The sequence below is a fragment of the Tasmannia lanceolata genome, unplaced genomic scaffold, assembly GCF_043159265.1.
Source record: "Tasmannia lanceolata isolate RefF3 unplaced genomic scaffold, GAP_Taslan_0.1 ptg000019l, whole genome shotgun sequence".
NCBI lineage: Eukaryota > Viridiplantae > Streptophyta > Magnoliopsida > Canellales > Winteraceae > Tasmannia > Tasmannia lanceolata.
Window position 1 is genome coordinate 7,352,771 of NW_027518696.1, and position 51,288 is coordinate 7,404,058.

At 36.3% G+C, this 51,288-nt stretch overlaps 2 protein-coding genes across 4 annotated transcripts; both read left to right on the plus strand.

Moving 5' to 3' along the window:
* The first annotated feature begins 4,619 nt into the window (after positions 1–4,619).
* Positions 4,620–34,080, plus strand: LOC143852543 (nucleolar protein). Of its 3 annotated transcripts, none has more exons than XM_077361964.1 (27): positions 4,620–4,816; positions 9,063–9,202; positions 9,296–9,463; positions 10,723–10,888; positions 11,137–11,253; positions 11,411–11,550; positions 11,858–12,017; positions 15,708–15,775; positions 16,273–16,371; positions 19,629–19,744; positions 22,920–23,094; positions 23,182–23,292; positions 23,368–23,446; positions 23,756–23,899; positions 24,025–24,138; positions 25,609–25,730; positions 26,130–26,212; positions 26,324–26,448; positions 26,549–26,669; positions 26,746–26,883; positions 30,413–30,509; positions 30,635–30,760; positions 31,838–31,933; positions 32,034–32,139; positions 32,253–32,395; positions 32,490–32,576; positions 33,500–34,080. In XM_077361964.1, exons 2-27 carry the CDS (start codon positions 9,083–9,085, stop codon positions 33,611–33,613), a joined length of 3,135 nt encoding a protein of 1,044 aa, XP_077218079.1. In that variant the 5' UTR covers positions 4,620–4,816; positions 9,063–9,082; the 3' UTR covers positions 33,614–34,080. The 3 variants fall into 3 exon arrangements, with proteins under 3 accessions (XP_077218079.1, XP_077218078.1, XP_077218080.1); XM_077361963.1 differs by having other exon boundaries at positions 4,620–4,812; positions 9,036–9,202; XM_077361965.1 differs by lacking the exons at positions 32,490–32,576; positions 33,500–34,080 and having other exon boundaries at positions 4,620–4,812; positions 9,036–9,202; positions 32,257–32,324.
* Positions 34,081–36,403: 2,323 nt separating this feature from the next.
* LOC143852241 (catalytics) lies at positions 36,404–50,448 on the plus strand. Its single transcript, XM_077361640.1, has 15 exons — positions 36,404–36,780; positions 37,479–37,551; positions 37,652–37,673; positions 37,773–37,851; positions 37,957–37,989; positions 42,328–42,476; positions 42,569–42,725; positions 43,442–43,682; positions 44,047–44,285; positions 45,044–45,307; positions 45,431–45,541; positions 46,628–46,852; positions 46,947–47,150; positions 48,929–49,105; positions 50,046–50,448. The coding sequence occupies exons 1-15, from the start codon at positions 36,544–36,546 to the stop codon at positions 50,244–50,246; spliced, it is 2,412 nt and encodes an 803-aa protein (XP_077217755.1). The 5' UTR covers positions 36,404–36,543; the 3' UTR covers positions 50,247–50,448.
* The last annotated feature ends 840 nt before the right edge of the window (positions 50,449–51,288 follow it).

Here is a 51,288-nt window from a genome sequence, read left to right on the forward strand (position 1 = left end):
CTCTCTCTCTCTCTCTCTCTATATATATATATATATATATATATATATATATATAGAGAGAGAGAGAGAGAGAGAAGGAATGCTGCGCTCGAGCACAGAAACAAGGGGATGGGGATATTGGGGGGTGATCCTAAGCATTCATTTTGAAGGCCCCATCATGGATGGGGGGCCTACCAAAAATCAGCTCCATTGGATCACCAATGGGTGTCCATTTGTGGGGCCAAAAATGGACATATACTGTTTGTCCACAAATCTGTCCATTTTTGGCCCCACAAATGGACACCCTAAGGTGATCCAATGGAGCTGATTTTTGGTGGACACCCTACCCATGAAAGGGCCCATCAAATGAATGCTTTGGATCCCACCCAAAATGTGGCCCCACCCTGTTTTTGTGCTCGAGCGCAGCAAATGCATGCTCATATATTACTATATAGTAGAAGAGAAATTGGAGAATTATTGTCCATTTAACACGTCAATGTGCATGATTTTTACCCTTTTTTTCCCTTCCCACTAATCTGTACATAATATTTATGAGGGTAAAATAGACATTTAATTCACCCGAAATATAGCATATAGCAGTCATCATTACTCTTTTACCATCATCATTACTCTTTTACCATTAACCCTTTGCTGATATCTAACATCTAACTCTATGAGAAATTATTTGGGGGTAAAATCGTAATCTACATACAAAAAAGTACCAACACAAGGTACCTATCTATGACAATTACGGAAAAAAACTTCCGAGAAGAGGTAGAGACATATGACAATGACGAAATAACTACTTTATATTACTCATGCAGGACACTTGCAAAATATTGACGGATTCCGGGTACCTGAAGAGGAACAACAATTATTGAAACCTCTCTCGATTGGAGAGCTAGGATCAGCCTATATCGATTGGAGGGCTAGGATCAACCTATGGAAATAATTTTACGGGTACAACCAATTGATGTTGTATTCCATCACATGGACGGTTTGGATCAACCTATAAAGCCACATAATTTCAATCTTACCCCCCTCCTTTATACTTTTTTAATAAAAAATCTATAGGTTGATCTTAACCATCCGATTTAAGAGGAACAACATATTATGAAAACCTCTATAGATTGGAGGGCTATGATCAGCCTATGGAAATGATTTTTGGGGCACAACCTATTTATGTTCTGTTCCATCACATGGACGGTTTGGATCAACCTATGATGTGGTCCGTACAGTTCTTTGTCGGCCCGTGCATCGCACAGGGTTTTTTACTAGTATATATATATATATATATATATATATATATATATATATATATATATATATATACACATATGAGAAAACGGTTCCTACACACATGTGTAGATAAGTTATCTACACACTAGCTTAAAATACAGTGGGGGCCACATTATTTGGGTGATCCAAACCATTCATTTTTAAGGCCCTCTCACAGATAGGGTGTCCACAAAAAATCAGATCCATAGGATCATCCTAACCATTCGAACTTTGGAGGCAAAAAATGAACTAATTTGTGAAGGTTTAAAGACATCCATTTTACCTTCACAAATCGTAGGGTTGGAATGATCCTATGGATCTGATTTTTTGTAGACACCCTATCTATGTGAGGGCCTTTAAAATGGATGGCTTGGATCACCCAAACAATGTGGGCCCCCACTGTATTTTAAGCTAGTGTGTAGAGAACTCTCTACACATATGTGTAGGAACCGTTTTCTCTCTCTCTCTCTCTCTCTCTCTCTCTATATATATATATATATATATATATACTATATAGCTAGAGAAAAAATGAATTTCTTTTCTTTTTTCGTGAGATTTACACATCTGCATTACTCTTTTACCATTAACCCCTTTGCTGATATCTAATATCTATCTCTATGAGAAATTATTTGAGGGTAAAATCGTAATCTACATACGAAAAAGTACCGACCAGGGTACCTTTCTATGACAATTACGAAAAAAACTACCAATAACACGTAAAGACATAATGCAAATAACTACTTTATATTACGCATGCATGACACTTGCATAATATTGACGGATTCTAGGCACCTGAAGAGGAACAACAATTATGGAAACCTCTATCGATTGGAGGGCTAGGATCAGCCTATATCGATTGGATGGCTAGGATCAACCTATGGAAATGATTTTACGGGCACAACTGATTGATGTTGTGTTCCATTACATGGATGGTTTGGATCAACCTATAACCCACTATAGATCTGAGGGTTCAGATCAACCTATGAAAATTATTCTTGGGGCATAACCTATGTTGGCAGTGGCCCATCTAATGGACGGTTTGGATCATCCTATGGTACGGGCCATACCGTAGATTTTAATAAAGTGAGGACTGCGATCATCAAAATATGGTAGTAAGGACATTAGCACTATATGTAATTTGAAACCATCATTGTTACTTGGATGTTCCCATGCGGGTCGGGTTCAACCCAAACCCGACGGGTTCAACCCGAATTTGGGTTGGGTCGGCTTAAGCTTTTTCGCAAATCAGGTTGGGTTGGGTTGGGAAAAATCAACCCGAACTCAAAATCGGGTCGGGTCGGGTTGGGCTGCGGGCAACCCGACCCGACCCGAAAGCCGAATTTGGGTTCCATCTGAAGAAGTTATGTATATGAGTTTTTCTTTTTCAACATTGAAATAGTCTCCACAGTCCACAATGGACGGTTTGGATAATCCTATGGTGCGGGCCATACCGTACTTTAATAAAGTGAGGAGTGTGATCATCAAAATATAGTGGTGCGGATAACATTTCCCTTTGTTAATTGTTAGTCCCTGTTTGGTTTGGATTTTGAGAACCGATTGTGAGTTAAAAACTGATTATTGGTGACTCACTATTGGTTCTCAAAATCCAAAACAACCCAGCTTGAGTTGAGGTGGTCAACAATTGGTACCATCTCAAATCGGGTCAACCCGACCCGAATTGGGAATCAGGTTGGGCCGGGTTGAGGAAATTGCAAATCGGGTTGGGTCGGGTTGGAAATCGGGAACTACTTTTCCTTATTCACTATGTGCAGGTCAAATTACGGAAAGTTTGACATTACGAATGCACGACACCTATAAAAATATTGACGAATTTTGGGCACCTTAAGAGGAACAACAATTATGGAAACCTCTATAGATTGGAGGGCTAGGATCAGCCTATGGAAATTATTTTACGGGCACAACCTATTTATGCTGTGTTCCATCACATGGGCGGTTTAGATCAACCTATGATGTGGTCTGTACAATTCTTTGTCTGCCCGTGCATCGCACGAGGTTTTTTGCTAGTATATATATAGAAAACGGTTCCTACACATATGTGTAGAGAGTTCTCTACACACTAGCTTAAAATACAGTGGGGGCCCACATTGTTTGGGTGATCCAAATCATCCATTTTAAAGGCCCCCACATAGATAGGGTGTCTACAAAAAATTAGATCCATAGGATCATCCCAACCTTACGATTTGTGGAGGTAAAATGGATGTCTTTAAACCTTCACAAATTAGTTCATTTTTTGCCTCCAAAGTTCGAATGGTTAGGATTATCCTATGGATCTGATTTTTTGTGGACACCCTATCTATGAGAAGGCCTTAAAAATGATTGGTTTGGATCACCCAAATAATGTGGCCCCCACTGTATTTTAAGCTAGTGTGTAGATAACTTATCTACACATGTGTGTAGGAACCGTTTTCTCATATATTTCTCATATATATATATATATATAGAAAACGGTTCCTACACATATGTGTAGAGAGTTCTCTACACACTAGCTTAAAATACAGTGGGGGCCCACATTGTTTGGGTGATCCAAGCCATCCATTTTAAAGGCCCCCACATAGATAGGGTGTCTACAAAAAATCAGATCCATAGGATCATTCCAACCTTACGATTTGTGGAGGTAAAATGGATGTCTTTAACCTTCACAAATTAGTTCATTTTTTGCCTCCAAAGTTCGAATGGTTAGGATTATCCTATGGATCTGATTTTTTGTGGACACCCTATCTATGGGAGGGCCTTAAAAATGATTGGTTTGGATCACCCAAATAATGTGGCCCCCACTGTATTTTAAGCTAGTGCGTAGATAACTTATCTACACATGTGTGTAGGAACCGTTTTCTCATATATTTCTCATATATATATATATATATATATATATATATATATATATATATATATATATATAGGATTGCACGCTCAAGTGTATGCAAGTTAGGTGCGGAAGAGTTTCTAAGAGGCTTGCTATTGGTTGATATTTGGGGCCCACTCAAAATACTCGCTTTGTGCTCCATTTGGTTGCCAGTAAAAATTTTGTCCCTTTTAGTACTAGGTTTTTTTAATCCCACTCTTGTAATGATTGCTTGTGTGGTGAATTTTTTAATCCCACTTTTGTAATGATTGTCTTTTCATCCCATCCCAAAATAATCCAGGAACAAAAATAAACCCAGGAACCAAGCTTGAGAAGAATTTTTTTCTTCCCAACAGTTCAAGCAACCAAACAAAGTTGTTTTTTTTCCACCATAGTCCGGTCAACCAAACATGCGATTTTTATTTTACCCGGATACTTCCAGGACTTTTTTTTCCCCCACCAATCTCGGGATTTTTTTTTCTCCCATACATAAATCCCAGGAACCAAAAAAAAACCCGGCAACCAAAAACCCAAAAGGCTTCCTCGACCGAAGCTCTCTCTGAGACGAGAAAAAAACCCAAAAGCTTCGTCGACGAAGCTCTCTCTCCCTCTCTCCGACTGAACCGTCTCTCCGGCCGGCTCTTTCCCTCTCTCTGACGATCGCCGAAGCTCTCTCTCCCTCTCTCCAACAGGTATGTGTTTCACTTTTTTTATTTTTTTGGGTTAGTTCTATTCTAGGGTTTCTTTTTTTTTTTTGGGTTTTATTTTTCTGTTTCTTTCTGGATGTAGCTCTGTAAATTTTTTAGGGTAATGAAAACCTGATTTTAAAAAAGTTTTGTAGGGTTTCATTTGTGATCTAGGGTTTCGTTTTTGTGTTTTTTTGAGGTTTCTTTTGCGAAGCTCACGCCTTCTACTCGTGGTCTTCTCCACACAGGTACGTTTGTTCTTCTTCTTACTCATTTTCTTTCTCTTTTCCTTCAATTAGTTCCTCTTAATAATTTGTTATCCAATGAAGAAAAAAAAAACCCCTAAAACATCAACAAGATGGGTTTCTTTTGATGTGCTTCTTTGTCATTTTCTTTGTCTTTTCCTTCATTAATGGGTTATTGTTACTGATTTGTTGTGGAATGAAGAAAAAAAAATCCTAAATAGTACATGTTAATTTTATTTCTCTTACTAAACGAAAGATACACAAGTAATAGAAAATTAAGGAACTAGCAAAATTGATATTAAACCCTAATAGTGCAGCAAAAGAAGCAATGTGGTGAATCTGGTGATCCACTTTCCGGCTTAAGCACTTCAAGCGTAGAAAACAATTTAAATGCTCACCCATATAAATCAGTCTAGACACCCACAAGTGCTTCAGCTATCACCCTAATCAGAACATCCTCTACAGAAAATGTCTAGAAACAGAACATACATCACAGATGCATGCACAATAAATGATAAACATATGGGGCATGTTCAATATAAGATATATATGACAACACACTAATAATATTGGTTGATGTCTACTGTTTAACATTTACAATATAAATGCCCAAACTATGTAACTGTTTTCTAAGAATCACACATGATTTTAAATGAAATATTCTGTTGAAATTTTTTACTGCCAAAGAGTATGCTATTAAGATTTGATGCATGACATCATTGCCCAAAACCACAGTACCAGTATTAAAATGCTCATCTCTGGATTCCCAAACTAAAACCATAGATATCAAACATCTTTGAAAATAAAAAATAGAAAAGATTCAGCCTCATCTCTCTAAACAAATAGGGTTCTCTAATTCAAAAGCATAATTTTTATTTAAAGCACATCATGGACCTTTAAAGTTCACCACACCTCTAATTCAGTATCCCTGACCAAACCAGGGGACAAATTGCTAGTACAAATAACGTCCAAAATTGATGTGCGTTTGTTTCATATCAGGCGAACCCTAACTCTAACTCCAAAACCAATGCCATTTCAAAAACCTAAACCCAAAACCCAAAACCCAATTTTCTGCATCTTCTGATAAAATTTCTGTACTAATTTTAAATCCATAAAGTAAAAGAGATCAATAAATACGGAAGTTTCCAAAACATATAAACCTTAAAAGAGAAATCTAATTAAAGTATTACCTCTTCTTGACTGCTGCTGAAGAAGATTCGATGTTGTAATGGAATTCTTCTCTCTCTCTCTCTCTCTCTCTCTCTCTCGTGTATACAGTTTGTGATGTGGGAAAGATGGAGAGTAGGGTTTTTAGTTTTTGTGGGTTTAGGGTTTTTGCGAACCGGAATTTGTACTGCGGCCTGTTACTAATTTATAGTGGGAGATGATAAATTCGCGCCCGCTGTAGGATAATTTGCCTCACTTTACCATGAATTGACGTCAAAAGGCATCAAAATAAGAGAGATTTTTTTACGTCAATTCACTTTAAAAGGGTGCAGATTATCCTACAGGGGGTCTGAATTCATCATCTCCCTTTATAGTTTAACTCATATTCTGGTTTATGCTAAATTAATGGACCCTAAGCATCAAAACATGGTTCCGAGGTGTACAATGGTGGGGCCTACCCTAATGCGTAGGTTTGGATAGGGATGGTGGACCCCATTCATGGTAGGCCCCACCCTGTGCATGGGTTTGCGTGGAGATGGTGGGCTCATCGTATCAAAACATGAGGTGTAGAATGGTGGGCCCCACTCATGCTAGGCATAGTTTATAAAATGGTGGTAAAATGGTGGCCCCTACCCATGCTATGCTTGCGCCTAAGCCCTACCTTATCAAAACAACACATTGGGTGCGTTTGGATTGTCGGAATCAGGAATCAGTATAGGTATCAGATTACAATCCAATTCCAATTCCCTTCGTAAACGGCTAATGATTCCAATTCCAGTGTTTGTGTAAGCAATGTAATTTGGCTAGGGAATCAGTGATGATTCCAATTCTAGCGTTCGGTAGCGTCCGGAATGAAATTAAATTTTCAATTAATATAATGAACTTATAATAAATCTATATATTTTCAATTTATATTGTTACTTCGTAATTTCCATGTTATATTTGAACTCCATTAACACAGTGACCATTCAAAATAAAAACAAAGAGAGAGAGAACCGGCCATTACTTGATTCCTGATTCCGACAATCCAAACGCATCCAATGTGTTGTTTTGATAAGGTAGGGCTTAGGCGCAAGCAGAGCATGGGTAGGGGCCACCATTTTACCACCATTTTATAAACTATGCCTAGCATGAGTGGGGCCCACCATTCTGCACCTCATGTTTTGATACGATGAGCCCACCATCTCCACCCAAACCCATGCACAGGGTGGGGCCTACCATGAATGGGGTCCACCATCCCTATCCAAACCTACACATTAGGGTAGGCCCCACCATTGTACACCTCGGAACCATGTTTTGATGCTTAGGGTCCATTAATTTAGCATAAACCAGAATATGAGTTAAACTATAAAGGGAGATGATGAATTCAGACCCCCTGTAGGATAATCTGCACCCTTTTAAAGTGAATCGACGTAAAAAAATCTCTCTTATTTTGATGCCTTTGACGTCAATTCATGGTAAAGTGAGGCGAATTATCCTACAGCGGGCGCGAATTTATCATCTCCCACTATAAATTAGTAACAGGCCGTAGTAGAAATTTCGGTTCGCAAAAACCCTAAACCCACAAAAACTAAAAACCCTACTCTCCATCTTTCCCACATCACAAACTGTATACACGAGAGAGAGAGAGAGAGAGAGAGAGAGAGAGAGGAATTCCATTACAACATCGAATCTTCTTCAGCAGCAGTCTAGAAGAGGTAATGCTTTAATTAGAGTTCTCTTTTAAGGTTTATATGTTTTGGAAACTTCCGTATTTATTGATCTCTTTTACTTTATGGATTTAAAATTAGTACAGAAATTATGCTTTTGAATTAGAGAGCCCTATTTGTTTAGAGAGATGGGGCTGAATCTTTTCTATTTTTTATTTTTAAAGATGTTTGACATCTATGGTTTTAGTTTGGGAATCCAGAGATGAGCATTTTAATACTGGTACTGTGGTTTTGGGCAATGATGTCATGCATCAAATCTTAATAGCATACTCTTTGGCAGTAAAAAATTTCAACAGAATATTTCATTTAAAATCATGTGTGATTCTTAGAAAACAGTTACATAGTTTGGGCATTTATATTGTAAATGTTAAACAGTAGACATCAACCAATATTATTAGTGTGTTGTCATATATATCTTATATTGAACATGCCCCATATGTTTATCATTTATTGTGCATGCATCTGTGATGTATGTTCTGTTTCTAGACATTTTCTGTAGAGGATGTTCTGATTAGGGTGATAGCTGAAGCACTTGTGGGTGTCTAGACTGATTTATATGGGTGAGCATTTAAATTGTTTTCTACGCTTGAAGTGCTTAAGCCGGAAAGTGGATCACCAGATTCACCACATTGCTTCTTTTGCTGCACTATTAGGGTTTAATATCAATTTTGCTAGTTCCTTAATTTTCTATTACTTGTGTATCTTTCGTTTAGTAAGAGAAATAAAATTAACATGTACTTGCAATTCGAAAATGTAGAAAAACCCAACCCGAGCCGAGAAACTATCTCAGGTAGGTCGGGTTTTTGAATCTTGGGTTTTCCAAAAAAGAAAAAAAAACTGACCTGATCCGAATCGGTATAATTTCTAGGGTAGGGTGGGGTTTTGAAAAATCCGACCTGGCCGACCTGAGCTTAAACCCTATTAGTATAATTTATACAGCGGATCTAAACCAAGGCATATGAAATGAACAATTATGATCAATCTAAGGTGGGACCCAATAATTGTAGTTTACTACAATTAGGTGTAGTAGTCATGATTTTGATATCTTAAGCCACTCGTCCATCCACTTCAGGCCTATTAAGTGCTGTTGTATTGCTTGTTGTTGCAGAGTTGAGGCAGTAAGAAGAAGAAGAAGAAGAAGAAGAAGAAGAAAAGATGAATTTGAAGGTGGATGAACTCCTAAAGGAAGTCCAGCTTGATTCTTCCACCGTCAAAGCCATCGATTACGTGATTTCTTCCATTAAAGATGCAATTGGCACCATCCCCGACCACAAGGTAACAGAAAACCCAAACAAATCTTGCTCTCTTTCACCTCCTCATCCTATTTCTCTTATTGCTTATGATCCATCCACCACCTGTTCGATCCAGGTCCTATCAGACACAGCTCCTGGTTTCATCCGAGACCTTGGCGTCCAATCAGACAAAGTTGGATTTACGTTCAAGAAGCCGAAATCCTTCGACTTGGTTGGCAGCTACTCGATAACATCTGTTGCCAAACCTCATGCCAATGTCGATGTCTTGCTCCCCATGCCCAAGGTACACCTGTTGGATATAGTATAAAAATCTTATTGGAATTTTTTTTGGATAATGATAACGATCATATAATTAACAATAACAAATCAAAATAATACAAAAACTAATGAGAATAGTTTAGAAATGGCCTTATGCTCCCGTTTTCACTAGATTGACTAGCGTTTATCTCCTATGATACATCAATCCTCTAGCGTAGTTTCTATGCTGTGAAACTTTCCCCACAAACTCATAAGTTCCCGTATCACCAAAAGGGATGATAAATATGAACAATAAGGGCACATTTGGTTGCCATGAATATTTTTTCCTGGAATATTAGCTTACCCAATGGTGAGGGAGGCTGGGAGAGGGATAGATATGGCAGGGACTGAGTGAGGAGAGGGAAAGACAAGCCTTAGAAACAAGGAAACAAAAAAATTTACCCAAATTATGATCGACTTTTTTCCCTTGTTTTTTTACCTCTACTCATTCGTGCCCTCTGAAGTCTCTCCTTTTCCCACCTGCACTATCCCTCTCTCACCACTGGGGGAAACTAATTTATCATGAAAAAGATTTCACGGTTGCAGACATGGGCATAAGAACAAAAATGAAACCAGGAAATTTTTCCAGAGAAGAAAACAATAGTTTTTTGGAAGACCATTCCTCTTTTCCAAGGTTTGGAATAGATTCCTTCCAGGAAGGCTGGAAGTCTCTTCGCTCCCATGGATTGGGGGTTTGGGGTTTGGAATCAGATTCCACACCTAGAGGAGTCCCTCACCCACGAGAACAGGTTAAATCATGCTTCACAGCTCTGTTTTGAGAGATGGCGACCGATGCTACAGCGTCACGTCTCCGGTCTTTCCACATGACCCATAATATATGGGCCTTGTGGGAGGCTGGGGAGCCTTTCACCAGATATGCATTTGATGAAACTAATGAATAATTCACCAAACACATGATGGATATTGTTTTTTGGAAGACAGCTTTTTAGGAAGATGATTAGTTGGAGAGGAAGAAGTTTCTGTTTTGTTAGAGTCCTGTCTCTCTCTCTCTCTCTCTCTCTCTATAATGCTCTCTCTCTCTCTGCAAAAAAAAAAAAAAACTCTTACAGTATCACACCTCTTAATTTTCCTAAAAATTAAGGAAAGTCAAAATAAAATTAAAACAAATAAAAAACAATTAAAATTTAAATCAGTTACAACAACACCCACTTCCCGCTTTATTTTTTTTTCTTTTTCTTTCTTTCTGTGTTTGGCGCCAATTCAACTTTTCTCTATCTATTGCAGGAATGTTTTCTTGAAAAAGACTACTTGGACCATCGTTATCATGCCAAAAGGTGTCTTTATCTCTGTGTTATTGAGAAGCATTTGAAATCCTCTCCTGCAGTGCGCAAGATTGAATGGTCAACCTTCCAAAATGAGGCTCGGAAACCTGTTCTTATAATATATCCAGGTCAGTAACTAACTCAGGTTTCTATTTACTTTGCTTACTTAGTCACTGAAAATATATTTGCTGGATTACCCGGAAAACTGTTTATAATCTTCAAATTCGAAAAACTTAATTGTGTGCTGAAAGACTGCATTTGAGTGCTCGACTGACTTCTGAGTGAACTTGGTAACTTGGTCCGAGTTCTTATGGCATAATGAATGTTGTCCTACTGTTTGAAGTGACTGATGTCATCCTTTCTTCCCATGTACTAGATGTGCAGCTTGTTGAACCGTTCGAAATTTTCATACGGTTAATCCCAGCAGCCACCTCCTTGTTTAACGTTTCAAAATTGAGTTTGACCAGAAATAATATCCGTGTACTCAATCAAGGTAACTCCCACATCTGAGCATGTTTTAGTACACAAATGTCATGCAATTATATTCTTCATGCAAAACGATTCTTTTAGAAATTTTGCCATTTTTTTATGTGTAATTATTTGAGAATTTTCTCTAATTAAGTTGTCACACCTCTGTCTTGGTTTTTCAGGGGAAGGGAGCATTAAGCAAGCTACACCGAAGTACAATAGCAGCATATTGGAAGATATGTTCTTAGAGGAAAATGCTGCATTTGTCAAAAAGGCTTTCCTTGGATGGAAGGATCTACAAGAGGCTTTACTTTTGCTCAAAGTATGTTTCGAGATATCTTAAGAAGTTTGATGGTTAATTTCTCAAGTACTTGTGGTAGAATATCATTATACTTGTGTTTCTTGTCATTGCTTTACTTGCTTAGTGAGATGGCACTTTTATTTCAAAGCTGGACCGGCTCTGAATTCTAACATTTGGCACTACCTGTTGTTGATTTTGAAGTAGAAGATGCTCTTTTTTTTCTTTTTTTTGATATAGAATGTAATAGTTAATTTTGCATCTATTGTCATACGCTGATTGAATTGTTTAGATGGAGATGAGAGTTGAAGTTTTTAATCTGATGGTGCAGGTTTGGGCTCGACATAGAAGTTCTATATATACCCACGATGGCTTAAATGGATTTCTAATCTCCTTCATAATGTCACACCTTGCAACTGAATCTGGAGGGAATCGCATTAACAGGTCAATGAAAGCAATGCAGATTTTTCGTGTCACATTGGATTTCATCGGTATGTATGTCATTCCAATATATGACCATGATTCTCCCTGATGTCTATATGGTTTATCTACTTTGTTTAATGATCATATGTGAAATTTGGTTGATGCAAATCAGTTAAACTATAGAAACTGACATTCGAGGCTTCAACAGCTATACAGCAAAAAAAAAAAAAAAACTATAAAGCAAAATTTTTTAGAATTCTGGAATATCTTCCATGAAAGATATACCAACCGATGGATATTCAGCACCAAAATATCACATTAAAAATGAAGAGGAAAAAACAGCTTAAAATTAAGGAATAAGCTCTGAAATTTGAGCAATAAAAGGAGTAAAATTTAAAGTGAAAACTGCATGACTAGCAGCTGATATATGGACCTCACCACCCCATCTTTTACTCCAAATCCAACTTTAAATTAAATCTATCTAATCTCTGCCATTATTGGGACTGCATTTACTAATTTTAAACATTTCTAACCAAGGTAAATATCAGACATTCTAAGTTTCTGGGCTGGGACTCAGAAGGCATGCAGTATTCTAATGAGAAAAAAAAAACTCTAAAACCCATCCGTACTCCAAGAAACCATTTCTAAATTTCCTTTGAATCTTTAATTCCACCCTTGGGAAGTTGATTCCCTTAAACCTTATCCCTTGTATATTGATTCGCTTTTAAAAGAATATTGTTTTATCTTGGAAGTTTCTTTGTTTGATGGTCATACTTTGAACAGAGTAAGAGCCACTATATATCCATCTTAACAGCTTCTAAAATTTTGAGAATGTCACTATAAATATTAAGGTGAAAAAACTATAGGAAATCCCATATTTCAGTTCAAAGTGGCATGGTGAGACCCCTTTGCTCATGTTACTAGATATCATGTGATGTCATTATTCTGCAGCCCTCCTTTTGGTTCCAATACTTATGTCATTTCTTTCTTCCTCGTATATGTTTGGATGATTCGTGGTATTATTTGTACTTGAGCATTAGCATCATTCCTCCCTGGTTGAAAAGAACTCTCTTAAGTTTTGATCTTCTTTTTCTCCAAACAACTGAGCATCGTCTTTCCATTTCTTGTCTTTTGTCACCCATGTACTACAGGGTAGTAGGTTGCCTTTCCCACTGGGCATGGTATCGACAAGCGTTTGATTTATTTGTTTTATGTATTTTTTTTTATCTTTTTAAAGTATTGTTTGATTGTTTTGCACATTTATTAGATCAGTTCTTTCAAGTTATGCAGGTGTTTGCTTTTTTTTTTCTCCTTCATTTTTTGTTACCCATATATTTATTTTTGGGGATTTATATTCCCATGCCCTTCTGTTAATAACCACACAACATTTATTGTCATTTTATGCCATCTCATGGGGTGGGGCGTTATTAGTTGTCCTGATGGTAAAAAAATAGAAAAAGTTGATAGTTGCTCAACAGATACAGCCGCGGGGGGGGGGGGGGGGGGCGGCGCAAAGTTATTGGTTTTTTTCTTTGGACTTAGAACGTGACATTCCTATTTTAGCAGTGATGGATGCTTCTTGATTAAAGCCTGAGTTTTCTTATTTTAGCAAGATGATTTAAGGTAGAAGAGTTTTTTTCCTTCTTTTTGAACAGTGGGAGAAGAATTTATATTTGTAGTGTGTCTCTAAATGAAATATGCTCTTGATCTTCTAAGGGAAAATGGGAGACTTCGGTTGGAACAATATTGTTGAGCCCATTGAATTAAATCATCGTCTTAATTCAGAAGATGGAGATCTCTTGGAGAACCCAATGATGTATCGCAAGCTAATAGTTAAGTTGATCTACCTAACCATCACACGACTTGGTCTTGTGTACCGAATGGATGTAGTGAGTTCTTTTGTGAAATCCCCTCGGGTAAGTCATATGAAAATCAATCCATAAGTTTCTCAGATACTTGAAGGCTTCTCTTGGTCCTGGCATTTCATATGCTCACGGCCATCCACACATTTCCGCATTATTTTATACATATTGGGCTGGGGCTCCTACTGATTGTTGCACCTCCACAACTTATGTTGGAGGGTAGCTTTGTAACTTGAAGTGGTAAAAATCAGCAGTAGTGGCACTGCCAAGTGGTGAGGTCGAATATAGAGTCATGGCGCATACTGGAGAAATGGTAAAGAAGTTGATTGAGATTGGTGTTGCTGTCAGTAGTCCCATGACGATGTATTGTAATTGCCTATATACACAGCTTCCAATCAAGTCTTCCATGAAAAGAAAGGGCGGCCCAGTGCACGAGGCTCCCGCCATTGCGGGGTCTGGGGAGGGCTAGATGTACACAGCCTTACCCCTGCTTTGCAGAGAGGCTGTTTCCATGACTCGAATCAAGTCTTCCGTGAAAGAGTGAAAATTATCGAAGTTGCTCTTTATGTTGAGAAAAAGGTCACAAAGAAGGAAATCATGACTCCATACATCAATGAAAATTTCAGCTGGCTGATATGTTTACCGAAGTTATTGTTCCTAACAGGTTATACAGTCCTACAAGGCAATTTGGGAATGAATGACATCAATGATCAAGTTTAGGGGATATTCACCGCATGGAGGAATTTTGTTCTATCGATGAGCAAGCACGCTCGATCGAGGTTTAGGGAAGAAATTATATTATTTTTTGTATCACATATTGGGGACACCTTGTCCCCTGCATATTTTTGTATGGTTAATCTCAATGAATAAAGTGATCTTTTTCCAAAAAAAAAAAAATGGTCAAATTTGAGGGGGCTAGTGAGTAGTTGGTCGTATCTTTTATTTGGCTGGATTAGTATTTTTTCTTTTTCTTTTTCTTTTATTCTTATATGTAACTTTACCTCTTTCACCCTTGATTAGCAGAGCAATCAACGACAGCTCTGTAATTTTGCCTACAGATAAGAGGTAGTAATCTCTCATAAGCTATTTTCTTCTCTGCTAACATGTAATACAATGCTGATTGCCTGATTGAACACTACCTGTTAAATTCTATATAGTGCCACCTTGTGCTTAGCTTTTCAGAAATATTTCTATTTTTGCATCATAATTTGTCATTTCAAGCCATTTCTGCAATTCTACAATGTGACACAGATTGATTTAGAAGCATATGAATTCTATCTATACTTATTTAAAAATTAAAAAAAAAAACAAATAAATAGAAGAGAAATGAAAACATAGGTACTTATTGCTCAAAACGCCCATATGCTGCTTCGATTTATCAAATCCAGGATAACACAAGGTTTTTGTTGGAGATCTTAGAGAAGAGTTACTTAAATACGTCAAAATCTCTTTCACTAGCATTGAAATGCTAGGAAAATGAGTGAAATTGGGGCTCAATGGACCCATTTTCTTCTGCTTTACAACACATGCGATATACACAAGCATATCAGTGCATTTTGAATTGTATCAGATGGTACGATCCTCTTTTCGAATGAAACATTTAAAATGGGCAATAATCCATGTGGAATGCATGATATGGGAATGCATGTGGAATGCCCCTTATTGTGTCTCAAATGGACAATAATCCAAGATGTGCCATCTGATACGTCTTAATATCAGATGAAATATCGAACGATGTTCTAATCTTTCGTTTTCTATGTCGAGACTTGCAAGCTTGATTTTCGTTACATTATCTATTTATTAATTTGATGTTATGGTATGATAAGTGCTCAACTCTATCTTTTCAAAGGATTGAATATGCATAAGCTGAAATACTTTAATGTTTTATTTTCTCAGCCACTTCAAAATTATCTGAGAAGGGCTTTTCACTTCAGTCTCTAGGCCAATGCAATGTGTTAAAAGAGGTGTGTTGCTTACTTTTTATGACTGTAGCAGAGCTGCATATTTGTGTTCTTCTTTTTCACTTTTTAGTGGATGGTGTGCTCCTCAACTTTTGTGTGGTAGCTCATCTGTTCATTATTTTATTCTTCAATCACTGCCTTATTCAATCACACTTCTATATCCCTCTCCCACATCTCTCGCTCTATCAGTGAGGTAGTACTGAACGACCTTGGTAAAAGTGGTACTCATAGTGTTTCCCTAATTGTATAGAATGCCACTCATAGTGGTAGTCATAATGTTATTCTGGTTTCTATGTTCACTTCTTGCGGTAGGCCACCTTAGCCATCCCTTTTTTGGGCGTTTTGTTCCCTCGTAATAAATTTATACATTTTCCAAAAAAATGTGGGATTTTTTTGTGTGCTGTCCTTGTCTTCATATTGTCTTTATTTGCATATTGTGATTGCAATGTTATATCATTATTATTTTTACATTATATTCACGGAGCAATTGCCGATTTCAGGAAAGGAAGCAACATCTGCAATCTTTCAGTGCCAATTTATGTGACATATCTGGCCATTTTAACTTGGAATTCCGGATGACAAGGAGTGCTTTGATAGAGGTAGTTCTATGCTTGCATTATCTTTTTGGTTCATATTGCTATTAGGTTCTGTTTTTTTTTTTTTTCAAAATTTGGGTACGTGACTCGAGAATCATTAACTTGGATGAATTGAAGTCCCCAGAAATTTTGAGAAACTTGGTTCGTGACAAAGTGAGTATTTAATATTCTTGGTGAGTTCTTGTCCGACTTGGTAAAGATCACCCGAGTTGAATAACTTGGCTGATGTTGGTTGCTTCATTTAACCTACAGTACATTCAACTTAGTGACTTCATCCTGAGTATGTTTTCCAGGATGTTTAAGAAAGTAATTGTACAAACCTTACTACCGTGGTTTTAAATTTCGGCCTGAATTGGGACCAAAATCTGAAAATTTCGGATTTTGGTTTGGATTTCGGCTGAAATTTGGTCATTTTGGCCAAAATTTTAAAATTTCGGCCGAAGTGACCAAAAGTTGAAAAAAAAAATCGTTTCGGTTGGGACCGAAACCGAGACCGTAATTTAATTTAAAACCTTGCTTACTACAAAGAAATGCATCGAACTATTGTTGCTATAATAAGTATTTAATTAATTTATCTACTTTAGCTTTGAAGATTTGGAAATAAAGAAGCTACTGTTTTTAATTAGGATGTTGTACCTTTCATTGTGCTATTTATCCACAAGAAAGGGGTAGAAGTATCACGACAATGTAAACAATTGACATGTTTTATTTTAATTTTCTTTCAGATATAGTCACTGAGCTTTTGAGATGGATCTGCATGTTTTATTAATGGCAAATAAGAAAACCGCCTGTTTTTAGCTTTCAAGATGTCGACCTCAGTGAGCGATGGCTTATTTTTCAATTAACAAATTATTTCCAATAAATCTTTTGACTTTCTAAGTTTTTGTCATTTTTTTCTTTTTCTATCTTCTTACTTTTCTTCCAATAAATAGTGTGTTCTTATTTATGCTTTTGGTTCTGATTTTAAATTGAAACAGCTAGTATCTCAAAACCCATTTCGTTAGCCAGTCTTCAGCACCCAAATTGTCACCATGCTAAACTATTATGAATAGTAAGTTTCTGTATATTTTTAGCGAGATGATATACATACTCCCTCCTTTTGTTATTGACAACAGTCGGAGAAGTTGAAAATAAAAGAGGAGTTCCAATATCAGTTCAGCGAGTATGGACATCATCTCCCATATTTTTAACTTTATTTATAATATCTGTCATCTGTTTCAATGAGAATAGAATCTCTTTAGGCTCCTTGGAGATTTTCAGTTCAGTTCAGGAGACTCTTGGAATGTGATAAGATGGTTGAAGGGGTTGGTGTCGCCTCCTTGGAGATTTTCTTAAATTTTTTATGAAATTGATGATTTAATTGAGGGCTCATCTATTGTTTTCAATCATGTTCGGAGGTCCGCTAATGGGGAGGCGGACTCTTTGGCTAGGAGTGGGGTTAGGAGGTTGGACTTGGAGTGGTTTGACTTCCTTCCTCCTTGAGAATTGTATTGTCTATTTTTTCTTTTTGGTTTTTGTTGTATTTCTCTTTGTATTTTTGGTTGGGGTCCATCTCGGCCCTCTTCCTTTTTAATGAAGTCATTCTGCCATTTCAGAAAAAAAAAGAATCTCTTTAGGCTATTTTTTATGTATCTCTATTTTTAATTTACGCAGTAGAGGAATGATATCAATGCATATTAGATTAGGTTAGAATTTTCAGGACTTTTCATCTCAAATAAACAAAATCAGGGTAATTTGTTATTTCTTTTATAACAATTTAAAAGATATTTTACAAATTGTATTTTAGAACTAAAATATATTTCCGTATTCAATGTGTTCCTTCAAGATAGTGTTTTCTACTTCCTTTCCTAAAATATTAGTTTATCCTTGGATTTATTTTATAGGCACTCCCTTTTTTCAGTGATGACAGCCCTTTCTTTGATTTACACCTTTCTAATATACGACAAGGCTATGTTTGGTTACTCGGGGGTGGCTCGGAAAGTAGTGGAATAAGAAGTCAAAAGGGAGGAGACAAGCATTTGATTTTTCTAGAATTACCACTCAGAGAATAGTGGAATAGTGGTAAGTAGTGTTTGGTTGTGCAACAGTCCTCTTGAAAAGTAGTGGAAAATTTAGGGGTGCCATTACCAATACAAAGAGTGAAGAGAGAGATTGAGAAGAGAGAGAGAAAAGACAATGACTTCTTCCACTATTCTTCTACAAAAAATCTACCTTTTTGGTAGAATTTGAGAAGGGGGGGATGAGTGCCACATGAGCAAAAAAGCAATCATCAAAACATGTTGGAGGGTCAATTGGCATTTTCTACGCTTAAAAGCCAACCAAACATGGAATGGCATTCCAAATTCCACCAAAACCCTACCTTTCTTCCAGACTTTTGGCAACCAAACAGGGCTTAACTGTTTGTTTGTTACATTCCCTCCCCCACCAAAAAAAAAATAAAAAAATAAAAAAATCAGCATCTTGTCATAAATTGGTATAATAAAGTGAGGATTGCCATTATTTAATAAGTGCAAATTTCATTTCCCTTGTGTTGCATGGATTCTTTGATCACCTATGCCGAATGTGTGTGGACACGTGTCGACATGCAAATCGGGCATGGATTCGCATGTAGCCGTGTCCCGCATGAATCCGATACTTTGTTGTGACTTTTTAAATGCAAATCCTATATATTTTCCCTTTAAATGTGTTTTCTTCTTAAGTTTTTTTTTATAAAAGCACAGCTCATCCTCTCTTAGTAAAAACCCTAGCGCCTCAACCCTCGACCCTCGAAAACGACTGCTCTCTCCTTTCTTCTTCGACTCACTTAATAAAATCCTAACGTCTCAACCCTCGACCCTCAAGTTTTTCATGAATATATATGTGTGTGTGTGTGTGTGTGTGTGAATTTTAAAATTTTATTTTATATAATAATAATAATAACCGAATCCACAAATCCTACGTTTTGGGGTTTGCCGAATCCGATACCTCGAATCCTAATACGCAAATCCGAATCCATGCAACACAACATTTCCATTATCCTTTACTTCTCTTAATTTTTTTTTTGGGTGCGTGGGGGGCGCTCTCTCAAATTAAAAGTAGGGACGATGTGAAATTTGTCCAATTAATTGGCTTAACTGGCCTACAACAACTTTTAGGGTTGACCAATCTGGGTTCTAGTTCCTATTTTTCAAATATAATCATTTTCATTTCTTCTCCATACATTCACCCTGCATATTTTGGAGCACGCAATGTAATATTCTGAAATTCATTTATATTCTCAGCTTCGGGATGAGGCTGCATGGACACTTAATTGCATGGACAAATGTAGAGACGGTGGATTTGAAGAGGTTTTCATGACGAAGGTTGACTTCCCTTCTAAATTTGATTACTGCATAAGGTACTTCTTCTGTATAATTATTATTTGGAGTCACCAACTAATTGTTACCATATCATTTTTATAGAGATTTGTTCTTTTTTTTTTCGTTTTATTCTTTTAGCTTGGATGAAACATTTATTTTAGGTATCTGTTTATAATCTTAGGATGATGGTTCTTTACTGATCCTTTCTTCCATAAATGAAATCAAAGTTATGCTTACCATTAGCTTTAGGTTGAATGAAGCCACTATAGGAGTTTCCATTGAGACTGTTTTCCTTTGAAGATTGTAGTCTTTTAACGCTATTCTTTAAAAATATCCATTGGAAACTTAAGGTTATTGGATTTATGCAGCCCTGCATTGTTGAGGATGTGTTGGACTGATATTCATCAATCTACACAGTGTAAAATCATATAGCATAAGTGATATTAAAAATTATTTATGTGCAAGTTTCTGTCAATCATGTCACTGCTGCCATTTGGGCATCAACTGCCCTTGTCTTTTTAGGTGAGGATGCAATTTATATGACCTTAAGTTGATGAAAAAGATATTCAGATGCACTCAACAAGTTTTATGAGCTTCTTTCCCAACTTTCCAACTTGAAATATTTCCATAAAACAATGGCGATGGCAGAAGTGTGCAACATGTTCTCATTCAAAGGATTTGAATATTTGATTCATTTAGGTATTTTAACAATTGGAATATTAGCCTATAGGTAAGAACTTGAATGGGATTAGAATCTTCAGTGAATTGAAAACCAGAATTTGTTTGATCATTACAGGAAGTATGCCTTTGGACCTTAGTTTCAGTAAGTGGAGAAGGACTTGGAATAGGTTCATTTCCAAGACATAGGAGTGGTGGCTCTCAAAGCTTTTAGGAAGTGCCGGTTCCATAATTTTCTAATAATTTAACATGTACAGTTATGTTACTAGATTCTGAAAGTTACTTATTTAGAAATTGTATGATTGGAAGTAATCTGGAGCTACTTATTTAATGATTGTATTATTGAATCCCTTCCCAGGTTACCGATGATCCTACATTTTAACATTTGGGAAATTTTATTTGATTTTAGAAAGCCCATGTTTTGGGTGATTGTGTTGTTTGAAGCTTTTAGAGTTTCTTCTGTTAATTGAGGAGGTTGAAGTTGAAGTAACAAGGCTGAATTACTGGTTTATAAGTGAGGGACTCCTTTCTTCTCTATGTCCAACTTTTGGTTGATAAAAGTGATCATTACCACTTAATAGCTTATCTTATTGGTTGTACTAATCATTACTCAGCAAGAATTCTATCAGCCGTTTCCAAGCTCATGACCTTGGAAATTGCAGCCATACATCCACGAAATAATCAAAATTTGATTGAGCGGAACTTTCATGATGTGGGACTCATGTTCATACATATTTGAGGCATTACTAGTTGTAGAGGCATCAAGTTTTGGTGGAATTGCTACTAAGTGCTTTGCTTGCTTGAAGGAGAAACAGGTTGCTAAGGGGCCACAAGTTGATTTTGATGGACACAATATGTACCATAGCAAAATTAGCATCATGCATATAGATTTTGATAGATCATGTCGGATTCTGCATTGAAATATTTTTGCTACCCGTACTTCATACTCAAGGTTAGGAGCAATCTACTGATTTTTCTCCATTGGTAGAAGTCCCTCTGAAAAGTAAGTCCTCTCTTTCAGTATGTCGGATTCACAAGTTGTTTGCAGATTGCTTTGAAGGGAAAGGTTCTCTGCAGTGGATCCATTACCTTTGTTAATTGCTTGAGTAAAGCTTTATGGTAATATGCACGAGGCATATTATGTATGATTGCGAGGCATATGCAAGGTTGCAAACTATACAGTATGTACCACAACCAAATCAACATCATGCATATAGATATTGATGGGTCATGAATATTTCAGGATTGAAATATTTTTGTTACCCATGCTTCATACTCAAGGTTAGGAACAATCTATTGTTTTTCTCAATTGGTACAAGTCTCTAAAAAGCAAGGTTTTAAATTTCGGTTTCGGTTTTACTCATCCATGAGTCACCAGCGAAACTGAAACATTTTGGTCTCGATACGAAATTTCGGCTGAAATCTTGTAAAATCACAGAAACATTTCAGTACAAAATCACATCCGAAATTCAAGCAAGATTCTTCATCGTTGGTTTTTCTTTTTCTTTTTTGTACTTTTTTTAGAAATATCTTAAAGGAATCTCGTGATTCTTCTCTTTTCTGCAAATGGTGTTGATTTTTTGTCAGGGTTTCTGTCGACATATCTTTGTTTTTTATTTGAAAAGTTGCATGTTTCACATATTTCGATCGAAACATTAATGAAATCCCGAAATTTCGGGTGAAATCTTGTATTTTTCTGAATCCAAGTGGATTTCGTTTGCCAAAATTGAAATATTTCGGCCGAAACGAAACGAAATGTTTCGGCCAAAATTCAGAACCATGTTAAAAAGTGAGTCCTCTCTTTCAGTATGTCAGATTTTCCATATTCATTGGGAAGTGAGCACATTTATGGATATGCTAGCAAATTTATGTTTAGATGTAATGAAGGCTACCTTAATGACGTTGCATTATATGCCTGACACGTAACAATGTCTATACAATTTCAATTTGGATATGCCTTAAATGTTTATTTTTTGCTTACATTTGTCCAACAAAGATAAAGAGCCGGTGCTGACAGGTGGGTTTTTCAATGAAAAGAGCAAGCATGTTGGCTATGTGAAAGTTTTATTTTATTTTTTCGATGTATGGTTCATGATCTCAGTTCCACATGATCGAAATTTGTGTAAACTAGGATACTTTGGTTTTCCAAAATTAAAGAAGGATTCTTATTGTCATTTGGTTTCTCAAATCTATTTTTCTTCCTACCTTTCGTATCACTTGGTTTACTTCATTTGTCATTACCATGATCCATTCAGTGAGACTGTGATTCAGACCATCCTGGATCGCAAATAGCTTGTATTTGCCATCATTGCAACTTCTTGAACATTTGGTTTGTAGAATATTACATTTATTCAAGTTTAATGTATTGTATGCTTTTGAGTACACCTGTGGCTGTCTGTGTGACACATCTTTTTGTTAGTTAATTTCAGTAGCAAGTTTGTTTGGACAACACTCCAAGAGATCACTTGATGCTGATTTTACAGTTGAAGAGTATCTTAATTTCCAGGCATTTTACACATGTTTGCTCTTTTTCAGAATAAATTTGACAGGAAACAGTAAGGTTTATGAAATGGGCTTCTGCTCCGATGATGAATGTTGGAGAGTATATGAAGAAAAGATACATTCCCTTCTTGAGCGAGCACTTACTGATAGGGCAAAATATGTTCGCGTGACTTGGAGAAGCACACCTTTTGAATGGAATATAAAAGATGTATACAATCCATTCTTCCTCTCTTTTTACCATAACATTGTTATAGATGTTCTACTCATTCTAAATATGTTGATCTTTGATCTCTAGGGTTTTTCGAAGTTTGGTAATGAGCAGTTGCTTGCTGGTATAATGGTCAGCTCTTCGGAGAAGAGTTTTCGAGTAGTTGATGTTGGCCCAAATTCTGAGAACAAAGAGGAGGTATTTTGGTACTTGATTATTATTATTTGTTTTCTTCACTTTATTTATTGAGACAATATTCATGTTATGTACTAGGTTGCCAAATTCAGAAAATTTTGGGGAGAAAAGGCAGAGCTTCGGAGATTTAAAGATGGGAATATTGCAGAGAGCACAGGTGATGTTTTATCTATGGTTTAATTGAATCATGGATTTAAATTTCGGTTTTGGTCCCTACCGAAACCAAAATTCCTTTTCAAAATTTGGTCATTTTGGCTGAAATTTGTACAATTTCGGTCAAAATGACCACACTTCGGCCGAAATTCGAACCGAAATCTGAAATTTGGTTGATTTTGGACCCAACCAAATTCCTTAATTTCGGACTGAAATTTCAGTTTTCGGCTGAAATTTAAAACAATGATTTAGTTTTCTGATGTTTGTCAAGATGATAAATATACTGCCAATTCATGCTATGCCATTTTGACAGTTTGGGAATGTGAGCAGTGGGATAGACACCTCATCATAAAAAGAATTGCAGAGCATATTCTTTCACGACACCTTTCTCTATCAAATGAGGATATGGTACATGTTGTAGATCAGCTTGATTTTTGCCTTCTTCATGGTGTTAAAGGTGGTACCAAACAGTAGCTACCAATTTAATTTTGTTGAGCTTTGCGTATTTAATTTCTGATGATGTAAAATGTGTGTAATTACGTGTATAACTAACAAAAGCAATATGCTTATGATAATTGTCAGATCCAATCTCAGATTCTGGGGCTTTGACTAAGGCTTTTGAAGTTCTATCCAAGCGTTTGCGTAGCCTGGAGGACATTCCGTTGGGTGTTTCTAGTGTTAAGCCTTTGGACCCAGGTCTGTTTTTTTTTTCTAGTAACCAATGCGATGTATTTATTCGTTGTATCACTATAATTGTCTATGTCACAAATATCTCCGATATTTTCAAAATATCGTGTTTTTGTCACATTATTGCATTCACTAGGGTATATATATGCATATATAATATTTGTACTTGTCGGTGACCAGTTTATCGTTTTCCTTCCACTGCTTTCCATAAAAGTCAATTACCCTTGTGAATGGCTGAAGTCTTGAAATTAGATGGATCCTAGAAGACTCGTATTGTAGGATTTCACGTAAGTGATGTTTAGGCTTAATGGATTAAATTCATACAGCCCATTGGATAGATGGAGACATTTTTCAAGGGTATCTAAAACAATAAGTGCTTCCTCCATAACTCTACTTGAGGAAACCTCCCTTCTAGGAGTGCACATTGCCTTAAGACCAGAAATATCTAAATAATTAGATGCCCCATTATGTTCCATTGCTCTTTTAGATGGGTCAGGGAACTGGTCTGCTAGAGTTTTTCCACTCCCCACACCATTATTTTATCCAAAATCTGAATCTTTTCCCACTTCCACGTACAAATCTAAGGTTATTTTTAAACTTCAAAGGAAACACCGGACAGATCTAATTAGGTTCCATTGCTCTTTTATATAGGTTAGGAACTGCTCGGCTAGAGTTCTTCCACTCCCCACGCCATTATTTAATCCAAAATCCGATTCTTTTCCACTTACATGTACAAATCTAAGATTCTTTTTAAACTTTAAAGGGAACACATTTGTCTTTATTGTTGTCCCAAACATGTGATTCACTGGAATTTATCCTCCTGCATAAAAAAATGACTGCTTTTCATTGACATAGAGATCCTTAATCCTTAATTTCCAAACAACCTCATTTGAAAATATTCAATTAAAAAGATCATCATTCTTAAATTACGAATTACTGGTATCAAGAAATTTTTTTTGGAATCTTATTAAACTTATCACCAACAGAGGAAGAAATTTGAGGCAATGATTGGTGATAAGTTGGAAAGTTTTTCGTGGTAGGCTTGATGAGGGATACTCAGCACGGGAAGGAAAATACTTCTCTTTCCAGGATTTTAACCGTGATATGAATATTTCCACAACAGGGTCCCAGTTTTCCTCATCAAGAGTACCAATTCTTACCAATTTTGTATTCTTCCTTTTGTAAAGTTCTATATATATTGTTTTTGAATGTTCATGATTTCTTTTGATTTTTCTAGTTGAGATGTTTGGTAGAAGTTTTTTTTAAGTTAATGTTTGGTAGATGTTCATGTGTGACTGGATTGTGAAGATTACTCACTGAGGCTCTTGTTCTATTATTTAGTCAAGTTTGAGTTTGTAAGCCTGGTCCACCCCATGTAGGTTGTGAGCCTTGTAGACATTTTTGATAAATGTCTCTATAGTAATGAATTATAGTCATTTCATGCCTTTGACAATCTTACCTGTTTTTCAATTAACTCAGCCTTCAGGTACACATCTGTCTTCCCTCCTGAACCTCATCCCCTGGCTAATGACACGGATATTGGCCGAAGGTCACACAAGTTTGTTACAACTTGTATTCAACCACTTGACGTTATGATCCAGGTATGAGCATAGTTAGCAGAAACGGCATTTTTTTTTTCAAAAATTACTGTTTAAAACTCGTTTTAATGGTTTACCGTTTAAAACTTGTAGTTAAAAAACTCTGTTTTTTTAGGAAAACATTTTTAACGTATTAAACACCTTTTTTGGGCCAACTTTCCAACTTTACCCCTACTACATTTTGTTAATTACAAAATTTTAAATGCATTTTTTTTGTGTTTCCGTTTTTTTAACTCCATTTTTTGATCCAAAACCGTATTGAACTCGAATTTTTGCCGTCCCGTTTTATTGCCGAATCATGTTTTGATAACTATGGGTATGAGATACTGCAGTTGTTGAAGTTATTTGAGTTCTCTGCTTAGACATTACATGTATGAGGCATATGTTTGTTTCTGTCTCAAGTTGGAGGGATCTGGGAACTGGCCATTGGATGAAGTAGCACTTGAGAAGACTAAATCTGCTTTCCTTCTAAAAATTGGGGAAAGGTAGGGGAAAAGAGGTTCTTTTAATTGTGCAATTACTCTTCTGGGAAAGGTCCGTGGGTCCATTGATATCCACATTCTTCTCAACTTGTAACTTTGATGTTATTATGACAGTCTTCAGAGATGCTGGGGTATGACATGCATTTCTAGTGAGGAAGAGGTCAATGTCCTTGTGTCTGGGTATGCTTTTCGTCTTAGAATTCTGCATGAGAGAGGCATGAACTTGATAAAAAAGCAAGGTATGGACTTTGAGGTTGATTATGTGTGTGTTTTTAACACTTAGATACTGAAATAGTAATTTTATAGTGTTGCACTTATCAAATATATTTCTATTTGTAGCTGGAAATGGTCAAACAAAATGGATACCTTCTCTAGATAAGGAGCTATTTCTTCGTGGTCAGCATTCTAGCATGGTTAATGGTTTGCAAGGTCGTTACCCTACATATGGGTCAGTTGTCCGGTGAGTGCGATTTTTTATTTTATAATAATTTTTGGGTTCAATGTTCATTACTTACTCAATTTGCTTCTTTTTGAAGGCTTGCAAAACGATGGGTTACTTCACATCTCTTTTCCTCTTTCCTAGCAGAGGAGGCAATTGAATTATTAGTTGCTTACCTTTTTTTGAAGCCTTTTCCTTTTTATGCTCCTTGCTCACGGATCACTGGATTTTTAAGGTACTGTTCCCTATTTCTTCTTCTTTTTCCCCTATTCATGGTGAGAGTTGTGATGGTTATTTTCTGTGCGTTGACTATTTCTAGTTACTGATGTGTTTATGGTTGTTTTAGGTTAATTTGTGGCCTTGATCCTTTATTCCCGCCATCTCTCGTGCTTCAAATTAATTTCTGTGAACTAATGACATATTCAGCCTAATTTCTAAATTTCTCCCAGCATCAGTGTGATGGCAAACTATGAAGAGAGAGCCAGCCAGTGATAGAAAATACCATCTTAATTATGCAATTTGAGCTTTGAAATGATTAATGCATGATTTATCGCTATCTTAAATGAATAGGAATGAGCTCTCTTGTTAAAATCTTACGATTTACTATTTGAATCTTACGATTCAAATCGATTCGTGGGTTGAATGATTCAAATCGGATGAAGAATTTTTTTTCGAAAAAATCTTACGATTCGACTTTGAATCATGCGATTATTATGATTTTTATGATTTCTTTTACGATTCTTTCTATTTTGGATTTTGAGAACCGATTGTGATTTCAAAATGAAAATATTTCAAAATGCTTTGTTTATTGCTGACATTTCTTTGTATGATGATTATTATAGATTTGAGTATGTGTTTTGTTTACTGTTGTGATAAATTATATGATGAATATAGTTTGTGCTTTGTTTAGTAATTTTTTGTGCGATGAATTTGGTTTGTGCTTCGGATTACTAATCATGGAATTTTTTATTTAATTTAATAGTTTCAAATGGAAAATAGATAATTACTCATTTTATTCTTATTTTTTACCTTTTATATTTTTAAATATTTTTTCTCATTTATATATATAAATCTGAAAAAATCTTACGATTTACGATCCGATACGATTCGAACCCTGTTACAATTTACGATTCGATTCCGATTTTCAGAACCTTGGGAATGAGTAATCCAGTCTGGTGTGGAGATGCCTGACTAAATAAGATGGTGTCCCAGTTGTCCAGTAGCACCACATCGAATATTGTTGGGTTACGCACGAACAGTAAGAAAGAATAGATCAAAGATTAGGATGCTGCTATATCTGTCTGTTTCTGGCACACAAAGTTAGGAATCAGAATTCATTAGGACAGTGAGAGGGAATAAGACAATCTTAACATCCTTTCAAGCAGCTGAAAGAAAATCTAACAAAGGGGTTTAAGGGGTTAGTTAATCTAGCTTCTTCAATTAATTCAATTCTCATCCTTCGGATGGTTAGGCTCCCTCCTCCATGGATGGTTGGGTTATGTCATCTTTGTGCCCTTTTGGGGTTTATCTGAATGCTACTTGCATCTTGACTCAGTTTTATTGGCATTGGCTTGTTTTATGTTTTTATTTGGCTTTATATGAAATTCACACCTGTTCAAAAAGGACTGTGTGATGAGGCCTATCTAGGCGCCGAAGAAATGTTGGCTTTTTTTCTCTCCACTTAATGCCAAGCCATTGAACATTAGAAAATATTATTCTTTTCTTTATGTACTTTTTCCATATCAAATTTTATTATTCTGTGTCTAAAGCAAATTTCTCAAGTTGTTCTACCTATCCCAAACTCTACCGGCCTGATGGGGACCATCCTAGGGTCCAAATTTTAATTTTTAGGTGTCTTTTAAGCCCCTTAAGTTATAAGAGGGCTACCATTGTCACTTCCAACCAGTATCACTTGGTTTCTTTAAGTTGTATGTATTTAAAATGGGGCTCACAAGTGTATTACGAAATCCTCAAGTGATAGGGTTATTTAAGTCAGGTGTAATTAGTCACTTAAGTTGATAAGTGGCCTCAAGGTCCCACGTTTCAACCTAAAAGAATTTTTAGTGGTCTATTGTGGTAGGAAAGGTCCGTGTATTGTGATTTCTTAAGTCATTAGGAGTTTGTGTTGAATTAGAAGTTTTATTTAAAAAAGAAAAGTAGTTTTTTAATGAATCAAGTAAAATAAAGAAAAAGAGGTTATTTGTAGTATGATTAGATAGAGTCCATGTAAAGAGAGAATATGATTCCTAATTAGACTAGGAGTAGTTTTACAACGAGGGTTAAGAGTCTTTTTTCCAATTTTTGTATGGCTTGCGTAGCCTACCAATATGACAGGCAAATTGGCAATGAGAACAGTTGAATATGAATGAAAATTGATGGTTTCCTATGTTGATTGGGTGTGATTTCTTTTCTTAAGTGTGATGCTTCATATCTTAAGGTGTGATGCCTAGGTGAACCTCGGTGTGAATCCATGTTTTTTGTCCCTAAACTATTCTTTTCTTTTCTCTTTGTTGTTCGTTCTTTATTTCTTTCTTCTGATCTATTCTTCCAAGCGTTTGCAACCAAGGTTCCGAAAATCAGAATCGAATTGTATATCGTAACAAGGTTCGGATCGTATTGAATCGTAAATGTTGAATCATAATATTTTTTCAAACTTATATACAAAAATCAGAAAATAAAAATAAAAATTAAAAGCAGGTAGAAAACAACAACAAAATGAGTAATTATCTTTTTTTTTTGTTTAAATCCTTTAATTTTAATAGAAACTCCATGATTAGTAACTAACCCTCATAAAATCCTCTTATATATATATATATATATATTTTTTTTTTAGCTGCTAATTTCAGTGTAATATTAAAGGATTTAATTCTTAATGGATCTCAATTTTTGTCATTTTTTTCTTTGATTTTTATTTGTTTACTACACCCAATACACATGGTTTTAAATTTCCACCTTATGTGAAACAACTGAAATGTTTCTATTTCCATCCCTATAAAAAAAAAAAAAAAACCTCGAGTGTATTAGTGGTGTACCATATCACTTGTACCACGTAATTATATTTATATGAATTGTATGTGAAATATAATCTATGTATTATGGATAAATATTTATATGAATTACATGTGAAATTCACTTAGGTTTTTTATGTTGTTAAGTTATCATGGATGGTTGTATTGCTTATGTGATGGTTTCTAAGTGTGTATTTGTGCTTATTCTTGCATTACATGAATTTTTATCTTAAAATTCTATCATTTGCATATGTTTCCATGCATTTTCATGTTTTTGTAGGATTTTCACCGAACTTTCAAACCAAAACCGAAGCGTTTCCGTTGCTATGGCGACCAAAATTTAAAACCACGCTTTGTGTCACTAACATGGTCTATCACTAACATGCATTGCACAAGAAGAGATAGTTTTCACTCTATTAGAACTTAGAAGACCTCTTATCTCTAGGCATATGAGCTTCAGTCATTTGCTCTGTTTGAGTTACTCCAAAAATTTGCCAATTGGTCTGCAATTTCCTTGATTCTATGTAGGTATGCATTGGCATTTTTTATTTTCACTTGATTGGCAATTTGAAATAATAAATAAAATATAATTTCTTTAAGCTTAGTTTTTTTCATCATTGTTTTTTCTTAATTTTCTTTTATTATAGACTTCATAGTGTGAGATTTTTGAATTGTTGCTAGTATTCATCACTAATTTAAGTACTGTCTTTGTACTATAGTGTGCATTATAACTATGGATGCCATCTTGAGTGACAGGTTCTTAGAGTTACTATCTAGCCATGATTGGACCTTTTTTCCTCTGATTGTTGACATAAACAATGATCTAACTTTGGAGGATGAGAAAGAGATAAATGTAAGCATCATACTTTGTAGTGCAACTACATAATATTTTAATTACTTGTCATTCTTTGCTAATACTCAAGTTCTCATGTAATCAATGCATTAGATGGCCCATAATTGTTTGTTTAATTGGATCAGGAAAACTTCATGTCCAGCAGAAAATCTTATGGAGAAAATTCCCTTAATGTAGACCCGGCAATGTTCTTGGCTACACCATATGATAAGGCCTCTGAAGCTTGGACCAAGTTTTCACCAAACACATCAGTGAGTAATCTCCTTTTTTTTTAAATGAGCTGAATTTTCTCCAAGAAGCTGGTTAACCAAGTCCAGCACTCTTTCCATTGTCTTGCACTGTTTTGAATTTGATTAATTTGATAGCTTTTAATAACTTCTGCTAGTTATGTAAAATGCTTAGTGGCTTTTCAAGAATTTAATTTGTTATTAGCTAGAGCATATATATTTTGAGAGTTTTGTTGTACTTTTGATGGTTAAACTCTTGTCGCCTCAGTACATTTTAGAATTTCATGTTATCATCGGTGTAGATCTACTCAGAAAAGAATATTTAGCATTCTTGACCATAAGTTGATAGAGTGGGAAGTGAGTGCGAGAAGCGATATGGGAAGAGATGGGTTTAGAAAAGAGCAAAATGCGGGAAGCGAAAAGCTCTAAAGAAAGTAAAGAGAAAATGTGTTGGAAATGCTGTTGAAAGTCAACATGAAGCAGGTAATAAGCCTTATTCGAAGCGAACAAGTACATGGAAAAAGTAGGAAATTAGTAGGATAGGGAGGAAGGTCTTTTTTTTTTTTGATAAGAAGGGAGGAAGGGTTAATATAGGTAAAAAATACAAGTAGAAGGGAAGACTTCACGATTAATTTAGAATTATAAGTTTTAAGAATTTAAAGTCACATGTTTAATTCATGTATATTTAATGTTAAATCTTTTGATAAAGTTCTTCATAATTTAATGCATTTTTTTAAATACGCTCCTTCAGCATCATCAGAAGGAAAAAATATTCCTTAAGGAAGAAATAATAACCTAAATAGAAAGTTTCCGGTAACTATGGTTTGGACGCTGTGATTTAATGTTTGTTTAAAAATAATTAATCCCAAAAGACTTTAGTAGGCTACTAGTTTACCCCATGTAAGAAGTGGTGAAAATTATGCCAAGAAGTCTATAAATTGATACAGTAATCCCAATGTTAGAAGATTACAAAAAATTATTATTGCCCAGCTATTGGGGACCATCCAAAGTTTTCTTATAATGTATTTATCTAATTCATCAAGTATATCTACTAATGTATTTATCTAATTCATAAAGTATCTTTTTTGATTTATGGAAAAGATGCTTAGAAGGATGGCGCTTTATGCTCGAAGCAGTGCAGAATTTTTGACAAAGCTGATCTTACAAGGTCAGAATGGTAGTGCTAATAGGTGGGAGGTGAGACATCGATAATGTCCATTGTTTAAAAGCTCTAGCAGCATTGATATATAACCATTATTTTGCTTCTCTTCACCATTGAATGTTCTTTGGATCGCAGTGTGTATTCCGGACTCCTTTGAACAACTATGATGCTGTAATTCTTCTTCACAGGGATAAACTTTCTTATCCTCAACGACTACTTTTCCCAGCTGAGATGAATAAAGGTTTGTTTTAATTGATTAGTTTTTTTTTTTGAATGGTTTTAATTGATTAGTTAATCTATGGCCGTCTTTTGTGTTTCTTTTGGTATGACTGCTCGTATTGTGCACTTGGGCAGGAAGGCATGTGATTGAAGGGAAAGCTAGTAAGGATTTCCATCCTTACATGCAAATAGGAAACAAAAATAACAGCATCCTAGAAATGAGGGATAATCTGATGGTGAACTTTGATCCGACCCGATGCTTTTTAGATGATTTAAAGGTAAATCTGTAATTTTAGTGTATGATAACTGCAGAACCTCTTGCTATTGTCCATTTGGGTGGACTAAGACTTACGAGTGTTCAATAATTTACAGAGAGAGTTCCCAGACACATTTAAGGTGTGGTATGATTCTCTTGGAGGCGATGCTGTTGGTCTAACATGGGAAAAATCGGGGTCAAAGGTAAAGCTACATCTCCACACCCCTTGTTGTATTATAACCCATGTCTAAGTCCAATACGGATAGAGGATGTCTGAGACCATAGTCACAAATTTCTCCAATATTTTCGGAAATATCGCAATATTTTTTTAATTTTTATAAAACAAAAAATCCCGAATTTTTTTCGAGATTATGAAAAATCACCGAGACATCTTCATATTTTATTTTTCACCATGAAAATATTGTGATAAATTCATGATATTATTTTTTGTCCAAATTTTGTTCTTAAATTTTGTATTCTATATATTTTATTTTCCATTTTCCCGGTATAAACCTAAAAAAAGACCGAGAAAATTAAAAAAAATCACGCGATACACCCTTCCCGAAAGAGACAAATATTTGACACTATGTCCATATTTGGAAACCATGATTTTTTTTTTTCATGATAAATTAGTTTCTCAAGTGGGGAGAGAAGTGTAAGGGAGGTGGGAGAAGAGACTTGAGAGGGCACGAATGAGGTGAGAAGTGGCTAAAAGAAAAGGAAAAATTAGATCATATTTTGGGTGGAGTTTTTGTTTCCTTGTTTTCATTCTTTTCTTACCCTCTACTCAATCCCTCTACTGTCTATCCCTCTCTCACCTTCCTTCGCCACTGAGGAAGCTAATATTCCAGGGAAAAAAAATTCATGGTAGCCAGCCAAGCATGCCTATGTCAGTGTCTAATATACAGCGTAAACGGTGGTTCATGTGATGCAATAAGTTGGTTCTAACTTAAATTGACAAAAGTTGACCAAGATTCTTAGTCTAGTTTCATCTAATACTTGCAATGGTTGGTACATTGTTTGAGATTTGAATCCGGACTTGGATAGCCATATATATAGCTGACATGAGGACACAATATTGTTTGGTGATTTATAAATTTAACAAGATATATCCTGGTTTTTACAGAAACGAGGCCGAGAAGATGCAGGTTATGTAGAGATGCTTAAAGATGTTGGTTCTGTAGGAAAAGGATTTGTGAAGAGCATTTACTTTCTGAAGGCCCCGAGACTCCAGAGTTAGGACTTGATTGCTCAATACATTTTTGTTAGGTATTGCGGTAGTTTTCTTCAAAGATGCATCTGAGTTTTCAAATGAAAAAAAACAGATGCATCTGAGTTGTAGTAACACTAATCATTATTAGGATAGGTAATGATTATTATTATCCGGTTGTTATGGATGAAGTTTTTATATTGGGGAGGTCATTCTCTGAGGGCGAGCCTTGGCGCAACGGTAAGGTTGCTCCATTGTGACCTGGTGGTCATGGGTTCGTTCGAGTCACGGAAACAGCCTCTCTGCAAAGCAGGGGTAAGGCTGCGTACATCTAGCCCGCCCCTGACCCCGCAATGGCGAGAGCCTCGTGCATTGGGCCGTCCTTTTTAATACTATTTGTATATCTGTTGAATGTTTTCTTAAACTCTTTGCTTATTGTGAAGCTATTGTAATGTCAAATGAGAAATTACATGAATTTGTTGCATAGCTTGGTCTTACCTTTTGTTACAGCCTAAACCATCAACCAAGAAGGCCTCAGCACAAAAAATCAAAAATGATTGTACAACCCTAATCATCAGATGAAGAACATGGAAAGTGTAGGGCATTTTTGGCAGCCATGTGATGTTTTTTTCTTAGAAAACAGGTTTTCCAATTAACCCCTTTTTGTAGGTCAAAGTTAATATCATGTAAGACTTTCTTAGGCTTCTTTGCAGGAAAAGCTTTATATGAAATAATTTTTTACCTAAGAAGACGTTATCAGGCCTTTGAAATTGTCTTTCATGGAAAATGTTTTTCAAGAGTTTTTTTTCTCATGGTTCCCCAACATGCCCAATGCGCCGAGACATCAGATCAAAGACATGGAAATGGTTCATGGATGGTAAAACAATATATAAGTTATTACTAGGATTTTACTTTAAAATAATAATTCTGCCCAATGCGCATGCCCTGAGAACCCGATACGAGAATATTTTTTTTGGAAAAATTTCCAATGGGGGACATCAAAATACGAGAATTGCCAAGGGGGACACACTGTTGAAAATTCTTAGAGGGACGAAATGGGGGTTATCAAGTCTCTAAAAGAGGGTTGATAACCCGCTTTTGAGAGTTTGATAACCCCCTTTTAGAGACTTGATAACCCCCATTTCGTCCCTCTCTAACAACTTTTCAAAAGTGTGTCCCCCATTGGCAATTCTCGTAACTTGATGCCACCCATTGGCAATTTTTCCTTTAAAAAAAAATGGAAACAAAAACGAAACAGCCTAAACAACTGGATGTATTTACTATTGTGATACTACTGATATCCGAAATTTAGAGCCTGGCTGGATACATCTGAAATTTCTTTCATATACTCGTGGATTTGAGTATGTAGACATGACATGCATGGGTTCTGGAGCTACTGTTTTTTTGTTTTTGTTTTGTTGATATCTTCTTCTTTTTTCGTATACAAACAATCCATGGATTTAGATTGAGGAATAGTTAGGGTCGTCTAGATGCACATTAAGTAAAAGTGGAATGAAAGTAGCATGATGTCATTTCCACGTAAGGTCAAGTTTAATTTTCATTTGCTCTTGATTTGGGAGGAAGCTCAATAGGCTATTTTATGAAAAATTTCTTGCTGCCGAGGATTGTAGAATGAACAGTGCATGGCAACTAAACAACCGCATGTCATTGAGAAAGAGAAAATGATAACGAATTTCAAGGGTCGACTTCGAATCGGATCCACGCAAATCCCTTAATCGATTGGATCGGATTCAAAGTGTTCGTTGGATCTACTTCCTGTGTCTCAGTCATGATCCATTTCAAACTGGAATGTCCATAGGAGTGTCTTCGAAGGTCCTACTTACATTGTTCTCATGAGAAGAATAGGGTCGGGCAAGTGCAAGCCGCAGTGGCGGTGGGTTAGAGACTTGGGGTCAATATATTATCCATATCATCGTGGCTATAATCCAGTGAGAGGCCCATAATTACAATGTAAGTGACTCCTTCATCCACTTTTCAAAGGTCACACAAAAATTTGGCATTTGACTATTATCAGTATCAATGACCCAATGACTCAACTCAACTCAACTAAGCCTTTGTACCAAACTAGTTGGGGTCAGCTAAAGAATCCTTTAGAAAAGTTTCATGAAGAAGGTGAAAGAATCTACCCGGCTCAAATTGATTAAGGGCCCGTTTGGATGCCCGTTTGACAGAATCAGCCCTTTTTGCATTGTAAATTGGATCTGGCTCAAATTCTTGGATTTCCAATTCAGCGACTGATAGTGGAAAAAATCAGATTTCCAAATATGCTGTGGAAATAAGTAATTGGAAATCCACAGATGTGGCAGTTTCCTTCACCCTCTTTGCTCATCAACCTCTCCCCTCCACTAGGAAGTACTCCCTTCCCTCTCTGTCTCCCTCAACATGAGCTGGCGGATCTATTCAAAACTCAATTCCAAATCCAAATACAAAATATGAGGTATCCAAACGGGCCCTAAGTTTATTCCTTGACACTAGTTGAATTCGTCTGCATGGATCATTTTCTTCCTTTCTCTCCTATCCAACGTCATGTTCTCATTTATGTTGTTTGGATGATCTCTATCAATCAAGAGCCCTATCCAGGGTCATCTTGTCTGTTATGCTGATTGGATGATCTTTATCAATCAAGAGCCTGGATGGTCGAAACTAGATTTTGGCAACACAATCTACATTCAACGGCTAAGATACATTCTTAAGATGATTGGGGGCCAAATCTTGAGAAGGTCGTGTGGTTCAGCCTAGGCCAAATCTTTTCCTTCCCTGCCTTGTACTTCCAACAATGACCATCATCACCACAACCGTCTAGAAATCTCTAAAAACCAAAATCTTGACAAAACAATGTGGCCGAAAATCAAATGGGATGAGTCAAAATCACATTTTCTCTTAAACTCTATAACCCCACCGCTTATTCTAGTACTTTGACCCAAACCCTTCTTCATTCCATGTTATTCCATAGACTAGTGTTAATTCCCACTACTCTCCGTTGCTCTTTCTCAAAACCCAGAACAAGAATTCTCTCAAACCCAATCTCCTTTTCTTCTCCTCTCTCCCTTCATCATAAACCCATCAATTTTTTTAGGGTTTCATCATCCATGGCCCAAGGAGGAACAGCCCACAAACACACCAACCGTCTAGCTTCTGAGCACAGCCCTTATCTCCTTCAGCATGCCCACAATCCGGTATTTGAAAACCCTCTTCCTCCTCCTTTGGGTGTGCTTGGATGTACACCCAAATTGCAATTTAGGGTTCTAATTGGGACTTTCTAGTTTGGTCTTATTGTATGAATTGCAAACTCAAAAGCACAAACTTGTACTCATATTGCAATTTGGGTGTACGCCCAAATTTCAATTTCGGGTGCAATTTGGGACTTTAAGTCTGGACATCTTGTATGAATTGCAATCTCAAAAGCATCTACTTTGTACCCATATTGCAATTTGGGTGTACATCCAAACACAATCTTTTTTTATTGGGTATTTGGGTGGTTAGAGGCACACCCAAATTTTAATTTCAATTTTGGGGGCAATTTGGGATTTTCTAGTTTGGATTTCTTGTATGAATTGCAATCTCAAAAGCACCAGGTTGTACCCAGATTGCAATTTGGGTGTACATTCAAATTCACTCTTTTTTTATGGGGGCTTTGGGTGCGCTTGGATGTACACCCAAATTTCAATTTCGGGTGCAATTTGGGATTTTTTAGTTTGGACTTCTTGTATGAATTGCAATCTTAAAAGAACGAACTTGTACCCAGATTGCAATTTGGGTGTACATTCAACCACACCCTTTTCTATGGGGCACATGATTCCAATGTTGAATTGCCGAACTTATCTCCTCTTCGATGGTCTCTGAGAATTGTGTGTTTTTTCGTTTTGGATTGAAGGTTGATTGGTACCCGTGGGGTGACGACGCTTTCGAGAAAGCTCGTAAAAATGATATGCCCATCTTCTTGTCGAGTATGTACTGATTTTGTTCTTCTACATACAGTCACAAGTTCAATTCTCTTGGCAGCATATTTACCCTAATTTCTCATTTTTATCTTTTCTCCCTGTGAAGTTGGATACAGCACATGCCATTGGTGAGTTGTTTGGATCCTCTCTACTTTTTTATAATTTTTCTTACGTGGGTTACTATATTTACGTAATGTCCTTGAATTCTTTCTGATTATCTTGTCTAGGTGTCATGTCATGGAGGTTGAGTCATTTGAGGACGAAGAGGTTGCCAAATTGCTAAATAATTGGTTTGTTAGCATTAAGGTGACTTCTAGTTCAGGAATTTTCTTTCCTGATCTTTTTCCCTGCAAATTATCCATTGAAATTATCTTAATCTATATGCTTATCTCTGATAGCTTCATGCAACAGGTGGATCGTGAGGAACGACCAGATGTTGATAGAGTAAGTGAGCAATGAGTGACAAAGAGTGCTCATTGATTTAACTTTGTTAAGATGTGTTACGATAGGAATACAGTTTAGTTGACTTGAATTTGCATCATCTGTTCAATTAGGTACCTGATCACGCTTGTCCCGGCAATGAATGTGTTAAGTGGCGAGGTTGTGGGAGCAATTATATAGTGATATATTCTTAATTGTTTAATTTCTATGTAGAGACTTTTTTGGCAATGCAAGTAAATGCATTATTGTACGGCATTCTACGTATGCAATGCTAATCTTTCTGGAGTGGTTGTCTTTTTTTTGCTGAGTTTAGTGTTGTTTCACTCTAATAAGAGATGTTATTAGTTACTTACCATGCAGAGTTGAATTATAATTTGAATTGGCGGTTAAAATTAAAAATGTTGGTATGGAAGACACTCCTGGTTTTCTTTAGTTTGATATATTCTGTTTGATTTCCAGGTCAACTTATGTACAATATGTTGGTGATTTTGATCATCTGTAACATCAGTTCTTCTTGTGGCGTATAAATTCTCTATTTTTTCCCATATTAATGTCTTTTCATCCATTATTTAGGCATGGAAGTTTCAAATATCTACTTTCATGCTGGTCAATGTTCTTGTTTTTTTTTTTTTTTTCAAATTGATTACTTCAGATTTTTGGGTTCAATTTCAACTCATGTTGATGTTATTGAGTCATAGGGGTGATGGTATGTTTTGAAGGAAGAAAAAACTTATTGAATCAAAGTTTTGGAGCACAGAACTTGGCCTCAGCTAGTTGGCTGCCCAAATCCAATTTGACTCAATGTTTATTTGTTTGTTACTTCATCATTTCACTTTATCATTTCAAGTTCTGCTGTGAATTGGTTTTAATAATTGTTGCACTAAAAGAATTTTACTTTAGACTTCAGTCTTCAGACTTAAGAGCTCATTTCTTCAGACTAAAGAGCTAGAAAGGACAAGAAAACATTACTTGTAATCAAATTCGGCCGAAATTTCGGTGTTTCCAGAAACCGAAATTTCGGTCGAAATTGGGTACTGGCCCACAAAATACCGTTTTTTCCAACCGAAATTTCGGTTGAAATTTGGTAAAGTAATAAAATAATAAAAATTAAGCTTTTTAATTTCGCTGAAATTTCCACCGAAGTTTTGTAATTTAGGAAATTTCGGTTTCGTAGTACCCCTTTCATGTCGGTCCGAAATTTCGGATTTCGGTCAAAATTTAAAACCATGCTTGTAATCAAAGACACTGGTCATGCTTCCCAATCTCTTCCCATTCCAGTTACATAATGGATACAAACTTACCTGACACAAACTTATTAGAAGTGGGTGCACAGAGTATGGAATTGTTATGATGTTGATAATGTTTTCGTAAAGGTGTTCTTTCTTGGTAATTATGGTCCAAGACTAAAACTCCTGCGGAGAATTTACTTGGATAACAAACCAAATATAGAAATGAGGTCGGGTACTAAATGGTCCTCCATTATTATTTCTAGTTTCCTTTATTTTGACTAGTTTGAGCTTACAAAGCAGTGATTAATCATCCTTCATTGCTATGTTATGGTTTACCTTCTTGCTACTTATTGTGGACCTTTCGATTATAAAGAGCATTCTTTTCGTAATTTTTCATATTAAAATGTGCCAGCTGTCAGGCATTTCAGGACTATGGACCATACATATAACATAGAAACATGTTCTTTACATTGACTTCAACCTGGGAGATCATTTTTCAATGTTTAGAAATAGAATAGAATAGTTTGTTTATGTTTAATGATGTGGGTTATGATAAGGCCAGCATCGAGTAATGTCAGAGATGTAATTTTGCTTCTCTTACTTCTTTCTTATTTTTCTTTCTTTCTTTTTTCTCCTCTTCCATGTCCTGGTGGTCTTCTCTCAGGAGCTATTCACCTTTACTTTTAGTTTTAACATGTTATCGGAGTCAAGATCCACAATTGCTTTGCTATGATTTCCTTATCTTCTTGGAAACCTTAGATTGAACCATCCTCTCCTATAATTTGTTGGAGTTGCTTTATGCTGAGCAAACCTTAGGTTGTCTAATGGAAATCGACGTCCCTTGCAAGTTTATTCTTGGCGCCGCCCTAGAAGAGCCCCGTAGAGATCTTCTTCTAATTTCTCCTCCCAGCCTACATCATTTTCTTTCTTTTTTGTGCACAGAAAACCCATGGGGTTCGCTGTGTTTTTGTGATTTAGTGAGTGCCATTGAAAGTGTTCTCTTTTGGTGATAATGAAAGAGGAATTGTTGCAAAGAGGATGATTATATGCAGATTTTTACACATAAAAGTGGCAGCTATTACTCAGGTTATTTGGCATATTCTATTCATGTGTATGGTTCTCTTCGAGTGTTTGGGTGTTGTGTTGCATTGGTTGTGGAGGTATATTGATAAGTGTGGTTCCTTGGTTCTTTGCTATCTTGCTGCCAAGTCGTAGGTTTATAATTGTGCATCCTTGCCGCCCTGTTCATGGAATTTTTTAATTGTGTGGCCTTGCTGCCTTCTTCAGTGAATTATAAATGTACTACCTAGTCATGGATTGGTGAGTGTGTTGTTCTGTTCACATTTGATAAGTATGTGGCCTCGGTGCCTTCTTTCTGGGGTTGTGTGGTTATTGAGTTAATTGGCTGTTGTCATTCTCTATTATGAGTGAGAATAATCCTAATATTTCAGGCACCATGGAGATGGAAAATTTTCAAGTATTACATCCCTTAAATTGAATGGCCCAAGTATCTCCTATGCACTCAATTTGTGAAAGTATCCCTTTGTGCAGAGAGAAAGTTGAAAATATTTAACTAAAAGTGGACCAAGTGAGTCTCATGTTAGAGAAAATTACCAAATTATGGATTGTCTGTGGAACTGTATGAAACCTTAAGTTAGTGCGAATGTTATATCTCTTGTCACAACCAAAGAAGCGTGAGAAACGATACATGGGACTTATTCTTCAGTTGAAAATATCTCGTGTGCATCAGCCATTTGAGAATATATTCTTGTTTCAACAAGGAAACAAGAGTTTGGTTGAGTATTATAGTACGCTCCATGGTGTGTGGGATGAGTTGCACATGTATCAACCCTTGACACCATACGTATGAGCCATTTGAGAATATATTCTTGTTCGTTTGAAATTTTTTTGTGATATGAATTGGTCTGTGTATTGATCAGGATCTCCATTTGACATATATTCGAATACTAGATATTGTACCTTTGTTGGAGGTAATTTTGTTACTTAGAGGATTAAGAAGCAAAAAGTGGCTTTGGTTGCACATTCTAGTGCAGAGGCAAGAGTGCTACGTGATGAGTCACATTGTGTGTGAGTTGATGTGATTGAAGACAAGGATAAGTTTTATGTTTGACAAGCCAATCATGTTGTTTTGTGATAACCAGCTACTATATTTCTAGTAATCTAGTATTCCGTGTGAGAACCAAGCACAATATATTGTCATTTTGTTCGTGGAAAAGGTTATTGGCAAACTGCTATCAACTCCATGTGTGGCGTCAATAGATCACCTGGCAGACATTTTTACAACGCTCTTCACCATAGTAAGTTTGGTATCATTTGCTTTAAGTTAGGCATGGATGATCTCTATGCTTTAAGTTGAAAGGGGTTTTAAGAAATAGGATAGAATAACCTATTTATATGTAGCCATTAAAAAAGTAATGGCACATATTTTTATGTAATGATATGTGTTATGATAGGGCTCATCATCAAGTAATGCAACAGATGTTTCATTCATAACTCACATAAAGCAATTTATGGAGTCATGTGGTTAGACTTTCAACCCGGACGAATTATCTCTTTGCCCTTCCTTTCTTTTTCTCTTTGTTTTTTTCCTTCTCTTCCTCCTATTCTGCTTCTTGGGTGGTCTTCTCCAAGCACTATTCTCCTTCCTTTACCTAAACACTCAAGTTTTGAAATTAAATGGTTGCTACCAGATTATAACTGACATGTTTTAGTTGCAATTTTTTAAAGCTGCTCCATGATTTTTTTTTGGTTGGTAAGCTGGGATTGTACCCTCGACCTATAGGTCAAAGAACGAAGCAGTTCCATGATTTTACCACAGGGACATGTTTTTCACATAGGCAGCATATGGAGTCTTGGGTTCACACTCTTTTTATTGTAACTTATTTCTCATTGAATGAATATCCTTTTTGTTAGTGGACTTTGAAGGAAAATGACCTGTAACAGGTCATGCGTCTTAATTATTTTTTGCTACTTTTCTTATTTGAGGTATTTTATATGGAGCTGATATGTATCAAAGCTTGCTCATGTACTGCTAATCTTGCAATTATGAAGTTTTGTCTCGTATCCTTGAGAATAATTTTCATCTTTGTAGGTGTACATGACTTATGTACAAGCTTTATATGGTGGTGGTGGTTGGCCATTGAGTGTCTTCCTTTCTCCTGATCTGAAGCCCGTAATGGGTGGGACATACTTCCCTCCTGATGACAAGTATGGGCGACCAGGTTTCAAAACTATCCTCAGGTGCATACCTATGTGTCTTGAAGTTACAATTGTAAGGCTTCCTTGCAATTTAGTTCACCTCTTGACTATTTCACTTTTCTCTGTTGGTTCAGGAGGGTGAAAGAAGCTTGGGAAACTAAAAGGGAGACGTTAGAGAAAAGTAGCACCTTTGCAATTGAACAACTTTCAGAAGCACTATCTTTTAATGCTAGTTCTCGCCAGTTGCAGGATGGGCTCTCGCATAATGCGTTGCAACTGTGTGCTGAACAGGCAAGTGTTTTTATAGTTACATCTTGATTTGAAGATGGATGGGCTTCCGTAAATGTGATGCAAATGTTCATAGTTGTTTCTCATAGTGTTTGTCTCCATTTGCATTATGGTATGGAAACTCAAGTAGTTAACTTTGACAATAGTTGAAGATGTGGAATTCCATTGTATGGGACAGTTCTCTATTTACACCATGGTTTTTGATGACCAAGCTTCCTGGGAAAAATAGTTTGATACTTTCATCTAGTATATTTAGTACCTAATCTTGAGGCTTGCACCCAATTAGACTGATCCATATTTCTCATGATGGAGATGATCTCTTTTAAGTTTTTTTTTTCCTTTTAATCTCAGGCAACTATCCAGAATACCATTCAACAAAAAAAAAAAACCTATCCGGAGGTCACCATCAAAATCTCTCTCTCTCTCTCTCTCTCTCTCTCTCTCTATATATATATATATATATATATATATATATATTGAATGGGAACTTTGTTCTCTATTCTTCTATTCTTTGATTGAATTATCTTATGCTGCTCACCTGAACCTAAGTTTAAGCATCTTGCTATGATCAAACCTAACTTTGATTTTAGTTATTAAGTACCCTCGCATTTGGAACCATTGGCAGGAACAATGTTCAATGACGTTGGTGTCCTGCATGGTTGTCTAGTCTATTAGTGTAGCTATGTTTTGCTGAATTATGCTACGTTATGATTTGTCAGCTCGCAAGAAGTTATGATGCCAAGTATGGTGGATTTGGATCTGCCCCAAAGTTTCCCAGACCTGTGGAAATTCAACTTATGCTTTATCAGTCAAAGAAATTGGAGGAAAATGGGAAGGAAACTGAAGCTAATAAAACTTTAAAGATGGTCTGTTTTACCTTGCAATGCATGGCAAGAGGTGGAATCCATGATCATATTGGAGGTGGTTTTCATAGATATAGTGTGGATGAGCGTTGGCATGGTGAGTTTCTCCAGGATGCTAATTGTTGTTAATTTTATTCATTATTTCTGTTCCATCTCATTTTGATTTTGTTATTGATGAAGAAATAGAGAATTCTCTTAATAGCTGTGATTGAAGATTGTGTTGTGGATAAAAAACAATACTTCCTCGACCAACAAAATTTAACTGAGTTGAATGTGTCATTTGACTGATATGTCGATGATTCCCTTTTAACAATGACGAATAAACATATTTTCATATCTGGTATGGGAATTACTTCATTGGAGTGGTTCTGATTTATGTTTCTTTATTAGTTTTGTTATTTTACTTTGTTGTTATTTAATTACATCCTGATTATAGTTGAAATGTCGTTGTCATTTTGCAGTTCCACACTTTGAAAAAATGCTGTACGACCAAGGACAGCTTGTTAATGTTTATTTGGATGCATTTTCCATCACAAAAGATGGTTTTTATTCGAATACTGCTCGGGATATTCTTGATTATTTGAGGAGAGATATGATTGGAGCAGAAGGTGAAATATATTCAGCTGAAGACGCAGATAGTGCTGAGTTCGAGGGTGCCCCAAAGAAGGAAGGATCCTTCTACATTTGGACTAGTAATGAGGTTTGTTCATTTATGCCTGAGCATTTCTGCTGATTTTATGTCGACTTTATCAATAACCAATATTTATAGCTCCTATTTTTTTTTCATTCATTTGTTTCTCATTTCCATCTCCCATCCTTTGCAGTTATGAAGCTTTATATATTACTCATGCTTCAATATATAGAAGATCCAGTCATCACTTCTTTGTGCCTCATAGGCACTGTCATGTGGACATGGATATAATTCCATGAGCTCATATTTTTTATGTTATTTTTTGTTGAATGTAAACAACTCGACAATACAACCAATTCTGATATAACAAGGTTCCATTAGGTTGAATGGAAACAACATTCAATACAAACAGATGCTGAATAGGAAACATTTCACTGGGGATTCCTGCCATGTTGTCATACTACCATGGTTTTAAATTTCGGCCGAAATCCGAATTTGACCGACCGAAATTGTAAAAATTTCGGCCGAAATGACCGAAATTTGAAAAAAAAAAATGCCTATTTAAATCCATGGTCATAAGTACAGAGAACGTTATAATAAACCCCTATTAGCAAATGGTCTGTAACATGATCTGTATCCATATGAATGTTACCAGAAGGAAAGCTACAACAATTGACAAGTTTCAGCTATTTGACACTAATAAAATTTATTTATTACTAGCCTCATGAGACAGCATTGGTTTTTATCAGTAAATAGCTGATTTGCCTCATAGGTGTGCCCATTCTGATTTTTTAGTTTAATTAATCTATTGGTTTACTGATGCCAAGATTGAAGACATAGCTGGAGATGCTGCAAATATTTTCACAGACCATTATTACATAAAATCTTCAGGGAATTGTGACCTTTCTAAAATGAGTGATCCTCATGAAGAATTTAAGGGGAAAAACGTGCTGATAGAAAGAAAAGATGCTTCTGTAATGGCATCAAAGTTGGGCATGTCTGTGGATGAATATTCTGATATTCTGGGAGCATGCCGACAAAGGCTTTTCAATGCGAGGTCAAAGAGGCCACGGCCACATTTGGATGATAAGGTGTTGCGCTTTTTTTTTTGCTCATAATAATATTTTCAAGTGTTGGTTATTTTAAAAAATTCTAAGTCTTGCACTTTTATCGTACTTATTATGCAGTTTTTAACGGATCAGGTGCTTGCCTAGGTAATTGTTTCATGGAATGGACTTGCAATATCATCTTTTGCAAAAGCTTCCAAAATTCTCAAGACAGAAGCTAAAGAGAGCAAATTCAACTTTCCTGTAGTCGGCTGTGATGTAAGTTTTCATCCTCATATTACATGATCAGCCTCAGTTTTCAACATTACGGAGTTTGTGTGTATACTTTCTTCATTGCTGTATTGTTAGTTAGTTTTAGAAGCATATATTGAGTGCAATTGGTGGAAAAAGAATCTATTTTTTTCTCTATCAATAATTTATAAATGTTGATTTCTGTGTTATTTTCCTGTAGCTGTGTGTTCGCTTCTCCACGGACATCAACTCAGTACTGTTAATGTGGTAATAGTGAACCTTTAAATATGGTGGCCACAAATTCAGGACTTGGACTTATATTAGATGTAGATTCAGTAACAGTCTAGATTGTTTAAATGTCAACTGAGATACAGTATTTCAATGAACCAGGTTGCTGAGTAGGGTAGTTGATGGTTTTTAACCTTTGGAATACATGATGTGTAGTCAATGGCTTTTAACCTTTGGAGTATATGGTGTCATAAGTTGAAGGCCTTAATTGCTTTCATGGAAAAGTATACAAGCTAGAGGAGAAACACACTTCAAGATGAGTGAACAATAACATGCCTTCAAAAATATAGTACAAGAACTCCACTGGGGACTCTCTTTTAGAAGTTATAAAAGAAAACATGGTGCGGGTGGAAGAGAAATCAGAAAAAACAACAAAGTCAAATAAACAAACTACAAAACAAAAACCAGGAAGCATGACACTAGAGTAGAGGCAGAGCGTTATCTACAACAAGACCAGTCTCCCAACACCCTCTTGAGCAAGAGTGTTGATTGTGCTTAAGAACGGGTGTAAGAATTCTACGCAGATCATGAATCTCCATGAAACGATTAGCTTAGAGTCACCAAACCCAGACTTGTACTGGATGGCCAAGCTATGAATCTCGTAGAAGCTGAATCCACTCACTTAGGGTTGCAAACCCACACCTGTACCACAAATCTGCAAGTCCCCAGCGGGTTTGTCCAGACAATGATTAGCTGCTTCTGTGATTTACAAGAGCAGATTTTTTTTCAATTCACTTGTCAGCCTCTTTTCTGACCAATATGATAAGTTTTATTAATATCTATTTCATCGGTGGCCTCTGCACACTATGTTTGTAACCATTGCAGCCCAAAAAATACCTGGAAGTTGCAGAAAAGGCAGCATCTTTTATCAAGAATAGGCTGTACGATGAGCACTTGGGCAAGTTGCACCACAGCTTTCGGAATGGTCCATCAAAAGCACCTGGATTTTTGGATGATTATGCTTTCCTAATTTCAGGACTGCTGGATCTTTATGAATTTGGTGGTGGAACCAAGTGGCTTTCATGGGCAATTGAACTTCAAGCAACCCAGGCAAGTGATACCGGTCTAGTTAATTTTATTTTGTAGCACAGCTATCAAAATAACCGTGTGATCGACATTTTCATGGAAGGTCATACTTTTGCAGGATAAGTTGTTTCTTGATGGAGATGGCGGAGGCTATTTTAACACCACAGGAGAAGACCCCTCTGTCTTACTCCGTGTGAAAGAAGATAACGATGGTGCAGAGCCCTCTGGAAACTCGGTGTCTGCAATTAATCTTGTACGGTTTTCGTCGATGGTTGCTAGCAATGGGTCCAGCTATTACCGAGAAACAGCAGAGCATCTCTTAGTAGGTTTTCATATGCATGTATACACATATATACACACACACACACACACACATATATACATACATACATATATATAGGGAAATGATATCAGTGCAACCATGTTTTAATAATTGCACAAACCCAGGTTGTATTTTACTTTTTAATAGGTTTGTAAAGAGCTTTTTGAGAACTGACAGTCCTTCAGTAATAAAAGATTCTTTAACTAATAAAAGATGAGATGGGTTAGTGCAACCATCAGACATTGTTGTGCTGATATCATCTCTCTCTCTCTCTCTCTCTATATATATATATATATAGAGAGAGAGAGAGAGAGATATATATATATATATATATATATATATATATATAGAGAGAGAGAGAGAGAGAAGTGTAGCTACACATACGTGTAGCTAACTTAGCTACACCGATGGCTTAAAATACAGTGGGCCCCTTCGGTGATGCAAACCATTCATTTGATGGGCCCTCACATAGATAAGTGTGTGCCCAAAAAATCAGCTCCATAGGATCAACCCAACCCTATGATTTGTGGAGGCAAAAATGGACATGTAAAAACCTTCACAAATCTGTCCATTTTTTCCTCCACAGTTTGAAGGGTTGAGATCATCCAATGGAGCTGACTTTTTGGGCACACCCTATCTATGTGAGGGCCTATCAAATGAATGGTTTGGATCACCCAAACAATGTGGTCCCACTGTATTTTAAGCCCTCGGTGTAGCTAAGTTAACTACACGTTTGTGTAGCTACACTTCTCTCATATATATATATATATATATGAGAAAACGGTTTCTGCACACATGTGTAGATAAGTTATCTACACACTAGCTTAAAATACAGTGGAGGGCATATTGTTTAGGTGATCCAAACCATTCATTTGATTGGCCCTCACATAGATAGGGTGTCCATAAAAAATCAGCTACATAGGATCATCCCAACCCTATGATTTGTGGAGGTAAAATGGACGTGTATAAACCTTCACAAATCTGTCCATTTTTTGCCTCCACGGTTTGAAGGGTTAGGATGAACCTATGGAGCTGATTTTTTGTGGACACCCTATCTATGTGAGGGCCAATCAAATGAATGGTTTGGATCACCCAAATAATGTGGCCCTCCACTGTATTTTAAGCTAGTGTGTAGATAACTTCTCTACACATGTGTGTAGAAACCGTTCTCTCTCTCTCTCTCTCTCTCTCTCTCTCTATATATATATATATATATATATATATATATATATAGAGAGAGAGAGAGAGAGAGAGAGAGAGAGAGAGAGAGAGAGAGAGAGAGAGAGAGAGAACGGTTTCTACACACATGTGTAGAGAAGTTATCTACACACTAGCTTAAAATACAGTGGGGGCCACATTATTTGGGTGATCCAAACCATTCATTTTTAAGGCCCTCACATAGATAGGGTGTCCACAAAAAATCAGATCCATAGGATCATCCTAACCATTCGAACTGTGGAGGCAAAAAATGGACTAATTTGTGAAGGTTTAAAGACATCCATTTTACCTCCACAAATCGTAGGGTTGGGATGATCCTATGGATCTGATTTTTTGTAGACACCCTATCTATGTGAGGGCCTTTAAAATGGATGGCTTGGATCACCCAAACAATGTGGGCCCCCACTGTATTTTAAGCTAGTGTGTAGAGAACTCTCTACACATATGTGTAGGAACCGTTCTCTCATATATATATATATATATATATATATATATATATGATTTGGTTCCTTGAAGTTTGGATTCTATTTTAGGCCTCAAATTCTTATGTGGTTTTACAGGCAGTGTTCGAGTCAAGGTTGAAAGATCAGGCCATGGCTGTCCCACTTATGTGCTGTGCAGTAGACATGCTGTCTGTTCCTTCGAGGAAACAAGTTGTGGTGGTCGGCAATAAATTTTCAGCAGAGTTCGAGGACATGGTCGTTGCTGCTCATTCATCCTACGATCCCAACAGAACTGTGAGTTTCTCAACATTATGCATGGTACAAATACCCATATAAATTCTCAAATACTTGCCAACTTCCCATCAAGTATATATATCAGAAGCTTGCTGATCATTCATATAGTAATGGTCTGCTTTTTCTTCGGCCAAATAAAGGCATATGGACTTGTCTATCTGATGCTAGGTTGCATCAGTACGGGTGTGAGTGTCGGAATCCGACATGGGTATGTCAGATTCAGTGAACCTTGAGAAGAAAGATTTGTAGATTCACCAAAATATTTTAATCAATTCTCAAATTTTAATTTCCTTACATTGCAAGTCACTATGTTGTAACAAGTTATATATTAAACATTTAATAAATTTAGTAAATATAATATTTTATTTCTGTATAAACTTTTTTAATTTTCTTACATTGTAAGTCACTAAGTTGTAACAAGTTATATATTAAACATTTAATAAACTTAGTAAATATAATATTTTATTTCCGCATAAACTTTTACTATTAGGATGGACGTAAAAATCATGACTTGCGTTGAGAAGATCCAACAGTGAACAGCTGCCCAAAATCAAAACCGCCTGGAAGTCCGAGGACCTTTAGTACTGTACCCTACGCAAGAACCAGTAGACTTCACGCCAAGCAAGACCGCCATTGTCCCTTTCTTTTCTCCATTCAGCCTCCGTTAGTTTGTTCTATATAGGTTCATATGCCCACCTTACCTACTTCATGAAAGGGAAGAGGGAATAACCTACATTTCGTTTCTGGGTTTATGGGGATTATGAATTGGATTCAGGCAGCCATCACATCCTTCCTTTTGATTATGTCATGTGATGCTAATTCAGAAGAAGAATCCGTGCAACATGGCTCTGATGCTTTTTTTTTCCCTTGTGGGTACTAATCATATTCATATCATGTCTTTTATTAGAGAGCTTTGTATTAATACTGTGTTAAAATGCAGGTGATTCAAATAGACCCAGACAACAGAGAAGACATGGAGTTTTGGGAAAGTAAGAACCAGAACATTGCCCTGATGGCGAAGGGTAGCCCAACAGACAAGGTGCTGGCACATGTCTGCCAAAATTTCACCTGTATTGCCCCCGTCAGCGAGCCCAAGTCTCTCGAGGCCGTACTCAACCAGAAACGAACTTCTAGTAGTTGAGGAAAAGAGGTTAGTGTTGTTAATACATACTTTGTGGACAGTTTTTGGAGCATATACATATTCTCAGATGTAAATGTTATAGTTTTGTATTTGGTGTTATGTTTGGAATGTTTTGGGATGAGAAATTTGATTACTGGGATCGGATCATATGATCCGGAACACTGTAACCCTGTAATAAATCTATACCTTACTTTGGCTGCTTCTTTCCAGTATGATAATCCTTGTTTTTCGCCAATTGAAAACAAGCCCGGGGATGTAGTCCATCATTTTTCTTTTTAGCCTGAGTACTGATATGGGGTTTTAGAGACAAAAAAAGGCAGCAAGTGCCAAAGCAGGGACATGTGGGAGTTTAGGTGGTTCAGTTGCAGTATGGAGGCAGTCCAAGAAATATGTAAAACACGAGAAATTACATGGTGTGAGGTCTTACACCTGTAAGGGTCTTACACCTGTAAGGCCTTGGTAAGGTGGAGGTACCAACCTTCATATTTGATCCAACAGCAGCTCCTCAAAAAGTGAGCTGCTGTTGAATGAAAAATCAATGAGTGGCACCTCTACCGTATAGTTGTGAGGCCTTGCACCATGTAAAAGCTCGGATAACACAACTGCTGTAGCCCTTTGTGTCTTTATATGGATCTTAATCTAAAACCAAATCAAGCTTGTGATTCTCATGAATCAATAGTTATGATTTGTAGTTACTGACCAACCAAGTAGAGCGTAATATTTTTTTTATTTTTCCCAAAATTTTTCTTTCTAAAATTTAGGAAGATGAGAGAAGGGCAGTTAGGCAAAAGCCATAATGATCACTCTTTCCTGCCGAACAACAGCAATATGATTCAGCATCTATGCCGGAAAGGTGATAAAATTTAGCATTCTTTAAAATATAGTACCCTGATACAAGTACAAAGATTAAAAAAAAAAATGCTTAATTACAAAGGTTAAATATTAACTAGATTTAACCTGAAAAAAGATAGATAAAATATGCATAAATAAAATATCATAAAAATTAACTAGATTACACCTAAAAGGTCTAATTAATAACATG

What these genes read in the sequence shown, in the direction of transcription:
- LOC143852241 (XM_077361640.1), top strand. Translation starts at nt 36,544, where the DNA reads ATGTTATTCCATAGACTAGTGTTAATTCCCACTACTCTCCGTTGCTCT. An exon ending in TATGCCCATCTTCTTGTCGA is followed by an intron (nt 37,552 to 37,651) that starts GTATGTACTGAT and finishes CTCCCTGTGAAG; the next exon opens with TTGGATACAGCACATGCCAT. An exon ending in ATTGGTTTGTTAGCATTAAG is followed by an intron (nt 37,852 to 37,956) that starts GTGACTTCTAGT and finishes TTCATGCAACAG; the next exon opens with GTGGATCGTGAGGAACGACC.
- LOC143852543 (XM_077361964.1), top strand. Translation starts at nt 9,083, where the DNA reads ATGAATTTGAAGGTGGATGAACTCCTAAAGGAAGTCCAGCTTGATTCT. An exon ending in GAACTTGATAAAAAAGCAAG is followed by an intron (nt 26,449 to 26,548) that starts GTATGGACTTTG and finishes TTCTATTTGTAG; the next exon opens with CTGGAAATGGTCAAACAAAA. An exon ending in ACATATGGGTCAGTTGTCCG is followed by an intron (nt 26,670 to 26,745) that starts GTGAGTGCGATT and finishes TTCTTTTTGAAG; the next exon opens with GCTTGCAAAACGATGGGTTA.